The sequence below is a fragment of the Notamacropus eugenii genome, chromosome 1 (genome assembly GCF_028372415.1).
Source record: "Notamacropus eugenii isolate mMacEug1 chromosome 1, mMacEug1.pri_v2, whole genome shotgun sequence".
Classification (NCBI taxonomy): domain Eukaryota; kingdom Metazoa; phylum Chordata; class Mammalia; order Diprotodontia; family Macropodidae; genus Notamacropus; species Notamacropus eugenii.
Genome location: NC_092872.1, coordinates 434,178,867 through 434,250,955, shown reverse-complemented (window position 1 = coordinate 434,250,955; position 72,089 = coordinate 434,178,867). Strand labels below are relative to the sequence as shown.

General features: G+C 37.8%; 1 protein-coding gene across 1 annotated transcript; it reads left to right on the top strand.

Moving 5' to 3' along the window:
* The first annotated feature begins 14,239 nt into the window (after window positions 1–14,239).
* On the top strand, window positions 14,240–50,793 carry TNFSF8 (TNF superfamily member 8). Its single transcript, XM_072631736.1, has 4 exons — window positions 14,240–14,595; window positions 26,069–26,111; window positions 45,254–45,325; window positions 50,277–50,793. The coding sequence occupies exons 1-4, from the start codon at window positions 14,458–14,460 to the stop codon at window positions 50,669–50,671; spliced, it is 648 nt and encodes a 215-aa protein (XP_072487837.1). The 5' UTR covers window positions 14,240–14,457; the 3' UTR covers window positions 50,672–50,793.
* The last annotated feature ends 21,296 nt before the right edge of the window (window positions 50,794–72,089 follow it).

Here is a 72,089-nt window from a genome sequence, read left to right as displayed (position 1 = left end):
TACCCCAAAGATCTGGAAGGGATAACAGGAGGAGGTTTAGAAGATACTTGCAGGCAGAGGGCTCCGTATGGGATGACAACCAATTTACTTTCATTTTTTTACCATGTTCAGTAAACTATGTGATGAGAAAGAGACAGAGAAAGAAAAAGAGGGAGAAGGAGAGGGAGAAAGAAGGAGAGATAAAGGATGAGAGGGAGGAGAAGGAGAAGAAGAGGAGGATAGGAGAATAGATGGAAAAAGGGATACACAGAGAGCCAAGAGAAACTGGCAGAGGGGAAAGAGAGGACAATACTTCCAATGTGAGAAGTCCAACAATTAGAGTGAACTTGCAGGAAGAAGAATTTTATGTGGCAATGTGGAGAAAGTCCTGGAGAGTCAGAAGTGAGGCCTGGACAACTGTCATGTGAAAGAGGGACTAGACTTTTTTTTATGGTTGTTTTGTTTTGTTATTTTCCTGCCCCAGAGGGAAGAACTAGGAAAATCCTCAGTGGAAATTGTAAAGAGGCAGATTTGGCTTCAAAATACAAAAAACTTCACTATTGAAAATCAGGACCTTTTCTTCCCCTTGGGAAGTGATAAGTTCCCTCTTAGAGACAAGATCCTCTAGTTGAGGCTGAATGACACTTGTCAGATGTTGTAGAATTAATTCCTATTCAGGTATTGAATTAGATGCTCCCTGAGGTTCCTCCTAAATCAGAGATTCTATGATTCTAAAGATTATAGGATCATGGACTTACTGCTAAAAGAAAATGTCAAGGTCATCTATTCTAACCATTTTATTTTATAGAGTTAAGTGATTTTTTCCAAGGTCAAAAAGGTAATGAAATGACAAAGTTAGAATTTGAAACCAAGTCCTCTGATTCTAAATCCAGGCCTCAGCATTGTACCATGTTGTCTTTCAGAAAAAGGTACTGAGAGAAAAAACTTTCTGCTAGCTTTAATATTCTAGAATTCTCCAATTTAAGGAAAGAAAGGTGAAGATCACAGAAGGCACATATGCTGTTGAGAGAGAAATAGGTGGATAAGACAATTGACCTTACTTTGCTTTTTCAATCATATAGGAGAATTTTCTGTGATTCATTCTATTTAATTCCATGAGACCTTCTCATGATTAACAACATATATTTTTGAGATGGATAGCAGAAATAAGGAATCACCAGTCCTAGAAAAAAGAAAAACTAACAAGTCCCCTAAATCATAGAATCAAACTAGTTTTCATGTATCAGAGTATTTCCTGAGCAAAAATGAAATAAACAGCAACAAAAATGGATATTTCCTAATAAAAATGGAAGAGTCAACAGGAAAGAGAGTGGTCTAGGGAAAGCAGGACTTGCTTGAGTATCACTTGTCTGATCTGTAGAATGAGAGGAATGGACAAGAACAAAGACTGACCAAAAAACTTTAATATGTTCTAAATTCTTTGGTTTTCAATTCAACATAGTTCAAGAAGCATACATTAAGTGCCTAACATAGGCCAGGCACTCGAAGTTGGTTTTCTACAGAGGTTTCTCTCTTTCCCTCTTCCTCTCCCTCTCCCTGCTTCTCTCTCTCTCTCTCTCTCTCTCTCTCTCTCTCTCTCTCTCTCTCTCTCTCTCTCTCTCTCTCTCTTCTCTTCCCCTCTACCCCCTTCTCTCCTTCCCTCATGATCTCATTCTCATTGGTCTCATAGTCTTCATTTCTTCTCACCTTAGATCGTTTTATTCTATTCCTTCCTTTTGACTTTGTTTCACAGATAACACACAAGAAGCACCAGAGTTTTGATCTCCAGCCTCTATCAGGTTCACTCTTAATCTGGTCAGACAGGCATGCAGCTTCAGAGGGGTTCATAGTCAGCTTTATTCTAATCTTGTCTTCTCAAACAGTTGTGGAAGAACGAGCTGCTACAGCATTCCCTAATCACCCTTTTCACAGGTCCTGGCAAGAAGTTGGGGCAACTACCCCTAACTCTCAATGGGGTCAATTGAGAGAGGCACAGTTCACGCGTTCCCCTAAATCCCCTCAAGCTTCAGTGGGTGCCAGTTGAGGCATACACGGATTCCCCTATGGATTCTCCGTGGTTTCCCCCCACTCACTGACCAGTGCCCTCTTGCTTTTATAGGGCAACAGACAAAGAAGGCATCTTGCCAATATTAAGCTCACAAGTTAACTTTAGCAATATCATTCTGCACCAATATCGCAATATGTCATCCCTTATCTCACAATGCAGCCTTGGTAGGACTGTCTGTCACTATGATTCTGGGAATTATCTAGGATCCTTGAAACTATTCTAGGAGTCATTATCAAACACCTGGAAACTAGACATTCCCATGTCCATGGATTCTGAGAAACTAACTCTAAAAGGATAACAAAATCCTCCTTACATACAGGCATAGTGGGGTGAGGAGAAAAACATGACTTGCTCAAGAAAATTGCAAATTAGTACACATTCTATTAAAAATTAGTAGAAGAATGTGGGAAAATATTTGGAATTTGAAGTCTCTTCAATTTCAAAGTCCTTTATGACCTGCTTCCCCCCTAATCTTTTCTAATCTTACATTTGCACTAGGTGGTGCAGTGGGTAGAGCTCTGGACTTGGAGTCAGGAAGACCTGAGTTCGAATCCAGCCTCAGATACTTACTAGCTGTTTGACCCTGAGCAAGTCACTTAACCTCTGTTTGCCTCAGTATTCTCATCTGTAAAATGGTTATAATAATAGTACCTACTTTGCAGGGTTGTTCTGAGGATCAAATGAGATACTTTTAAAGCGCTTAGCACAGTGCCCAGCACAGAGTAAATGTTGCATAAAGGTTAGCTACTATTATCAATATTATTACTGCTGTTGCTCTACACCCAACGCCACCATGACCTCTGTGATCCAGTGACTCTGATGTTCTTGTTCCTCTCTCAGGACCCTCCATGTTCCACCTTCAGTCATTTTTATTGGCTGTTTCCCATGTCTGGAACTGTCTCCTTCATCTCTGCCTACTGCTTCTCTACCTTTCTTCAAATCCCAACTAAAATGCCATATCTAAAGGAAGCCTTTTCCAATCTGTCTTAATTTTGGTGCCTTCTCTCAGGTAATTATTTCCAATTTATCCTGTATATAGCTTGTTTATAAAAAATTATTCACATGTTGTCACCCCCATTAGACTGTGAACTCCTAGAAAGCAGGAAGTTTTGTTTTGGTTTGGTTTTGGGGGGAAGGTTGTTGTTGTTTTACTTTCTTTGTATACTTACCACAGTGCTTGGTGTATTGTAGGTGTTAATAAATGTATACTGACTGACTTCATAGCAGAGAATATGTCTGATGATAGTTGTAAAATGTGTATCAATGATTATTTAAAGAAATCCAAATATGAATCCAAAGTCTAAGAAATGGTTCTTGAGTGACATGTCATCTTATAACTTTGAAAAGATCATTGACACTTTCTTGGTAATGTTCTGCCTTATAGTTTCCACAAAAGAGTTTTCTATCACTTAAAAAATAATGCCATGTAGCTCCTAAAACTAACAGAAGTCCATAGAGTTATATGTGATTCTCTTTTATGCTCTTTGTAAATTGAAATGTTTGTACCGGTTGATTATCAAGTTCATAAGAAGAACAAAAAAAATGTATAAAGTATTCATTTGCAAAAAGATTATTGTCCTTTACTCGTGTCTACACTTAATTTCTTTTCTTCTTTGGCCACCCAGGCACATGAGCTTCAGACATCCATAATGTGAAGAGATTTTTGACTATGGCCACTATTTCTGTCTCACGGGAAGGGCAATCTGTTGAGCTGGGGATTTTTCCTCCTTTTCCCAGTAAGAATCGGCAATACACAGAAGCAATCAGTACAGCTACAGTTGTGGTTCGTCTGTTTTCCCTTCTTGCCCTCTGACAACTAACAACAAAACATTAAAACATACTTTGATGCAGTAGCCACTGTAGCAATAACAAAATGTGCTCTGTTTCACATCTGAAGGGCTGAAGGGTTTGACTCAAACAACTCCTTACCACCCAAGGCCAAAGATACATTTTTTTTTTTTGCTGAAAAACCAAGAAATGATCCAACCTCCAGTTTCATAGAAATTAGAAAATAACTTCAGCCCATTTAAAAAGAAAAGTTCACTTCCTGATTTTGCTATCACCAGGAAATGTAAAGTTCACCCCAGGAAATTCCTCGCTCAACTCCCAAACCAATGTAATCAGGAAGGCTCATAAATCTTATGGGACATCTGCTCTCCTATTACTTTGAATCAGCATGTGAGAATACTTACCAGGTGCCTGTCAGACACTCCACTCTATCCCTCTTTTGAGCCTCCTCTATTCCCACCCCCACTTCCATTAAATCAAGCATTTTTGATTAAATTGCTTCCTTTACTTCATTTTATGGGCCTAACAGAATAGACTCCCAGACAAAGAGAAAATGAGAGCTGGAATGCACTTTAAAACACCTAAAAATATTAGACTAGAGAATACTGAAGACCTCAAAATGACCAAGAAAAATTGAAGGAAACATAGCATAAAATGTCAGAACATATATACAGCATAGCACGTTAGGGATCTTAAAGAGTCTCATCCTTCCTTCTCATTTTATAGATGAGGATATTTGCCTAGGAGCACACACCAACCAAGTGTCAGGTTAGCAACTAGAACCTGACCCCTACGCAAATTCTCTTTGATCTACAAAGCACCAAATCTCTACTTGAATGGTACCCTTTCTGAGCTCTTCTCCCCAGATTTCATTAGATAGGCCGTGTTCTGAAGACATAACAGCAACACTGACCTCTTTACTTCTCAACTCAAAGTAATGGGCCTATGACAATTCCAAGATTGGTAAAGGCAGAGGATTAGGTGCAAAAACAACAGAAGGAAGAGAGCAAAGGACTCAGAGAAAGTCAAAGGCTTTCATTAACATTAGAAGTAGTCATTTCCTACTAGAGAATATGCTAATTGTGAAGAAAGAAAGAAAATAAATACTTATAAGGTGCCTATTAGGTGCCAGGCATTCAGCTAAGTACCTTACAAATAGCATTTCATTTGATCTACACAACTTTAGGAAGTAGGTGCTCTTACTCCTGCCACTTTACAGTTGTGAAAACTGAGACAGAGATTAAGACACTTGCTTATGGTCACAGAGTTAGTAAGTACCTGAGATTGTATTTGAACTCAGGTCTTCCTAAGTCCAGGCCCACCACTCTATCCACTGTTGCCACCTTGTGAAGGTAAGTCATTCATCAATTAATCATTTTATTCAAAGTACACATTATCTTCCTTTTCTGAATTCCATTTAAACTTATACTCCTATCTAAACTTAATAATTCCACATGCCAAACAAAGTGCTCTCTACAAATAGTAGGTGATGAATAAGTATTTGTGGAATGAATGAAAGAATGAATGAACAAATGAATAAAAGCAGTTCCATAAAGCTAAATTCAATTCAACATTTAGTTTGGCTCTAACTTAACCTCTCATTATTCCATGTGTGTCCTAACACAGTCTCCTAAACTCAGTGTAAAAATGGAAACCAGTATAGTAATGCTCTCTTCTACTACCTAGTATCCCACACTGGGCTGGGCACATGAATAATGCTTCTGGGTTCATCAAATCTAATAAAACTGTATTTACTCTAAGATTTTTAATAGTTCAGACATCTTACTGCTTGAACCTAGCTTTTACCTAACTATCCAAAATTAGCATCTTACATTAATAATAACCATTACATTTGCAAATATTTTATGATTTTCAGAGTCTTTTCACATCCATTATCTCATTTGTTCCTTATGATGACCCTACAAGATAGGAAGGGCAAAGGTCATTATCTCCTATATTGCAGATATATAGGATGCTCAGAGATTATAAGTGATTTACTAGGGTCTATGATGGTTTGTTTGGAGATTTGTAGAATTCTTAACTCATTAATACAAGAGAAAAAAAGAAACCTTCCTAATACCTAGCACCTATAATCCCAACATAGAAATTAGAGTTTATTTTAGTGAGCTCCTACCACTAGTAGAGCCCAACTGGTCCCTTACTATAGGTCTTCCTAAAGGCATATCTAATCACATAATGTCACATATGTTAAGGATCTAAGATATCACCTAGAGGTTCAATGAAGAAAAGTTATATGTCCAAGGTCACATGCATGGGTAGTGGCTGAAGTGGTACAAAAATTCAGAGCTACTAATACCCAGTTCGGGACTTTTGAAACAGCGTAGCATACAAGCAAGTAACTGCGACAGCAAACCAGAGTAAGGGATGACATGATACCTGATTGAAAAAGGAGATGGGCAAATCACATGGTGAGAGTGAAGGTAAAGTGATAGTAACTTAGGTGTTCCCCTGGAATCTTCTTAATGTCAAGAGAAAGTGAAGAAATGCTCCCAGCACATTGAGTGTGGAGGCCTTATGAGAGAATACGATCAAGAGTCATGGAGGAAGACAGGAAGGAAAGGACTTCGATGTACATCACTGGACCCCAGAGCAGGGTCACAGATTCATTTTAGTGGTACAACAAGAAGAGAGCTGCCCTAAGAGGACTTGGTTTGTCATCTGTTTCCACCACAGCCACTAGATCTGAATAGGTCATTAATTCCCTCCCTGACTTCAACTGCTTCATCTGGAAAAAGGGAAAAGATCCTTACCCTGCCTGATAACAGGGAGGTGGAACCAATAAATTTTTGGTGTCCACCCCAGCCCTATGATCTGTAAATCTGTGTTATATGTATCAAGTGTCTCCCAAGTCCCTATACCAGGGAAAGAAAGAATCACTGCTCCTCTACTGAGAGAGAGCTGCCACCCAACCAAGTTGTAGAGCTCCTCAAAGAGATGTGGAAGTAGAATCCAAGCAAGTGATCATTGCACAGTATTGCTTCTCTTTTGCTGATTCAGAAAGGTAGTCTCTCTTTCAGGAGCTGGCAATCAGATTCAAAATCCATGCTGCTCATCCATAGCCTGTAGCCACACTCTATACAGGTTACTGTTCCCAGGTGCATCCTTGGAAAATAGAAAGAAAAGAGGTTAATGCAACAATCAGCACATAAGAAAATTCGGGGAAGATGAATTGGGAGAAGTAGGTAGGGTAGTGTGGGACTACTCATGTCTCCTGTTTTCTTAAAGAGAATACGCACAGGATTACCATTTCTCATAAAAGAGTTTCAAACAGTCAAATATTAATTGAATAACTTTTGTGCGCTAAGCACTGTGGGGCATATAAAAGAAACGACTGGGACTTTCAGGAGCTCACAAGGTAGTTGGGGAGACCAATCAGAACAGAAGGTGCCTTTCCCCCTGGCTCACCTTTCCCCCTACCCCCTGCACAGATTGTGGGAGGGCCTCAAAAGGAAGGAAAAGTTCAGATATGAATTTGTGGAAAATAGGAAACCAGTGAATGTTCTTGAGGAAGGGAGTGGAATGATAAAACTGCTACCCAATCCAATAAGTGGTAAAGAACTAGGGCATCCTGAACATCTCAGTTGCTCTGAAAATTTTTCTGTAAGAACAAAGTTCTGTTTTCCTACGTGCCCTCTAATCACCCCCTTGCAACTATATATTATATGCAAAACCTGTAACAGTAAGTAAAAGATTTTTTTTTCCATTGCTGGCCCCAAGAGGCGGGGTGGGGAGGGTAAAGAAGATCTGCTCTTTTAGCAAAGTCTTTTTATTTCTCAAACACCCACATCTTCCATTTCAACTACCAGAAGTTTTCCATTTTCAACAAAGAGGCTGAGGTAGTGAAGTGTTCTCAGCAATTCTCTAGAGAATATAACCTTCTCCAAAAAACAGCTCCCATACCTACCCCAAAAGAGTTCCCTTGCAGCCTGTCTTCTAACCAACATAACTATGAAAGCAACCAGTGGATGTTCCTACTTCTCCCAATATCTAGAAAAATCCAATGAGGACTTCAAGTGGAAGAGAGGAAGGAACAGATAAGAGAACGGTAGTTCTCTGCTAACTTCTCTATAAAATGGGAATAGCAAATTAACTGCTTCAAGGATGGAGCATGAAGGGTACCTTGATCTGCTGAGATCAATTCCAATTTTATTCTTTTGTGAGCTTCTGATGAATTTAGTTCTTGGAAAAGAGGAAGAGTAGGTTCCTTGGAGTGCCCAGATCCCAAGAGGCTAAGCTAAATCGTTAGCTAACTTCAGAACCATTGCAAGGCAGACATAAGGAGTCACAAATGCCATTTCAAACACTAGCTGTGTGAAAGTCATGGAACCTCTCCCTCTATCTTCCTCATCTCCAAGACAGAGATAAGAGAACCTGCTTTACAGGGTTGTTGTGAAAACCAAATGAAATAATATATGTACTCCTTTTGCAATTCTCAAAAGCACTATATAAATGCTGGTCAATCAGTCAATATGCATACATTAAACTATTATTATAGGGCTGGGGATTATAAAAATAAAAGAAAATAAGACGAGTCCCACAAGGAGCTCCCATTCTAATGGGGGAGATAAATGTAAATAACTAACTATACACAAGATATATACAGGGTAGCTGGAGGTAATCTCTGAAGGGAAGTCATTAGAAGCTAAGAAAATCTGAGAAGGCGATGTGCAGAAGGAAGGACTTGAGCTGAATATTAAGGAAGCCAAGGAAAGTGCCGAGGAGAGAAGAGGGTCAGCTGGATCACAGCGTACAGGGAAAGGAATAAAGTATAAAAAGATTAGAAAGGGGTCAGGTTATGGAGAGCTTGAAATGTCAAATAATTTTATATTTGATCCTTGGTATCATAGGGAACCACTGGAGTTTATTAAGTAAGAGGTCAGACCAAAACTTCAGAAGAAAAAATCATTTTGGGCAGTCAAGAGGAGGATGAATTGGAGTGGAGAGATATTGGAAGCATGGAGATCAATTAGAAGGATAAAGCTATTAACTGCCAAATCTAATAGCCTTTTCTCAGTCTTCATCCTACTTGACTTCCCTATAGCCTTTGATACCCTTTTCCCTTTAATATTCTCTTGTCTCTTGGATCATTTCTCGCTTCTGTTTCTCTTCCTGCCTGTCTGATCACTTCTTCTATCTTTACTGGATCACCATTGAGATTATACCTGCTTACATTGCAGGGGGTGGGAAGGGGGTGTCTCAGAGGACTCTGTCCTGGGGTCTCTTTTCTTCTTCCTTTAGGTTATTTCACTTGATAATCTCATCAGTTCCCATGGATTCAATTTTTATCTCTAAACAAATCATTCTCAAATCTACTTATCTAGCCCTACCCTCTCTTCTGACCTTCAGTCTCATATCTCCAGCTGCCTATTAGACATCTCAAATTGGATGTCCTATGTACATCTTAAACTCAACATGACCAAAACAGAATTCTTTATCTTTTCCCTAAAAATCCTCCCTTCTTCCTAATTTCTCTATTGAGGACACAGTTAACCTGCCAGGCTCACAACCTAGTATTATTCTCAATTTTTCACTCTTTTTTGCCTCCCATATCCAATCATTTGCCATTTATATTTGTTTCTGGCTGTGCAACATCTTTCTTATATAATTATCCCTTCCACACTTGAGGGGTTAGGGGTATGGTGCCCTCGTGACCTAGAAAATCTTCATAAAAATTTTTTACCCTCCTTTGTTCCATAGAAGAAATCTGAAATTTTTTCTTTCTCTGTTATGGGTATTTATGGTACTTCATTGTAAAACTAGAGTTAAGCATTTGGTCATAGACTCTGTGTTGTCTGCTGGCCTTTGTGTGTCATCTGTGGCTTCCACTAAACTCCTGCCAAATTCCCAAATTCCCATTTAATTTCATATGATATGTTGAAATCATGGCAGGGCAAGTAGTGATATGGAAGAGATAATTATATACTTCTCTCCTCTGATATGATTTATTGCCTCGTTGCTCATTTCATCATTCCTGGACTATGGTGATACCCTTCTGACTGATCTTCCTGCCTCCATCTTTCACAGTCCTCCGCTTAGTTATCAAATTGATCTTCCTAACGCTCAAATCTGACCATGTCACCTACCTCTCTTCCAATTCAATAAACTCCAATGACTGGAACTCTCTTTTTCTCTCCACCTCCTAGACTCCCTGACATCCTTCAAATCTCAGGTAAAGTCCTATTTCTGCAAGGTCCTTTTAATTCTTGTTAATTTTGAAGTCTTCCCTCTGGTATTATCTCCAGTTTATCCTGTATATAGTTCATTCGTACATAGTTTTCTGAATGTTGTACTCCCATTAGACTGTGGACACTTTGAAAGTCAGGACTATTTTTTTGCCGTTTTTGTATCAGCAGGGCTTAGCACAGTGACTGGCACATGGTAAATGCTTGTTGACTAGACTTAGCCAGGTTATTATTATTAATGATAATACTTTATTATTGTAGATTTACCCATTGAATAAACATTTATTAAATATCTACTATGTACAGAGCACTGTACTATGTGCTCACTTACTGTTAGTTCTGTATAAGCAGATAGAAAGTTTAGGTACAATGTACTCCCTATCCTGACTTCATAGAATCTACAGCACACAAGGAGATAAGATGCATACACAGACAACTGTCATACAAACAATTAGAGGGAACAGGTCCAAGAGAGGTACAAGGTACCATGTGAGATTTGAGGGGAAGGGTCATGACAGAGGAGGGGATCCAGAATCAGAGTAAACTTCATGAAGAATGTGGCATTTCAGTTATTCTCTTTTTACTTTTTGGTTCAGTCATTTCAGTCATGTCCAACTCTTGGTGACCCCATTTGGGGTTTTCTTGCCAATGATACTGGAGTGGTTTGTCATTTCCTTCTCCAGTTGATTTTACAGATGAGGAAAATGAGGCAAACAAGGTCCCAGGGTCACACAGCTAGTAAATGTTATAAGTCAGATTTAAACTCAGGAAGACAAGTCTTCTGGACTCTAGGTCCAGCACTATATGCATCGCACAATCTAGCTGCCCTAGAGTTAGCCTCTACAAGAGAGAAATGAATTCACCAGGTAAAGGGGAAAAGAAAGGCTATTCCTAACACAGAGAACAATGCAAGCTAAGTCAGAATGAAACATTTGCATGGGAAACAAAGAATCAAGGACACTGAATGACTCAGTCCTGAGAGATTAAGCTAATTTCTTTCTTTCTAAAGAGAAGCAAGGCAGTATACTGGAAAGAGCCCCTTGCCTTACAGTCAGAACCCCTGGCCTCAAGTTCCAGCTCTGGTAGCAGCAGGCTGAGATACCATGCTGTCCTGGAAAGAGGGCTAGGCCTAGAGTCAGGAGGGGCCTGGGTTCAAATCCTGAGTCTAACACTTCCCATTTGTGAAACCTCGGCCATGTCACTTATACAGAGCTTCAGCTTCTTCATCTATAAAATGAGAATAATAACACTTCTAATATTTACTGTCCAGGATTGTTGTGAAGAAAGTGTTTTGCCAAACTTAAAGCACTGTGTAAGTGTGTACTGGTATTCTTATTAGCCATGGCAAAGCCTATGGATGACTCTGAGACTGATTTTTCATCTTTCAAAGAGACATAAGAATGTTTGCTTTCTGGACTTCACAGGGCTATCGTAAAGAAGATTCTCATTCTCTCTCTGTGTCTCTCTCTCCCCTCATGTCTGTATGCATATATACGTACATGTGTACATACATGTATATATTGTATTTATCCCTCTGTGTGTAGATATATGTGTGCATATACATATATATATACATATATTTATGTATATAAGTTTTTAATTTGGAGGCAACTGGGGTTAAGTGAGCTGCCCAGGGTCACACAGCTAGTAAATGTCTGAGGCCAGATTTGAACTCAAGTCCTTCTGACCCCAGGACTAGTGCTCTACGGTACCACCTAGCTATTCCAATATTCTGAATATTTTAAAGTGCTATAGAAATGTGAGAGTCAGAATGGCATCATGGAATGCCTACCTCCATATCAAAAAGTTCCAGATAAAAGTCCAGCCTCTGACACATGACTCTATGATCCTGAGCAAATCAATTAACCTCTCACTGCCTGTAGATGCCTCTGTAAGACTTGAAGTTATAGAGAAAGGGTCTGTCTGAGAAGAGCTCCTTACACCAAGGGAATTACAGCCCCAGTCCAAAATTAAAGTAAAGGGAATGTAAACTATTAGCTAAGCTGGGCTTCAGCCGCTGGGTAGACCCTGGGAAAGCCATGGGATCCGAAGGTATTCTCCAAATAAAATCACTTGGAGTGGAATGGGAAGGGTTCAATAAAGAGACAAGATGCCACATTTGAAACCAACTAGCAGATAAGAATTCTGATTCTAAATGCAATTCTAGAAAAAAAACTCAGAGTCTCAGTTGAACGGTTCAGAGAAAATCCAAAACCAAATGTCCAAATATGCCCTAGATAAACCTGTCTACCTGACCTAAAATTTAATTCCAGAAAAAAATTATTCCATGTATATTTGAATCTTGGCAATGAAGTGTGGGAAAATGCAGTTCCAAAGCTCAAATAATGCTACTTTAATTGCTGCAGTTTATTTTTAAAGTATTTGGATAACTTAGTATAGTGAATATGTCAAATAACCCCTTTTGCCAACATCAGGAAGTAAGGAAGGAATACAAGCAAAAAACTTTTAGAACAGTCTGAGGTGGGCAAAGGTATGTTCTCAGTGAGGCATTCAACAGTCATGTATCAACTCCACGTAAGTATTAGGTGTTCTTAGCCTGAGGTCCATGAATTTAGGTTGTTTTTTTTAAGTGTTTGACAATTGTATTTCAATATAATTGGTTTGCTTTGTAATCCTATGTGATTTGTTTCATGCATTTAAAAAAATATTATTGTGAGAAAGGGTCCATAGTCTTCACCAGAATGCCAAAGAGGGAGGTACAGAACACAAAAAAGGTTAATAGTCCCTCCATTACAGCTGAGGAAATCATTCTTCACCCAGAAGACTATTTGGGATGTTTCCAGATTATCTGGTGAAAGCACATTAATTGTTTAAAACTCAGGACCTGTTTTCCATGAAGGTAAAATAGGTGATTAGAACATATGTGGCCTTCTTTTTCAGTCATGTTACTCCTTTGACATGCCAGTGTAGCCAGCACCAAATGATTTCCATAGACCTTGTTTAGTATAGAAAATGTGACAGTACTGCTGCTTAATCTGGTTGACAGCAGACTCAATAACGTCAGATACATTGTTCAGGTGATTTTTTCTGTCAACCAGTTTATTGGTCAATAGTATCTGTTGAGACAATGTTCTCCAATAGCATATTTAACCTAACCCTTGAGATATATTTATTAGAACTTTTTCATAGAACTTCAAAACCAGAATGGATCTTAGATACCTCTTAATCTAATCCCCTCATTTTTATAAGTAGGGAAACTAAGTCCCAGAGAAGGAAAGGGATTGATTCATAGTGAATTGGTGACTGAGCCAGACCTCAGTCCAGTAACCTTCCTATCCTTCCAAAAGTCTCAGAAGGATTTTGTCTATTTATTTCATAGCTTTGAAGCTGAAAAGGACCTTAGAGAATAGTTAGTCAACCCTTCTAGTTTTTTAGCTGAAGATCCCAAGGCTCAGAGAGGTTCAGTGATTTACCCAAGATCACACAGATACCAAAGTAATAGAGGTGGGACTAAAATACAGGTCCTCTCACTCCAGATACAAGACTTTTTCCCACTACTCCAATATGCTTTTAAAGAGAGAGACCCTACAAAAATATGGATAGCTATATGCATACAGATATAGAGTTATAGTCATATACAGAGGGATAGATAACTATATACATAGACATAGATAGATAGATGGATAGATAGATAGATAGAGGGAGAGAGACAGAGAGAGATGCCCATTTTTAATGAGAGATGTCCATTTTTAACCTAACCACAGGTATTAATATTAGTAAAACTAATTCTTTTGAATTATAGGATAACAAAATTTATATCTAAAAGGAACATTAGAGACCATCTAATTCTATCCCATCATTTTACAGGTAAGGAAACTGAGGCCCAGCAAGGGGAAATAACCTTTCCACTGTGAAATCCAGTCTTCCTGACCCCCAAACAGATGTGGGCTTTATGGGTAGGTAACACTTTTAAGTGGAGAGCACCGTGCAGAAATGACTGTCTGGAAGAAGAAAGCATTAGCTGAAGTACTCAGCTGCCACCGCTGGTGACTATAAGTGAAACACAAGTCAGTGCACACAACTTCACACACAAAGGGAGCTGGGGGTGAGCTTGCTTCCCACTTGTCTTCTGACATCAGACCCCTTCAATGTAGCTCACCAGACGACCAGCAACAAAATCCTTGGCAAGAAAATGAATCTCTTTCTCCCATTGCCTGCTGTCTTTCACTTCACGCCCCCAGAGAAGTCTTTCTTCATCCGACAAACAGTGAAGATTTTTTTCCAGGTCACATGATCCAGGATGAAGGGGGAAAATCCTATTTGGAACAGAGATGGCCTGTGAGTCTCAACAGATCAAGGGCGATAAGGTGTGAGGTGGAGGGCGGTGGTATATAAAGAAAGTCCTCTGTACCACGGCAAACGTCCCTCCACCAACTGAATGCTTCTCTTGAGGCAGCCATGAATGTGTCTGAAGGCACAGTCACAAGCCAGCTCAGGGCCACTAGCCGGACTTATTTTTATTTCACCACAGCTGCCCTGGTTCTGTGTCTCATCTTTACTCTGGCAACTATAATGGTCTTAGTAGTTCAGAAGAAGGTAAGTCAATGGCATCCTCTCCCCCTTCTTGTCTTAATTTTTGTTTTGTTTTGTTGTTTTTTGTTCTTCCTGGAGGTATTCTTTGAAAAACCCAATAAATTATTTGAGAGAAACAGTAACAACTCAGAGAGAAAAGAGGAAGCAGATTCTGGCTAAATCATTCGTTTGGCAGGGGCACACTTTTTCGGGTAGTTCCTCAAAAATTTCAGAGAGTTAAGGGAGAGGAGCCCACAGAACAGACAACAAGTTCATGGTGGAAGTGAGGTTGTAAGTCAGCTTTTTAAAAAAGGTCCAGACATAGAGGAATGGAAGGAAGCAATGAGTGCAGTCAACGTGATATCGTAAACATACACTTCTCTTCTATTCCAAAGACTTGACCCTCAAGTGCAAATTAAGACCCATTTAAATGTTTCAAATGTTAAATCCAAAAGTTGATTCCTCTCTAAGGAGGTAAGCCAAGAATTAATTGTCAGGGCAAAATTGCTAATTACTCCCATTTCTTTGTTATGTTAAGGTATTTTTTTCACAATAACTCTATGAGAGAGGCAATGCAGATATTAGGGGTTTTCCTCCAAATTATTGATGGGAACCTGAAAGACTGAGAAATTAGATGCCCACGGTCACATTAGTAGAGAAGACAGGCAATGATGTCCCTGAGAGTTGAAGTGGACGAAAGGCTTTACATGGATGTTTCAATGCTGGACCCTTCTAGAGTGAAAAGGGCTATCTGGAAGGTTTGCTTTGAGGTCCATTCTTGAAAGCTCCCCTGTCATATCTACTACACCCAGGACACCACCCTCCAAAAAAGAGAAAAGTGTTTCTCAGCACCAAAGTAGGTGGAACGTTCCCTCAAGCCTTCCTCAAAATATTCTAATTTTCAATGGTGGTAGTGGAAGGTGTACTATGTACTAGTACCAGTACCATGAACTTTGAGGGCTCCAATGACTTTTCCATGACGACCTTAGTTTTTCTCTACTTAGAACGGAGTCAGAAAAACTATTAAAATATAGTATGTTTGAACCTCGAAATAGTCAGACTGGAAAAGACTTTAAAGATTATCTGGTTCAATCTCCTCATTTTACAAATTGGGAAACCAAAGGTCAGATACTATAAGCAACTTGCCCAATACCAAATCATTTATTCATGTGAAAGCCAGAATTATAACCAGGATCTCCAGACTCCTGTACAGAGTTGTTCTTATTTCATTTCAGTTGAAGGTACTGAGACTCTCACACTTAGCATCTAGGTAAGCATAGACAAATTATTTAATCTCTTGGAGCCCCAGTCTTCTCATTTATAAAATGGGTATTACAGACTCTCAAAATGTGAAAAGACTTTAGGGGTCATCAGTCCCATGTATATTTAGGGAGAAATTTTCTCTAGGGAGAAGAAATATTTGCCTTACCTACCTCACAGGGCTTTGAGGAAAGCGCTTTTTAAACCCTAGGATGCTACATAATTGTGGTCTTCTACTACCACCACAAATACTATTATTATTGTGGAATCATGAAATCCACAAGTATTTAATAAGCTTCTACTATATATCAGAGCACACTGTGCTAGTAAGTGAAATAAAAAGGTAAGAGTTAAACAGTCCTTGTTCTAGAGAAATTTATAATCTAGTAGGAAAAGATAACATATATGTACATAGCTATGTACAAAGAGTGATTTTGGGGGAGGGCACTAACCACTAAAGTGGGAGACAAAAGTTATTAACAACAGAGGAAAAATCAGAAGGAAAAAGTTATGAACTATGAGTCCAAAGCACAATTCTTGTAAAGGAATCTTCCAAACTAAATTTCGTTACTGTTGATAAAACTAAAATCAAAGCAAACTACAGCATGGTCATCATAATGCAATCCAGAGCTCATTATTTTAGAATGCTATTGAGGTGATTCTGAGTTTCATGAAATGTTCTGGTTTTACTGAGTAGCACATGATATACAAGTAGCCAGACATTTCATGGTCCTTCAGGACAAAGGACTGAAAGTTTCTTAAAAATCAGCTGTCTGTGGCCACACCTCATTGTCAGTTTTTGAAAGTCAGGAGCCCAAACTAGATGTGAAAACACATTTCAATAATTGATTTTAATATACCTGGCTTGGTTAAAGGTGATGGCCAATCCCAAATAAAGTTAGACTCCAATCTGTAAGGAAATGACACATTAGTTTTACTTTTAAAGCAGCTTTCTTTGGATTGAGGCTTTCAAAATACTCTAATTATATAGGTTATTGATCACTTGTGGAATAATTAATTAATGTCTATCCTCACATATCAATGGCTATCACAAGAAAATTGAAGTAGTCTTTTTTTCATAGTTTACACGCAACATCATAGGCAGTAATATTTTACTAATGGACCCAGATATTATATCATAATAACAATGTAAATAACCAGGCAGTTGTTGAGAGAGAACTTTTAGCTGGGAATATATTCATCCAAATGGGACAATGCCCTCAAATATCCTAACATGACTTCCGTTCTGAGTCATTGTCACTATGTGTATGTATACACATACATATAAATGCACATGTATATATATGTATACATATATGTATAAAGCTCATCTAATAAAATCAAAGAGGAAGATGGAGATCAATCAGGCAATACAGAGCCAAAAATAATTCCGAAAAATATTCTTGGCATAGGGCTCAAGTTGGTAGGAACCTTAGAGCTGAAAAGACACATTAGAACATACAATGTAAGAATATAGAATGTTGGAAATGGAAGGAACACTAAAATGTAGAACTTTAGAGCTGGAAAGGAGCTTAGAATATAGAATATTAGAGATGGAAGGGACTTTAGAACATGGAATGTTCAGCTGGAAAGCAATCTTAAAGATCCCACTTGGTAATTTTATAGATGGAACTGGGGCTCAGGGGACAAAACAACATTTTGAGGTAGAAGCAGGACTACACCCTAGGTCACCTAATCTAGCATAGTACTCTTTCTATCCTATTATGAATTCTCATTCAATACCATTGTAAACGTTTGTTCTTCTATTTGCTTCAACAGAGAAATGTTTGGGCATTTATTGAGTATGGTTGTCTTATTTCCTAACAAGCAAAGTAGTAGAAATATCCTTAAATCAAACCTTGTGCCCTCTCTTCCATAAGCTGACTTTTCTAGTTGGAAGTATAAATGGATTAGAAAAACTGATTACATGACTGGGGACATTTTTATTTCTTTCCCAGAGAAGTTTCACCTGCTTAGGCTGAAAGACTCTTAGATGGACAATGTGCCAGACTTGAAAGGTTCATTCAAGTGCTTATAGACTAACTGAAAAAAATAAGTCACATACATGCCTAACAATATAGATCATCTATATAGGTAACAATGCCTTCAGTAATGTATGAAGGGAGTCAAATTCACAACATCAATTTCTTGAGGGGTTCAGAGTAGGAAGAAATCTGCAATATGAACTAGAGAGGTCAGGAAAAGCTATATAGAGTAATTAAAACTTGAAATGGTAGTATTTGAATAAACTTTTCCAAAAAATATAGTCATGAATAATTGGGTAATTGGCCAATGGTGTACTCATTAAATAATGTATTAGTGTATGTATTCAGGACAAGGGAGAGAACACCTATAATAAAAGCAATGTATAGAAGAGATTTTCTGAAAATAAACTGGACCTATAGTGAGAAAATCTATTGTATTATATTCTTGCTCTTGGGGAAGAGGCTTAGACAGAAGGAAAACTATCCAGGTGGACATTTTACTTTGACCATAGGGACTGGTGGAAGTGAGCGATATGATCCCTTCAATGAACCTACCACTGAATCTACGTTAAGAGCAGACCTACCCTCTGCTATGTAGATAGTGAATGCAACCCATCCTCAGTCCAAGTTGATGTTCCCATTAAACAATGCAACATTGATGAGGAATGGTCTTCATGAATCAGAACCCAAAAGCTGCTCAACGTGTCCTGAGTTTCTATCAACAGCACTTCTTCTCTTATTCACAGACAGGGGTGGATAGGGGGACATATGATGGGAAAAGACTACTCATTTTCAAAAAGTATGACTATTTGCAAGAGAACAAGAGGGGAGGAGAGTGGGGAAAGAGAGATGAGGGCACAAGAGAGAGACAGAGATAGAGAGACAGAGACAAAGGAGACAAAGACTGAGACCCAAGCAAATAGGGAAAGGATGAGAGAGACAGAGATATTGGCCCAGAGAAAAAGAAAGCTTTAAACAGAAAGTCTGACCTGGAGAAAAAAAAAAATTGACAGAAAGGCAGGTAGTTACAAAAGGCCAGAGCAATCAACCACAAAAGACTGAGGAAGGAAACAATTTCCTGATGAAGGAGACAGGGTAGGGACAGAATATATTGTGAAGTCTAGAGCCCTGATTTCAAATTACAATAATTCTCATTTTTATAGCACTTTAAGGTTTACAAAAGCACTACCTCAGGAAAACGCTATAAGGGAGGCAGTGTACAGTGTGAGCTTTCTCATTCCTGTTTTATAGGTGGGAAAACTGAGACTCAAAGATGTTCAAATGGCTTGCTTAAAGTCACACAGTATTTTCCACTCTTCTTTTCTCCTAACTTGGTGAGTAAGCTGTCTCTTTCCTTCTCTGGGCCTCAGTTTCCTCCTCTGAAAAAGGAAGGGCTAGGCTAGAAGGTCTCTGAGGACACTACTAAAGTTATCACTATGCTTCTCTCTACCATCCAAAAACTTACTCGAATGGAGAGAAAAATGGACAACCGTCAATTACCTGCTGGTAGGGGGAATGCATCCTCTTCCTTGAGTAGTACATTCTAGGGCCATGACTGGAGCAAGGTACATGGTTACTAGGGTGTCCTTAGAGATGTCATGATACACTAAAGAACTTCATTATCTCCTGTAAATGCAATTGGGCTCTTCCTATACTTGCTCTATGGCTTGTCCTTTGAGCCAGAGGAAGAAAAAATTATGAGAGAAAAGCAGACAGAGGAGTATTGATTTTCTTATTTTCATTTGCAATGTTGATTTAAAAAAAAACCAACAACTTTTTTTTCTCTTTGTGTAATCCAGTTTGCACTTTCTCTAATGAAACTAATTCAAGTCATTCTGGCCACAGAGAGCTGAATCCATTCATCAGAGATCCCAAACTGTCTAATAATAGCAATAATTGTTGCCCTGCCCCTGTTGCAGAGCTCTTTCCTTTGTATCACACTTTCACATTTTTCAGGGACACTGACTATACCCCACACAGAAGAAGTGCATCAATCTTTAGAATATGGGTTCCAAACACAAATTGTTCTTTTCAGAAGAGTCTAAAAAGTCGTGTTTATATATCAAAGTACAGCTCTGAACTTGACAGTGCTTCATCTATAAAATGAGGATAATAATTGCACCTACCTTGTATAGTGAGGGTCAGAGATAAATCACTTTGTAAACCTTAAAGGACTATATATGTTATTCCTACATTATTATTCACTAAGGATAGAGAGGAAAGAGGCTGGGCCAGTGGCTGTTGTGAAATCTCCTACAATCAGTGGTTACATTTGATTGTCTAATTCAACTCTCATCAAAAAAGGAAGCATTTGAATCTAATTGCTTCTTTCTGTAATTGGAGATATTGAGCCAAGCTGTTGCAGTATTACCAGTAAGAAGGAACTTTAAAGTCTTTCAAGTGATGAGGGTCATAGAAATAGAGCCAGAACAGACTGTCATCTAGTTCAAATCTCACTTTTTCAATTAAGCAATTAAGACCCAAAGAATCTAAGTGACTTGATTAAAGTCATATAGGCAGCAAGCAGTGGATCCGGGATTTGAACCCAGGTCCTCTGACTCTAAATATTACATCATACTGTAGAGCTATAATTAGCCAGATCTGTAGCTGAGGCAAATTTAGCTTGGAGGGAGGAGGGAGAGGAGCAGGCAGGGGACAGGTCTGCTTCCAGAGTGGCTATCTTGCAGAGGGGACAGCCTCACCAGGAAGGGGTTGGAGTTTAAGGCTCCTTCAGGAGGAGGGCACCACACCTATGGGACCTGAGGAAATGGCAGGAGTAATTATAGTACATGATGCTCCAGTGCTGTCAGTCAAGGGTCAGGGGTTATGGTGGCACTGAAGGAAGAAATTGCTTCCCCTTGCTCTTCCACCAAATGTTGAGACCCTGGAAGAAGCTCTATTTGCCCTCTGGTCATTATAGTGCTGTTGTGCTGCATGAGATTTTAGAATAAGACTCAAAGGGAAGCCACATAGAGATCCCTGATATAATAGGGTGTAAGCATCATCTTGTGCATTCCAAAGGGATGAATGAAATACATTCCTAAGACAAAGGTGACCTATTCAAGTGATGGCTCTGCCTCTAGTAGGCTGTGTGAGTAAGTTATTTCCCTTCCCTGGAGCTTGGTTCTTCATCTGAAAAATGAGGGGGTTAAACTAGACAATTCCAAAGGTTTTGTTTTACTTGATTTTTAGTAGGTCTAATATTCTACATATTAGGTGCTCAGGTCCCTTCCATGTCTAGTCATTCATGATTCTAAGATTCATCAGTGTGATAAAACATGAGTATTGAACACCAAAAATAAAGTCTTAATTCATTCCTTCATTTGTGCTAGAAGCAGCTAAGTGACTCAGTGAATAGACTACTGAGTCTGCAGTCAGGAAGTCCTGAGTTCAAATCCAGCCTCAAATACTGTGTGATTCTGAGCAAAGTCATTTAACCTTTGTCTGCTTCGGTTTCCTCATTTGTAAAATGGGGATAATAAGGTCTCCTATACCACAGGGTTGTTGTGAACATCAAATGAGATAAAAATTGTTTCCTTCATCCTTCCCTGGAAATCTTAACTAAAACACTTCATCTCCTTAAAACTGGGGGAAAACACTTGTACTACCAACCTCACAGGTCTGTTATGAGTAACGTTCTTTTATTAACATTAAAGGACTATATTAGAGTGAGCTGTTACTATCTTCAGGAAGAGAGCAATGACCCCAGGTCCAGTTGATCTTTAACAGAATAAGAGATTGGATAGGATGGCCTTTGACCTTTTAATTTTTATCAATTAGAAGTTTCTTTAGGAAAGAGACTGGACCACATGAATTCTTCAGGTCCCCTCCATTCTCAAGGACTTCAGAACATGACACTGTACCCTAAAAAACATGACACCCCCTAAAATCTCCCAAAAGTGAGGGGATGGGAGGCACTTAAAGAAATTGGCTCAATCACAAATTATGTATGCTTTGAACTATTACACTTAAGGAGTCAACAACCATGATCTTATAAAATTAGCTACCAGTGTGAAATTCTCAGACAGTCTATTTTCTCTTGTCCTAGAGATGGTGGAGAGAAGAATAGTGATAACTTTGGCAGTGTCCTTAGAGAACTTGTAGCCCATCCCTTCATTTTTCAGAGGAGGAAACACGTGCAGAGAAGGGAAGAGATAGCTTAATCACTAGTTTAGGAGAAGAGAAGAGTGAATTTGGGAGTCGAGAGGCCTGGGTCTGAAAATACTGTGTGATCCTGAGCAAACTATTCAAACCTCTTTAAGCCTCAGTTTTCCAACCTATAAAATAGGAATGAGAATACTCACACTGCACACTGCCTATCTCATAGTACATTTAAGTGCCTTAAAATGTGAGCTAGGTGGCACAGTGGATAAGACCTAAGTTCAAATCTGGTCTCATACACTCACTAGCTACATGACCCTGAGCAAATCTCTTAACCTTGTCTTCCTCAGTTTCCTCATCTGTAAAATGAGCTGGAGAAGGAAATGGCAAACATTTCAGTATCTTTGCTAAGAAAATTCCAAATGAGGAATCAGATATGACCAAAACAACTGAATGACAACAATTGTAATTTGAACTCAGGTCTCTGGCCTTGTGATTGTTTCCTTCCCTTCCTTCTTTCCAATATTAAATGAAAGAGAATTCTGTAGAATCAGGTCATGCACCTATACAATGAGTACATGAATGAGGGACTGGGAAGATCTCAAAAACATCCTGACTTTTACTTTATTTCAATGAAAATAACTTGAATCATAAAATGTTAGAGTTGGATCGAACCTTCAAGTACATAATGTTAGAACATAGAACATGGATTTATTAAACTGGAATGGCCTGAGGAGATCATCTAGTCAAGATGCCTTATTTTATAGGTATGGACAGAGATGCTAGCTAGAAGAACTTTATGATCTAGAGCTGGGAAGGATTTGAGGTGTCATCAATTTGACTTAAGTCACACACAAAGTGAATCAGTGACAGAGTCATGAGTCCTGTGATCACTTCTAGGAACTTTCCACAGAACCACATGACTGTGCCTCCAAAAGGCCCTTCCTCATTAAAAAGCAAACAGCCCTGACAGGGATAACAGATTAGCCCCAGATCTGAACACAGTGTCCTGTACATATTAAGTACACAATAGAAAGTTTTGAACTGAATTGAACTTACTTTCTCCATCACTGGCACCTTAGAAATGAATCATTTATGGGAGAACAGACTACCATCTTTGAAAGCAAAGAGCAGGATCCTGAGGGAATAGTAGAACCTGGAGTAGCTAAATAAGAAGTGGACTTTTTAAGTGTCCAGAAGTTATGTAGAATTTAATTCATTGTCTACCCACTCCAATGCAGTAGTAAAAATGAAGTGTCAGCTGCTTATAACATCACTCATTTGTTGCTTCCAATGCCTTCCAAACAGAAATCCATCAGTTGGTTCACAGAATCATAGACTCTCTAAGGGACCTCAAAAACCATTTAGGCAGCATTTTTTCCTCCTGTATTTTATGAATGAAAAGACTAGGGTGCAGAAAGGAAAAGGACACATTAAATCATAGTCTCAGAGTTAGAAGAGGCTCTCCTGCATATCTGCCTTCATGTTCAGGTTATCCAATATCTGCTAGAGGACTCATTTTTTTTAATGAATAAGAATTTTTTTCTCTCCCTCATTTGAAAAAGAAAAGAAAAACAAAATGCTTATAATAAATATGAATAGTCAAGCAAAAGAAATCATCCTCCATTGGTCATGTCGAAAAAAATGTGTCATTCTGTATATTTAGGCCATCACTTGGCTTTCCAAAGGTAGGTAGCATTCTTCACTATCAGTCCTCTGCAATCATGGTTGGCCATTGCAATTGATGAGAATTCTTAAGCTTTTCAAAGCTTTTCATTTTCACAGCGTTAGGACAGGAAGATTGCTACCTTACAAGGCAGCATTACAGGAAATCTTTGATTTTTTAGAAAGAGTATCCTTTTATATAGTGGACCTATAACTTGCTGCACATTAGTATTGAATCGGAGTGGAAGAAGTAAGATCTTTCTTCCATAGGACAGCCCTTCAAATATTTGAAGAAAATGGCTTACTTTAGTCTTTTGTAGTCATTCCTGAACTGCAAGATTTCATCATGGGCAGGGAGTGGTTAATTGGCACAGTCAGGGACAGCAAGAGAGCTATAGTCAAATTCTATGAGGATCCTCTTTTCCCAAATGACTCTCCCTCCCAGGAGATGCCATCTCATCTCTCTTTGCCTCATTTCCTTTCAAGAATGAGGAAAGTTTGATGATCTCAAATTCTAAATACCAAACTTTCCCTTACCAAGCATTATCTTTTCTTGTTTGAGCAACCTGCATTTAATTCAATCACAAGAATGGTTTCATATTTCTAATTAATGGATCTCATACAGGAAGCACTCGAAGGAATTTTCAATTTGATGTATTGAAAGATTCAGGTTTTGGCACATGTGGCTACTTCTCTCCACCAATGAAGACCATGACTTAGTAGAGACAATGACAAAATGGAGCATGGCCAGAAGAAAGTGACTAGGACATTAAGGAAACATTAAAGTCCTTTTCAGATCTAGATCATGCCATGTGGGAACTGGTTGAAGAATGTGGAAATATTTTGTTTGCACGAGGTCATAGATCTAGGGCTGGAAAGTGACCTTAGAGGTCATAGAGCCCAACCTCTTCAATTTTCATGTGAGGAAACTGAGACTGGGGAAGCAAAGTGATTTGCCCAACAACGCTATCCAGGTTATTAAGTATCAAAGGAAAAGAATGCTGTGGCTGTAAGGGTAGAGAATGGGGAATAGTACAGTGATAATTGTCTTTCAATATTTGAAGGGCTATCAGGGCAAAGAGAGGCTCTACTAACTCTGCTTGGTTCCAGATGGCAGAACTAAATACTGAACCAGGACTTAAGCTTTAGAGAGTTTGATTCAGGCTTGAAGCAAGGGGGAAAAATTCCTCCAACCATCCTCCAGTTTGTCAATGTCTTGTTAAGTCACGGTCTGTATTGTTAGTAGTGTACCCACATTCATCAAAAATTGGGTCTTTCAAGACATCAGAGTGAGAATCTGGGTGCTTGTTATTCAAAAGTGGAATGAACTGTGGTGAGTTTCTCCGAATCAGAGGTCTTCTAAAAGAGGCTAGATGCTCCCTTGGGGATTTTAAAGAAGAGATTTCCATTCAGGCAAAGATTAGACTACCTAGCCTCTGAGATTCCTTCCAACTCTGAGTTTTTGTAATTCTGTGAATTTCTTAAGAGTAGATAAGATTAAAAAAGATCTATGATCTAATCTGGCTACTTTGTTAATGATAAGCATCCTTGAACCTAACTGAGCTAATCCTCAGGACAGATGCACAGCTCATTCTTGGACCTATACGCATAGGTGACTGGGGCTTGATTTCACCAAAATTTTAGAGAGAACAAAACTTAAAATAATAATTTTAAAAGATTGTGCCAGTTTTATGTGATTTGTATTTTCATTTTGATAGCACTTACACTAATTCAACTACAAAGGATAAAAAAGAAAACAGCTTATTATCTAGTTAGCAAGAACAAGAAAGTAAAATTGGAAGTTACAAGACGGTCCCCTTACCCTCTACACCCATACACCTCCCCAGGTGAGCTCCCTCTCTATCCAGTTCAGCCCTATCTACCCCAGAAGTCCAAGGTTTAGTGTTTCCAGGATTTCCACAAGGGGTTGATGCTGGAAGTTTCCTCTCATTATTAAGAACTGGACTTTCTCCCAGTAGCTTGGTATTCTAAGGTGTCTGTTATGGGACCAGTGTCTTGTGATTCACCTTTCTAGCTCAACTGAATATCTTAATTATTTCTTGTAATATCTTTACATTATGAATTACAAAATCAATCTGAAGCCATTGCAGGCTCAGGGAATATTTTCTGCTGCCTGGCCCAAGTCCTCAAATTGCTCATGTCAACTCTGCATGCATTCACATTCTTGCCAACATATCAGAGATTTTGTCCGATTAGCTCAGTATCTTTGACCCCACAGTCAGTCACCTCTGAAACAACAAGGCATCAGTGAAAGATGTTAGTGGAAGCTGAGTGAGACAGCCTAACATAAAAGGACTCGATCAGTCTGAAATCTTCTGGTTGTCCAAAAGCAGGAGCACATTCCTATGAAAGGATCCATGTCAGAAGGAGAAAACACATTTGAAATAAGATATAGCACTTTAAAAGAAGCATGTAATATTAAGTTTGAATGCATTCTTCATTCCTGGCTTCTTTTTTTTCTTCAGGAACACATCCCGCAGTCACCTGACAAGTCACCCCTTATAGGAGGTAAGACTTTGAAATTAATAATGAATGTTTCAGTTGTCTGGCTTGTTATAAAACTTTGTCGCTTGACTGTCAGAAGAGAAAAAGTGAAAGTCCTCAACAAACCCACATCCTGGTATAGGATGGTCAGAGGGCTGGCCTTCTATGCTTGGGGTAGAACTTTAGGGGCCAAAGAGTCAATAGACGTTTCTAGTAAAAAGACTGCACCTAGAATCAGAAAATCAATGTTTGATTCCTGATTTTGCCACTTGTGAAAGCTACTTCAGTTCTCTGGGCCTCAGTTTACTCTGCTGTAAAATGAGAGAGGAAGATTAGATCATCATAAGTCTCCTTCCACCTCTGATATTCTGGGCTGTAAGATACTGTCTCCATATACCAGCTATTAAAGCACAAATACTTGTTGTCACTAGCTCCCTTAGAACAGATATTTTTCCAATAGCAAGTTGTTAGTTTTCAAGATCAAGACTCTACGAAAGTGACAGATAGTCAGTTACTAAAGCATTTATTAAGTTCTTAGTATGTTTCAAGTATGGAAGATATAAGGAAAGGCAAGAACATGGTCCTTTCCTGCACTATGCTTGAATTCTAAAGGATTAGAAAATACCTGAATAACTACAAATATACAAGATAGAGACAGAGACCAGCTAAAATTTGGGGGGTGGAGGATAAAATATGGGGACAAGAAGAGTAGGTCTTGGGGGAGTATCATGGTGAGGCATCCTGGAGGGAGGGGTAAAGAACCAGGGGTGGGAGATATAGGAAAATGCCAACATCAAATCTCACCCGCTTCCTTGTTCTGCCAAAGGTATTAAAATTATAGGGCCCACTAGCCAGAGGGTGACTTGAGTAATGTTGCCTGAGTCTAGACACTCTTATAGTAAAGAAGCTATTTCTCTACCAGTCTCCAGACTGGTAGAGCCCCTTGAAGTAGTCAGTGTAAATTTATCATGTCTAATATAGCAATTCTTCCAGAATGTAAATTCAGTAACACAAGGGCAAATCTGCCTCTCCTTTGCAAAAGAAAGATAAAAATAGTAACATGTTATATTAATTTAGTATACTATATCTATCACTTCATTTTATCCTCACAACAAAACTTTGAGATAGGTAGGAAAATACTGTTAACCTCATTTTACAAATTGAAAAACCAAGACTAACAAAAGTTAACATAACTTAATCAAGTACATTCATAATAGTGTTGGAAACTTACACCTAACTCCCTTTATTCCTGGACTAGTACTCGTCACATTATGCCAATTCTGTGTTTGTCAGGTGATTTGAATTCTATTCATTTTTGCCCTATGGTTTTCTATGTTTTTGATGCAGTTGCAGCCAGTTTTTGGCCCAAGAAACCCCACACATAGATAGATGAGTAGGTATCCCACTTTAACATTAAGTCCCAAGGAAGCTTTCTCTGTATACTCACAGAAGAAAAAACCAAAGATTAATCCAGGGTAAAGTAAAAGCACATATTCATCTACTATAGTTTTATCCAAGAAAAGCATGTGCAATGAAGTGTCCTGTTTGCAAAACCTCAGAACAGTGGGGATTTACCACTCAACAGAGCCCACTATGGTGAGCTCATCATTGGGTCTTACTAGGCCTCTTTTCAGAGCTGAAAATCATCATTGGGAATGCCAGGGGACAGATGTAAAACCCTCTAGGGAGCCCTAGACCTTCAGAGTGAAGTAAATTTTCTGCCCACACAATGTTCAGAAACAGCAAATATTGAGCACCTGAATTGAGGTGGGAGTTTTTGTTCATACAAAAAAAAAAGAAAAAAGAAAAAAAAGATGATGAAATGCGATGAACCATCATTACAGGAAAACCACAAAAAGCAGAAGCCAAATATGTAGTGAAAGGATTTCTGTGTCCCAGTAGAATCCTCCACTTTCCCTGTCCCCAGGCAAAGGCATACTAGCTAGTAGAATCAAAGAATACTAAAGGTCAAAGAAACCTTAAATCATTGGTGTTCAACTCAAAAAAGAAATGGGGCCAGTAAATCATACATAAGGATCCCTGAAGGTGGATATAAAAAGAATTAGAAAACCACATATTAACATTATCCATGTTCTATTATATTTTTGTTTATTTTATAATTAAATTAATTAAAATAAAAAGATGTAATTTAATTAAAATAATTACATTTTAATCTGGTTTGGGCTGCTCTTGGGAGTGTCGTGGGCAGCCTCATGTTTGATACCAAAGCCTTAAAGCATAGAATTTTAGACAATAGACTGTTAGACAATAGCTGATAGGTACCTTAGACTATTAAAGCTCAAAATAACCCTAGAGCATGATATCTAAGAGCTGGAAAGAACCTTAGAATATAAATGTTAGAACATAGACTATAGAAATCTGTGGAAAGAGCCTTAAAGCATATAGTGTTAGAGACCAGAGGGACCATAGGATCATATATTTAGAACTGGAAGGGACCTTAGAAGTAATTTAATCCAACCCTCTAATTGAACACATATGTAAATTGAGGATTGTAAAGGTGGATTGCCTTGACCAGCATAGTGCAGCTAATGTGTGTCTGTTCGTCCTTCATTGCCAAAGAAAACCATGCCATCAGAGAAATAATGACATGACTTGCACTTGACTTTATTTTTGAGTGAGGGAGGGCTGTGCAGGTCACCAGCCTCACTTCTCCTCCAGAGCCATCTGAATCCACTGACCAGATATTCATCAGGATGACTGGAGATGACCCAGGATGAGGCAGTTGGGGTTAAATGACTTGCCCAACGTCACACAGCTAGTGAGTGTCAAGTGTCTGAGGTGAGATTTGAATTCAGGTCCTCCTGACTCAGTGCAGTTAATAAGTGTCTGGGGAAGGGTTTGAAGTCAGATCTGCAGGGCTGCCTCTCATAGCATATAGAATCTTAGAAAATGTCCAAAAACACAGAATGTCAGAACCAGAAGGAACCTTAGAGCATCAGTAGTGGAGGGGGATGTGATGTAGTAGAAAGCATGGGATATTGAAAGTAATGAAGGATCTGCGTTGCTCAGTTTCCTCATCTGAACAACAGGATGATAATGCCTATGGCAGCTACCTGATGGAATTATTATGATGAGGGGAATGAGATAATTTGCCTGAAGCACTTTATTAGTATATAAAGGTCTATAATTATCACTGTTGCTGTAGCTCAAAGGAACATATAAAAGTTAAAGTTAGAAATCTTAGAATACAGAATGTTGACCTAGAAGCATGCTTAGAACACTGAATATTAGAGCTAAAAGGGACCTAGAAAAAACAAAATGTTAGGACTAGAAGGGATTCTTAGGGACCTTTGGGACTGAGGGGGATCACTGATTTGAGCTGGAAGGGATTTCAGATTCCAGCTCATCCAACTGGTTCATTTTCCAAAGGAGGAACTGATCCCAATGACTTGTCCAAGCTCACAGAGTCAGAGGCCAGATTCTGAGTCCCTCTGGCCCCAGATTCAATGCCCTTTCCATCATCCCCAGACAGGGGAAATAAGTTGAAGAAATAGTCAATTGCTAAAAAAAAATTAATAATAATAATAAATAAATAAATAAATAAATAAAAAGGGGGTGAGGAGTGGAAATTAAATACAAAGTTTAGAGTTGGAAGGAATGTGAAAGATCTAGGCCAAGGAGACCTTTATTATTGTTCTGAGTTATTTTGGTTATGTCTGACTCTTCGTGAACCCATTTGGGATTTTCTTGGTAAAGATACTGGAGTGCTTTTCCATTTCCTTCTCCAGCTCAGTTTACAGATGAAGGAAACTGGGGCAAACAGGGTTAAGTGACTTGCCCGGGGTCATATGGCTAGTGAATGTCTGATTTCCAATTTGAACTCAGGAAGATGAGTCTTCCAGATTCCAAGCCCAGTACTACATCCACTATGCCACCTACTGGTCCCAGAGGAAGCCTAGGCTTTCTTATTGTTTATTGTATTCACTTGTACCAAAGTCTGTTTTGTTTTATTTTGTTTTTTAACTATTTCAACAAAATCAGCTTCCTTTCTATGTATTTTATTTCATACATTTAAAAACATTAATATGAGAAAGGGTATTTAAACATTCCCGGATTGCAAAAGGAGTCTGTGATACATAAAGAAAGATTAAAAATCTCTGATCTAGAACAACTCCTCATTTTACAGAGGAGAATAAAGTCCAGAGGGGTTAATCAACTTGTCCAGAGTTACACAAGTAGCAAGGAGAGTGTGGATTCCTCTCACTCCAAATTCAGCACTTTTTCTACCACATAACATTTCCTTCTCTAAGTGAGTAGTACTAAAGCACAAAGTCAAGCCCTAAGGCAGCCTGTAAGTCCAAGGCCACATGGTATTTATAGAAAAGATGTTTGGATCCTATCATTCTACCTTCATCTTAAAGACCCCTCAAGTACTCCAAGAAAGGATGGGGTATTCTAACATCTCTGAAGCTGTAGTGCTGTGAAACCTTTAAGGTCATTCTCTCAGTGAATTAAAAATACCACCTATGGGGAAGCTTTAAATAGCACAGGGATAAAGAGGCTTTTAATGGAAAACAGGAGATCCATCTCTCTAGTCATCGCCTTCCAACTTAATAGGGACCAGAAACTGTCCTTTCCCACCACTCTCAGGACAGGACAAATAGAACCTTCCCTGCCAAGGGCAAACATGAGATTATTGTAAAGCAGCACCTTAGACCTTACCAGGCCCTCCCTAATACCTGGAGAGTGTATTATCTATCTTCCAGATCTAGGGCTGATATATCATTACAGAACCCAATTATTCTTGACTTGTGCCTTGGCAGGATCTGGTGGATGGGCCTGAAATCATTTGTTGACAGACTAGAAAGAATGAGCTTTTGAAGGTTAATTAAAGGCTTATATTCCAGACTGCTTTAACTTTCTCTTAAGTATTCAGTCTAATGGCATAGTCACAATGAGGGACAAGAGAGCACTGTTTCTTTCATTAAATCTTTTTTTCTAATAGGAAGGTTTTTTTAAAAAGATTTCCTTGAATCTCCCTGTCTTGGAGTATTAGATTTTCCATAAATAGAGTAGATGGCTAAAGTGTTTCCAGATTTTGCCCTGAGAGAGTCCAACTCCAAGGATCCTCTCAGCTCTACAGAAATGTGAGTAGCAAAGGATGATCCTTCCTAGTGGCATACAATAAATGTTCAACATATGGCTCTCCCAGGAAAAAAAGTGTTATCTATTTAATCACCAAATTTTTAGCCATTTATCCCTTATATTTCTTCCAACCATCTTTGACATCCCATTCTCAGGGTCTCTACCTTAATCCAGGTCCAATTAAAATGTTAGAATTATGTAATAAAAGAAGAGCAAGTTTTGAGGTTTGAGGGCAAGGAGGAGACATGAATGAGAAGATGATTAATTTAACTTTTTTATTTAAAAAAATGCAGATTTTGAAGTTACCCTGGAATATTCAGGTGATAATTGTAGGAACAAAGCTTGAGAGAAAAATGTATATTTGGAAATTATCCTCAGAGATGATCTTTGTGAAATTGTGATGATGACACTCAAAGACCTCCAATGGCTAACAGTTATCTACGGAATGAAGTCCAAATACTTTAATACAGGGGGGAAAATGTATACACAACAGGCTTAAATTTTTAATCTATATTCCTAACATTATCTCCGTAATTTTCTCAAATCTAGACAATAAAAAAATAATAAATCAAACCTTGATCTGTAGCATTTACTAAATTCTGAGGTATAAATGCTCACACTGAAAATTTAGCAATAGGCTCTTGCAAAGCTGGTTTGAGTTGCTCCAACTCTGATCCTTCCTCACTCTGCTCATTGCATTTGCCTATGCTGAATGCCTATGCATTTGCCTAGGCTGAAGATAGAAGTGATGCTGAACCTTGGTTAATGACTGCACAGCATCTTCTACACAATTCAGGTTCCCCCTCCTCCCCAATGGATACCTTCTGCTCCAATATGCCAGGCTTCTCTTTGTGGTCCTCACACAAGGGCCACATCGATCAATAAGTATTTATTAGTGCCTATGACATGGGCATTGTATGGCATGGTGGCTAGAGAGTTGTCTCAAAGCCAAGAGGACCCAGGTTCAAGGCTTACCTCAGACACATACTAGGTCTGTGACCATAGAGAAATCATTTTACCTCTCAGGGTTCCAGGCAATTCCCTAAGATTGTAAGTTGCAGAGAAGGTGTCCAGCTGCATCAATAGAGAATTCCCTCTTTCTTTTCCTCAGAGAGCTCTCTATATATCATTGAAATTATGGGTTCAGTCCTTGTCCACTATGTGTCAAATGCTATACTAGAGTCTGGGATTACAAAGACATCAATGATGCAGTCCCTATCTTTTCATTCTTGGAGGGAGGGAAGGGAAAGAACAGCATGTATACATTAAAAAAAATATGGAAAATAAACATTTATAAAATGCAGGATCTCCCAAAACTCTCAATGTTGAAGCTGTACTGAGACTTTTAGGACACTATATGTGCAAAATGAATATAAGGTAATTAAGATAGAAAGGCACTAATACTCATTTCCCCCTTATCATCTTTGTTCATACTTTCCACACCCACACAAAATGCCCTCATTTCTCTTTACCTCTATTTTAAGGCTCAACTCAAGATGTACCTCTTTGATTAAGTCTTCCTGAATCATTTCAGTCAATTTTGATCTGTACCTTCTTTAAATTCCTCTAACATTCAAAGTCCAAACCAAGTAATTCATCCCTTTTGTTGTTTTGTAATTATGGATTCTCAGAGTTGGTCTTGACCTTTTTCAGAAAGAATAGCCCTGTCTCACATACCTCTAATACATCTCAAATGGTAGCAGTAAGAGGTGGGGAAGAATGGGGAAGGTTCCTCTTAGGAAATATTTTGCAACAGGAAGCTCATTGCCTCTTGAGGCAGTCTGGTCCATATCTAGACAAATCTGATTATTAGGAAATCTTCACACACTGATCCTGAGATCATAAGATATTTGGAAAGAGTCAACCTTCTTTCCTCCCTTCCATGGTCTACTTAACGAGAACATTGGAAGAGATAATCCCTAAGGTCCTTTCCAGTCTTCATTTTCTTCTACTCTAATTTTGTGTGTGTATGTGCACATATTCCAAAAAGGGTGGAAGTCACATTTCCAACTAATATTTCCATCCCTATAATCACATAGCTTCTAGGATGAGCTCTGCACACATTATGTGCTCATAAAGTATCTGTTGACTGAACTCAGTTGTTACCATCTAGATGGAAATGTTGTCTGCCAGGATTTTTCTCATAGGGCTACAGTTTCTTGGAAGCAAGTGTTTCACCCAATAGGGTAGGTGGCACTAGAGCCAGCCAAATAAGTTTCATTTCCCCAGCATTTGACTGAGACCTCTGTCAATGTCTATGCCCTTCAGTAGCAACAAGGTGAAATGGCGGGACTCAGGGACATTTGTCATATTCATCCAATAGGCCCAGTATTCAGGCTAGGCTATGAGGTAGGAGGAGTGAAATTGCATTTGGCTTCTTGGACCTATACCATCTTGGGCACAACACCCAATTGCTCCCAAATCAGTCTGTCTGGGCTGTCAATATACAATGGGCCTGGATCTGGAAACTGAGAGTTAGTAGGGATGTACATGGACTCTCCTTGGTCAAGTCTACAGTTCTGGCTTTCTCTCTATAATCCACTTCATGGCTCTCAGTTTTTGTACATTCAATTTCCAGGGAGTCCATGAGTTCCAGGTAATCAAGCTCACCTTTAACTCTATGTAGGCAAGTATCTCCCCCAAGAAGCTTAAAACATAGGTGGTTGGGGAGTTTGTTTGGTTTTTTTCCCTTAAACTAAGGGAAAAACTATCAGAACAGAAATCTAAAAGAGGTTAAAAATAGATGCTGCCATTTGAGTTCAGGAAGTATGAATCTTTAAAGATCCTTTTCTCCCCATCCTTGAGTTTCTCAGAAACGAGCTGATTTCACTGAATCACACATTTTTAAAAGAATGGGGGAGAGAGAGAGAGAAAGAGAGAGAGAGAGAGAGAGAGAGAGAGAGTTAATATTTAACAAAGACAAGCCCAAACATGCCAGACTTCTGATACATAGTTCTAAACTCTCACCTGTTATAATTGGTACCAACTCAGCCAAAATGGGGTGAAGATGCTTTCATCACATGAGGGAGTAGCTGGGTCTGGGTGTGATATACTGTTTAAGCCAGGATCACACATCTTATCTTCCCATCTAACTCAGCCTGCTGGGTGTGCCTGGGAATAGTCTATGAGGGTTGGTCTCTGGTCCCTAAGGTCCCTTCCAGGTCCTAAAGAGAATGGCCAAGTCACACAATCAGATTGTTAGAGATGGAAGGAATCTTGGAGCTAGCTCATTCAATCAACTCATTCATTAAATCAGAAAGTATTTATTGGGTATCTACTATGAACTACTATGGGCAGGTCAATTCCCTCCTTTGGGTCTTTGCTTTCTTATCTATAAAGTTAAGGGTTTGGACAGCATGACCTTTAAAGTCTTTTGCAGCTCTATGATAATAGGTTCATAGCACTGCCCTAGGTATTATGCAGATTACAAAAAAATGAAAGATATTTTTCACCCCCACGAACAAAAATATTGTGAGTAGAGTGCTGAACCTGAGTTGGAAAGTACTACAAGGAAAATGCTGGCATTTAATCCTGCCTCTGACACTCATTAGAAATGGGACCACAGACAAGCCACTTAACTTCTCTCTGCTTATTTGCTACATGGAGATAATAATATCTGTGGTAGCGACCTCACAGAGTGGCTGTCAGGCCCAAATGTGATCATGGATGTCAAAGCACTTCACAATGATTATCAACAATGATTATTTGCAAGGGAAAATATGGTGATAACAATAATAACTCATATTTGCATCTTATTTCATGGTCTATAGTTTTCCTAACAGAGAAGCTCCAAGTTTGATGATGAATATATTGTTGTCCCCTTTTTACAGATGAGGAAACTAAGACTCAAAGAAATTAAATGGCTTGTCCATAGTCACACAATTAGTAAATGTTGGAGCAGGGATTTGAACCCAGGCCTCCTGACTGCACCTCCAACATTTTTTTCATGAATTCATTTAAAATAATTATATTGTATATTCATTAATAGGGGCAAGTGAGTGGCACATTGAATAGAGAACTGGGCGTGGAGACAGGAAGATTTGAGTTCAAATTAGAACTCAGACATTTACTAGCTGTGTGACCTGGGCAAGTCACTTAATCCTGTTTGTCTCAATTTCCTCACGTATCAAATGAGTTAGAGAAGGAAAAGGGAAACCACTCCAGTATCTTTGCTGAGAAAACCTCTAATGGGATCACAGAGTCAGAGACTACCACCACCACCAACAACAACAATTTATTAAAGTGCCAAATTAATGGTAAGAAAGGAGCATTGCAGTTGGAAATGATGATAGATAGCATCTAGGCCACCTCATTCCCATTTCTTCCATAGATGAAGAAACCAGGGTCCAGAATGGGAAGTACTAACCCCAAAGTCATAGAGCCTGGACTTGAACCAAGGTCTTTTGATTGGTCCCAAATCCAGGCCTCTTTCCATTATATCACACAAAACCATGAAGCTGGAAGAAGCAGAGGAGAATTAGCCTGGGATAGGTATGGGACATAACCCTGCTTAGCTTTAACAAAAAGGATAGTGCTTGGCTGTAGCCTTCCCCAAAATAAGGTTCATGAGGGAGCACTTAATAAAAGTTTGTTGAATTAAACAAAATTCATCAAAAAGGAGAAGGGAATAACTCAAGTGATTTTTGGCTATTAATGCTCCAAGTACAGGATGTTTTTTTTCTGTAGGGCTTCCCCCACCCCAGCAATGCCTTCTTGCAGACAGTACAGGGAACTATTAATTTTGTTGGCTCAAGCAGTTCAGGCCTCTTCTAACTGCTCTGCTACTTACTAAGTCATGTGAGTAGCAATGAAAACACAGTTTGACTTACTCGGTGCTAAATGCATTAATAGGACTTCTAGATGGGTGTGTAAGAATCCTGGTGGGGAAGGGGAATGGGCCAGATATTCTTGAATATTCTTTTCCTCTTTCTTACATGTTAAGCTGATTTTCTTTTGTCCACACCAGAGTGATATTTTTTACAACTTCCACAAAAGCTCCTAAGACTGTCCACTGAATATTGAAGAAAAAGTTTAAACCTTTGATTCTGACATTTAAGACCTCTTCATTCTGATTCCAACCTACCTTTATTCCTCCTCTTCATTGGCCTGTATCCCAGCCTATCTATTCTCATTTGCATAACATCCTCATGGGATCATAGATCCAGAGACAGAAAACAACTCAGAGGCTCATCACCTCTAACCTGGTCTATTGTAATAGCCTCCCAATTGGTCCCCTATTTGCAATCTCTTTTCAACCTATTCTACATATATCTGTGAAAATTCTCTTCCTAAAGTCTGTCTGTTCATGTCAGTCCCCTGCTCAAAAGCAGGTCACTGTCCCCCACTACTGAAATATACTCCCTCTCCTCTTTCCCAATCCCAGTCTCTAGCTATTGAAGTCTTCTCTCTCCTGGAAGGCTTAATTCCAGTTCAACCTGTTCTCTGGCTCAATCTCATCTCAGGAGAAAGGGATAGATCAATCAATAGCTTTTATTACACAGCTACTAAGTGAAGCACTGTGCTAGGAATCTCTGTCTTCTCTTAGCCCTTTTTCTGGGTCTTTCGTTTGTCCTTATCTCACTTACTTTTGATGTACCATGGCTATCTGTGCCTTCTTAGTTCCTCCTCCCTCTTTTAGACCTAGGGAAGCACCCATCTCACATCTCTGTGTATCCCTCAGCATAGTGTATTGAATGAATGAGTGAAAAAGAAACTTTAAACTCATAGAAAATAGAATTTTAGCACTGGAAAGGACCTTAGAGATAACCTCTTCTTTGCAGATGAAGAAACTGGGAACCAGAGTATATTGCATAAAATCACCCAGTAGCAGAGGTGGTACCCAGGTCCACTGACTTCTAATTTAGAGTTCCACCAGTACCACAGAACATAGCTGCTAAGCTTAGTCAATTACATAATGAGTCAGTGTTTATAAACACTAAGCACTTTGGCAGGGCTGCCAGAATAGGTCAGTCACTCAATGGTCACTATTTGACTGACTAATCATTTCTACCAAAATGGTTTAACTGATTTGAATTGAGTACAGACATAACAGGAACCAGGTTTTTAGACACTCAATTAGAGAAACCCAAGTTCTCCTACCATGAAGTGAGCAACTTCAAGGCCTGAGTTCTGGTCTAAAGGTCCAGAGAATCAGCCAGGGTCAAGGCCAGGAGTCTCATATGTAATAGTATCCTCCAATCTCTTCAGCCCACTTGAACTTCTAAGTAACTGCTTGAGCTGATCCATCAGTTTCAGGTCAAAATTATGGGGGTGGTGGGAAAAGAAAGGAACAAAAATCTGATGAGCTAAAGGTCACAGACCTTTTTAGAGAGTGTCATCAGATACAGACTCATAGCCATTAAAACACAAATGTCTGAATCAGCAAATATTAGAAATGAAAGGAATCTGAAGCCCAAGGAAGGAATTTCTTCAAGTTTCATTAAATTAGATATAATATTATAATTTTTTAATGGCAAGAGTATATCCCTGGTTCAGATGACTTCATGAATTGTATCAATGTCTATCAAAAAAAAAGGCACATAAATTGTTTTTTGTTGCTGTTGAAAACAAAAAACACAATAGCTATCTAATTCCGTAAACGTATATTAAGCATATGGCATTTTCCAAGACAAGGTGTAAGGCCCTTGAATACAAAGAAAAAAAAATCTTTAACTTCAGAATGTATGTACAGAATGAATGATGTACAGAAATAATAGATACACCTAAATTTTATGAAGACTCAAAGAAGAGTGGAGAAGAGGGGACATATATGAGAGATGTTGTAAAGTGAGAATCAAGAAGACTTGGAAACCAATTGGATATGGGAGGTATGAGAGATGTAGGAGTTTAAGATGACTCTGATAGGGGTACTCTCACCAGAAATAGGGAAATTTGGAAGAGGGATAGGTTTAGGAACAAAGATGAAGGGTTTGGTTTGGGACATATGGAGTTTCAGTTGCTAATGAGACATCCAAGTGAACACATTTGGCAAGTGAGGAGGTATGGGAGTCCAGGGGACAGGTTATGACTGTTAGATATAAATTGGTTGAACTCATGGGAGAAGATGAGATCACCAAGATACAGAGAGAGAGAAGTAGAGGGTCCATGACAGAATCTAGAAGTAAACTCTTTTGAAATGGGATGAGGGAGGAAATGGATGATGATTCAGCAAAAGAGACTGAGAAATAGCTCTGGTACACAAAAGGAGAACAAGAAAAAAGAGCATCATGGAAATCAAAAAAAGGATAGAGTTTCTAAAAAGATAAGACATAACTCTTTTAAAAACTACCATTGAGTAGGATGAAAACTGAGAAAAAGCCAAAAAATGTAACAGTTACAAAACTATTGCTGATATACTTGGCAAGATGGTGGTATTTATTTTAGCATAGCTCCTCTCCCTCCAATCATCTCAAATAAGAAGAAATTTGCCAGATTTATAGCAATTAAAGGGCTGCTAGGTGGTGCAGGGTTTAGAATGCCTGGACTGGAGTCAGGAAGACTCATCTCCCTGAGTTCAAATCTGGCCTCAGATACTTATGAGCTGTGAGACCCTGTGAGACTCTGTTTGCCTTAGTTTCCTCATCTGTCAAATGAGTTGGAGAAAGAAATGGCAAGCCATGCCAGTATCTTTGGTCAAGAATACCCCAAATGGGGTAACGAAGAATTTGACATGACTGAACAGGGACAACAAGAGTAGTTAAAGATTTGTCATCAGTAAGAGGAAACAAAGTACTGCATGGAATGTAGCATCTTCCAAATTAACAGCAAAAACCTGAATTACCTAAAGGTCTCACTCACCTAAACTACTCCCTTCTTCCTCCAATCCTATTCCTGTCCTTTCTAGCAATTAACCCTCAAGCAAGAAGTGAAAATCCATGGTCTTACCCAGTATTGCAACAGAAAGTGATTGGGTAGGATCAGGAAAGATAGAAGGGAGACTGGTATTGCAGAGCTTGGTAGAGGGGAAATGGCTTCTGTATCTGAGGGGAAAGGGTCTAGAAACCTAGTTGTGCCCAATCATCTCCTGATAGAATTTATATATGGCAGGGACCAAACCACATCCCCAAACTTGCCCACTAAAAGGATCTGAGCCACCAAACTTGTTTGGTGCAGGAAAACAGTGGCAGTGGCCACAGCAAAGGAAGGTGGAGGAACCAAAAGCTATTAGGAATTCAATTCAATTCAATTCAACTAGAATTTATTGTACTGTAAAGTTTGTAAAACTAAAAGGGTGAATATAAGTCCAGTCCCACTCCCCACCCCCACAACAGACAAACCAACAGTAAGATATATAAAAATGGAAGGAAAGATGAGTGATAATCTCCCCCAAAAGGTCACAAAACAGTGAATAAATATTGTTTTTAAAAGAAAGTGAGTCTCCCTCTCCCTAAAAAGAAAGAGAGGCAGACAAACAGAAAATTTGGAAGATTCCATAGAGATCATGGAAAAATAGTAAGAAACTCTAGGAGACTGTAAAAGAAAAAAAAGTTTAAAGAATATATTAGGATAGAAATTAGGTCAGAAATTGGAGTTCTCAACTCATCAATCAACAATCATTTATTAAATATTTACTATAAGTGAGGGAAGTAGTAAGAAAAAATAATCCTGCCATCAAGAAGTTCACATTCCAATAAGAACGTGTTCACATCTACTGATTCATACAATATACATACACAGTAGATACAAGATAAGCTTAAAGAGGAAGTCATTGCCCTCTGAAAGAACTGTGAAAAGACTGCTGCAGAAGATGGGACAAGAACTGAGTCCTGATGGAAATTAAGGATTTAAAAAGGCAGAGGCCGGAGGAAGATAAACAAAACACATAACCTGAAGCATACAAAGGAAAATCTCAACAAAGTAATAGCTCTGAAAAACAGCATGACAGATCTAAAATTCAATAACAAGGGAAAGAAAAACTGGTAGAAGAAAATCCAAAGACAATGATTCTGAAAGAACACATAAATGCTATAAAAGCCAAAGCAAGTGAACTTGAAGAGCATGAACAAGAACAAGAATCATAACCTTTATTTGACCCTACCATTCCCAAAAGCCATTGCCTTATTACTCACAGAATTCACAGAAACTCAAAATTGAAAGGGACACTGAAAGCCATCTCATCCAATCCCTACCAGAATAAAACTCTCTGTCTTATATCCAAGAGGGCATCTTGCCTCTGCTTGAAAACATCTGGTGAGGGAAAAGTATACTACCTTCTGAGGCATCCCATTCTTCATCAGAAGAGTTCTAATTGTTAACGTTTTCCTTATATGAAGCCTAAATTTTCCCCTTAGCACTTTCATCCCAATTCTGCCCTCTAGAGCCAAGAATAACAAATCTAATGCCTAATTCCATTCGAGATTTCAAATGCTTCAAGACAGTTATTATATCCCCCCACCCACCCAAATCTCCTTTTTTCAAAGATACAGTATTGCAACCAATCTTCTCATGGCATGAACTCAAAAGTCCTTCACCATACTTGAGTGACTACCCTGCAGATACTTTCTGGCTTATCAATCATTCTTGCTAAACTGTGGTTTCAAAAAGAAATAAGAATGATAAATTTAAAAGCCTGCATGCCATATTCAGGGAATAATTCAAGAAAATTGCCCAGAAATTTTTTTAATTATTTTTCATTTCCTTTAATAATTTTTTTATTTTTTTATTTCCCTAATATTTTTTAAATAGAGATCAAATCACTAATTGATAGAACTGGTAAGTTACTAACAGAGGAAAATTCCAAGTTTAAAATTCCAAGGAATTAGTTATTGATAAGTTTTACATTTTCTGCACTAAATAATAAATTTTACAAGTGACCAGGAAAAGGTCTTAAATTGTGAAGGAAAGTCTATTGTAATAGATCAGCATTACTTCAAATCAACAATAAGAGATACAGAACAACTGAAAAAGTAAAGGATCTCAAGATCCACCCCCAAAGTTACATCTTTCAATGATGACCCTATTTATCAATGAAATGATATGTGAACCTTCAAAAACAAGAGTCATTTGAGTTTTTATCAAAAAATAAAAAAATGAGTATTTAATTTTCAAATACTATGAAGAAAAGAAACACCCTACAGGCAGCAAGTATGATTATCATGAAAAGACTAAGAAGAGAAAACAGTTATCTAATTTTCAAGGTCAAGACAAACCCACTATTTTTTTAATCTAATTGAGGGTTGAAATAAAATATAAAAAGAAATTATTAAGGAATAAAAGAATACAATGAGGCTAAAGATTTAAGGGAATTGAAAGGGTCAGGAGAAAAGAAGAAGAATAATTAATTTAATAATTTTTAAACAATAAACTATGCTCTCCTACAAGTAAATCAACCTTTTCATTGTGGGGTGGTAGGACAGCATAATTGTAAGCTACTCAAATGGGAAAAGGAAAGGCAAAAGATGGGGAGAGGGAGGAGTCTTAAGAATGAAATTTCTTCCATCAGATGTATGTGTAAAAATGAACAATAATTTTTCAGAATCTCAAAATATATGAGAGGTTGTTAGAGAGTTAGGTAAGAATAATGGAGGAGGGATCAGAGGCAGGAAATGAAGACTGATCATACCCTAGAAGAGGAAAGGAAATGGTGTCATTGAAATATGTTTCCATGGTGGGAGGATGTAGAAGAAAGACAAGTGCCTCATAATAGGCTGCATTGGGTTGAATGGACACATTGGGAGTCTTTACAGGACAACTCATTATGAACAAAGGTTGTGTTTCCCAATATGGCAACTCAGGAGAGAAAATATACATGTCTGTCCTCTAGGGATGACAGAGAGAACAAGGTGGGAGTGGAAGAAGATGAACCAGGGGAAGGATGAGTGCTCATAATAAAGGTAGGGGATAGGATCAGACCTCCTGACGCAGAGTACAGACTGACTTCTCCAATATGACATTACCTGTTTCTTGTGAAACCCAAAAAAAGACTCCACAAAAAATAATAAATAGTGAAAGAAAAAACAAAGGGAACAGAAAAAAAGATAATATCTCAAAATGCAGGAATTCAGGAAAGGGGTGGAGAAAGAAATTCAACTTTTGTTTTTTTAGAAGCCCTACCTTTTATGAGGGACATCTCAAGAATAAAAAAGAAACATATAAATATATGCTTGTTGATGAGAGAATAAAATTGAGAATAAGGATAGAAATAAGGAAGAGAACAGAGTAAATGAACATTTCTCAAGAAAGTATGATAAAAAAAATAGTATTATATATGTTAAGAGGTCAATGCAGAAGAATGAGGAGAATTTGGAATGACAATCTTATCTGAAGAGAAAGAAAAGAAATTAGAAAGGAGAGAGAGAAATTAGCAGTTTGAGTAAGTGCTGCTAATAGCTAGAAGATGGGGCTATCCAGATATTGAAGTTTTGGTCATCAGCACTTTAACTGCAAGATGGCATTTATTGAGAAGTACTGAATTAACTAACTCCAATGAGTTTAAGCACAATTCCAAGGATGGCTGATCCTAATTAAATTTTTTTTCTATGTGTTATAGAAATAATTGTCCTCCCTGTTCTGCTAATAGTATACCCTTACCTCTACCCCCACCAACATTCTGTTAATACCATTCTATATTATCTGGGAGCTTTAAATGACTTCAAAAGAAAAGAATGATTTTAAATATCTACTCTTCCACCCAGTAAAAGAGAGAACATGAAGCCCTGCATCTGAGATGGGAGTATTTTTTTCTCTGATAGGAAAGATAAGGCTTCCTTTGTAAAATGCCAGAAAGATGACAATGCCAATTCTGTAACTGGAATTATCATACTGAAAAGTTTAAAAGAAAAGTAGTTACTGATAGATACCACCAAAGATTTCAAATCATCAAAGTTGCACATGAATGAGTATAATTAAATATTCACAGGGTAAAGTTAATAACACATATACTTCAAGTTATCTCCCATAAAATCTTACATCTAAGATATAGCATTTAAACAATAAGACAAAAAGCCATTTCCCAATATATGAGGTCAAAGTAAATAACACAATTTTCAAAAGAAGAAATGTGAACTATAAATGTTATTAAAATGCTCCTATTTGGTAATAGTGATTACTCATTACTACTAGTAAGAGGAATGTAAGTGAAAACAATTCTCTGAATTTTCACCTTCACATGTTAAAGTGACAAAGATTTTAAAAGACAGAAATCATCAACATTATGGTGTTGCTGGAAAATAGGCATACTAATAAATATATTGTTAGTGGAGTTATAATTTGAAGGCATTTCAGTTCTATTTAAGAAAAGTTATTTTTCTGACCCTTTGATCCAATAATCTCAGAATTGGGCACATACCCCAAGCACCTCATAGACAGATCTATCATTTATGTACCAAAATATTAAGAGTATCATTCAGAAGGGTGCTAGTACATATTTAAGACATGGATTTCTGGGGGGAATATATACATATGACACTTTTTTTTGGAAGGCAATCAGAGTTAAGTGATTTGCTCAGGTTCACAGAGCGAGTAAGAGTGTCTGAGGTCAAATTTGAACTCAGATTCTCCTGACTCCAGGGCCAGTGTGCTTTATCTACTGCACCACCTAGCTGCCTTATGATATGCTATTAAATTTAATCTATATTATTGACATCTTCTCCATCGCTTCTTTAAGTCTAGACAACCAACAATAACTCAAGTCTTGATTTTTAGCCAATTTCTGAGTTATAAATGTTCACATTGAAAATTTAACAATTACCTCTCACCAGCTGGCTTCAGCAGCTCACTGGAAACAGTGGGAGCTCATCATTTGGGGAAAATGAAACAACGTATGGTATGTTCATATAATGGAATAATAAAATGCTGTAAGAAACTATGAATATGAGAGAATCAGAGAAATATGTGAAGTCTTATATGAATTACTACAGTCAATAAAATAGAAATGGAGGACAATAAACATAGTGAGTATGATGATATAAATCAAAACATGAATCAAATATTGCTAAACTGCAATTAAGCAGAACATCATAGAGAACAGTTGAGGAAACCTACTCTGTGTAGAGAGCTGTGTAGAAAGCAACAGTAGAAAAACAACTGCTGCATGAGTTGTTTTTCCCTACCCACTTTTCTCTGTTACAAGAGTGGGTTTTATGTGGGAGTGCATATTGAGAAGTGACTCTATAGAAAAAGCAATTTTTAAATACCATTGATAGTCTTTGAGAAAGCAATTTCAGCAGGGGGAGGAGGTCCGAATCCCTTGCGTGATAAGAAAATGGAGGCAACTAGTATAAAGAATAATTTCTAGGAATTTAGTAATAAAAGAAAAAAATGGTATAAGATGAATATTTAAAGTGATTTCAAGGTCAAGGACAGTGGGTGTTTGTCTTTTCTGGGGATGAGGAAGACCTGAGCATGTCTAGGCAGGCAGGAAGAAGCCAACAGGTAGGAAGATTAAAAAAAAGGGGGAGTGGGGAAGGAAGAGGGAGAGAGATGGGGAGAAGAGAGAGGGAAAATAGGGGGGAGAGGGAGAGGATTTAAAAAAGACAGAGGGGAGAGAGGAAGGGAGGGAAAGAGAGAGTGAGAACAGCAACAGTGACTTGGACAAAGAGGGAACTGCCAGAGGAAACATGAGAGAATACCATGAAAAGAGATTGCCTCAGCATAGAAATGGACCGCCTACCTCTTCTTCAGAAACTGGAATATAGAAATGAAAGGACAATTGAATATGTAAAGAGATTTGAGGCGGGGAGAAGGAGATATGAGGGTGAATTCATTCCCTAGCTTCAAGAAGTGTTAAATGATTTATTTATATTTTGTTGGTGATATTAATTTACTTGATCATAATAGCTATCCTTGGCTTCTCCCTTTGAAGAGAAGCCTTCCTTCCCACTGCATTGTAAGTAACTTATCGATACCTTTTCTTTATCTCTCATTTTATATAGCTGTAATTAAGTATTCATTACCATGGATATCACGGGAAAAGAGTTAATGGTCGAAGAGGAGAAAGCCAATCCCCTGACAGTGGAAAATTGTCATTATTCTAAGTCAAGGGCCATGAGGGTTATCAGTAATGTCTGCTGTTCCCAAAAGCAGAGATAAAACTTTCATATTTCTCTGATCTTTGCTTTCAGGAAATTGCTCATTGGACATCTTAAGTATCCTGAGGAAGCCTCTAGGGAATGGGTCATCAGCATATCTACAAGGTCAGTAACTGAGTTCCATTATCCAGTCCTTCAAATCCTCCTTAAAACCTTGAATCTGTTTGTTGTTGTTCAGTGGTTTCACTCCTGTCCAACTCTTTGTGAACCCATTTGGAATTTTCTTGGCAAAGACACTGGAGTGCTTTGCCATTTCCTTCTCCAGCTCCTTTTTCAGATGAGGAAATTGAGGCAAAAGGGAGTTAAGTGACTTGCCCAAGGTCACACAGCTAACAAATGTCTGAGGTCAAATTTGAACCCAGGTCTTCCTGACTCCAGGCCAGCATTCTATCCAGTAAGCCACCTAGCTGTTTGATGAACTTCTAAAGGTGATTTCCCCATTTAGTCAATGAGGAAGGAAGGAAGGAAGGAAGGAAGGAAGGAAGGAAGGAAGGAAGGAAGGAAGGAAGGAAGGAAGGAAGGAAGGAAGGAAGGAAGATGCATTTATTAAGAACTTATTATATGTCAAATCCATTCTAAGTCTGGGGACACAAAAGCAATATATTTCCTGATATCAAGATACTTTCATTCTATTAAGGGGAGGTAACATATACTATAAAAGGAATATAACTAGGGAGTTATGTTTTGGTATGCAGCATCACGGGGACAATAAATAGAGCCTAGGGCAGTAACTTGCACATCCTTTCCAGTAGCAATGGCAATATTAATTTGATTATGGTTCCAGAGCTGGAAAGTGGGGGTTGGGGTTGAGGAGAGTACCTATAGTTATGGTACAGCAGAAGATAAGAATATGGCCAATATATAAAGTGAAGTATGATTGGATCTGGCTAGATATGAGGGAGCAGGAGGACCGGGGAGGAGTTCCAGCTATGAGTCAAAGAATCATCAAATTTTACCAAGCTTATATGACTTTTGACCATTTCCCTCATGGCTACTAAAGTCAGACATTCAATAGAATGACTGGCTCTACACTTTTATTTGTACCAATGAGACATGTTAAATACACTGAAAACTGCTCTGCCTCTCTGATTGACATCTTAATTAACAAGCACAAAATCTTTTTGCATACTACTAGATACCTCTGTCAAGAGACAGGTGTTTGGGGAAAACACTAAAATGTGCTGCTGTTCCAAAGCCTGAGTGGAAGAGAAATCGAACATTAGCCATAAGTCTCTGTCATTAGCCACAGTCATCTTATTTTCCTTTTTTGAATTTGTTTTTTTCCAGTGAATTAAATCTCACCCTTAGCAAATAATTTGCTTCAGAGATCAGAGAGAAAATGGTTTTTACCTTGCATTACAAAACAGAAGCAGTATAACAGCAGCAGTTAAAACTAACTTTAGCATCTCCATTTCAAAAATTAATAATAACTAGCATTGATAGTGCCTACTATGTGTCAGGCACTATGTGAAGCGCTTTTTTTTTTTACAAATATCATTTCATTTGATCCTCACAACGACACTGGGAGGTAGGTGTTATTATCCTCCCATTTTACAATTGAAGAAACTGAGACAAAGAGGTTAAGTGACTTGCTCAAGGTCATAGAGCTAGAAGTCTCTCAGAAGAGATTTGAACTCAGATTTTCCTGCTTATAGGTCCAGTACTCTATTCACTGTACCATATCAATGTCACTTTATTGGTGAAGGCTAGTTTTTACAGGGTCAATCTCAGCAACGCAGAGTTGTAGAATCTCAGAGTTGAAAGAGACTGTAAAGATCATCTAGTCTAGGCTGTGCTTGAAATCTCTCCATGGCAATTAATAATAATATTAAAATAGTTAACTTTGTTATTATGAAATTGAATCATTTATTCATGAACTAGGACAGGTAACTAGGACAAAAATAGAAGTAGTCAATTGAGGGAAAAAAATCTTTGTATCAAATATTTCTGATAAAGATCAGATATCCTAGATATTGTTGTAATTGTTGTTTCATCATTTCAGTCATGTCCAACTCTTGGTGACCCCATTTGGGGTTTTCTTGGCAAAGATACTAGAGTAAGTTATCATTTCCTTTTCCAGCTTATTTTACAGATGAGGAAACTGAAGCAATCAGGGTTAAGTGACTTACTGTATTAGCAAGCACCCTAGCACACCCAGGATGGCCTGCTAGCAAAGATTCTTTGATCTGCTTTATAAAGGCAAGACAACTTCAAAGGGGTTAACAATTCTTCTTTAATTAAACATATATGTCATTCACGAGTTCAAGGGAAAGGTCAACACCCTGAAAATACAGAGAAAATACAAGCAGAGAAATTAGCACAAAGATCAACAGACAGGTTTCCAGCTGACTGACAAAGTAACACAACCAACCACCTACATATACCACCAGATGAGGGAGTACCAAGAACATGTGAGAGTGGGGGAAGGGGAGGTTCTTAACAAAGGGCTATTCAGAGTTCCATCCAGGGAATCAAAAGGTCCTTCTCATAAGCAAAACCCCCAAAATCTCTCAGTATGTATAGTTTTCAACTAATAGGCTCAGAGCCAGAAGGCATCACAACAAATGTAACTCAGCACAGCTGTGAGCTACTGGAGTTCAAAGGAGATTGAGCCTTCAGATGTTCATGATTTAGCCTGAGCCTGGGAAGCTGAACTCCAAAAAGAAAAACTAAATTCCACTTTGCTTGTACTTGTACTTGCCCAAGGTCATATAGCTAATAAGTGTCTGAGGCCAGATTTGAACTAGAGTCAGGTCTTCCTGACTCTGGGCCTGGTGCCCTATCCTGAGCCACCTAGCTAAGAAAATGTATCACCAGAAGTCAATACAAGCTCTCGAAAGAATAGCAAACTGTTAACAACCATATGAAAGAATGTCTCAAAACATTAATAATATCAAATCAAAACAACTCTTAGTTTTGCTTTATATCCAACAAATTAAGATGACTAAAACTAAGAAGAGTCAATGTTAGAGGGGTTATGGATAGACAGACACATTAACACATTCTTAGTAATGCTTCCAATGAATCTAAGCTTTCTGGAAAGTAATTTGCATAAATCACTAAACATGTAGTTGCCCTTTAACTGAGAGACTCCACTTCTAGGAATATGTCAATGATAAAAAGAAATATATATATATGTATATACATATGTACATATGTGTTTATATATAGGTATACACACACACTATATATATGTATATATACACACATGTTGAGAAAGAGAGAGAGAGCTGAAGAGAACTAGAAATCAACAGATACTAATTGATGGGAGAATGGTTAAACAAATCATGATAGGTTGATGTAATGGAATATCATCAGTGTTTTATAGGAAATGGTAAATACAGAAAAGCATGGGAAGGCATGGAATGGTGCATAGTTTGGTAAATAGAATTAAGAAAACATGTATACAATGATTACAGCAATATAAATGGAAATAACAATAAAACATAGAAACTGAATGTTATGAAATTACGATAACCAAGCTTGGCCCCAAAGGAGAAGGAACCTCTCCCACTTCTTTACTGAGGTGGAAGGTCATTGAAAATTGTATACAATGCCAGACATTTTTATTGTTCTATTTTGCTAAAAACTATGTTTTGTTTTGTTTTTCTCTCCTTTATCCTTTATGATAAGAAATAGATTTCTGAGAGTAGAAGGTAGAGATACATTGGGAATAGCAGGTGATGTAAAAAGTAAAAACACCAATACAATTTTATTTAAAGAAAAACAGAAATTCCCTCTACAACATCCATGAAAAGTGTATATCCAACTTGAATACCTCTAGTAAAGGGAAACTTATCTTCTGAAGCCACCCCATTCTACCTTTCCATAGATTTAATTAATAGAAGGGGTTTGCTTATTTTATGTTTTCCCCTATGTTAAGTCTGTGGCACAATGGAAAGTATGCTGTATTTGAAGTCCAAAGACTTGTTGAAATCTCAGCTCTGCTACTTACTACCGATGAAACTTTGAACAAGTTACTACTTTAGATCTCAGTTTCCTCATTTAAAAAATGAAGGCATTGGACTTGAGGGCCTCTAAGCTACCTTTTGGTTCCAAATCTATGATCCAATGAAGTTATGATCCATTAGATGAAACTGTCACTCATTGCTACAAGTTCTTGCTTTGGGGGCATACAGAGTAAACTGTGCATATGACAGTCCTTGGGAGGACAAGTAGGATGATGAAGATCCTCATTTATGAAACATGAGTATCAGTCAAAGGAACTGAGGATGTTCAGTTTGGAGAAGAGAAGACTTGGGGAAAGGGGGAAGAAGGTATGTGAGCTGCTTACAAGTATTTGAGGGACTATCATGTGCAGTTGATATCAGACTTGCTTTGTTGGACCCTAAAAGTTGAAGTAAGGAGCAATGAGTGCAAGATGCAGGTAGGCAAATATAGGCTTGATAATGGGGGGAAGATGCTAACAATTAAAGCTATCCAAATGTGGAATGGGCTGTTTCAGGAGGAAGTGGATTCTCCCCCATAGGGAAGGAAGGTGGGGCTTCAAGCAAAGGCTGGATTACCACTTGATGGGTGTGTTGTAGGGTGGTGGTGGTTATGTATTGGTAGGAACATTTGGCCACTGAGATACTTTCCAACTCTGAGATTTCATGGTTCAGTGAGTCTTTGAAATACCTTATTAATAATTATCATGATAATAATAGTAATAATATTAACTACTAGTGTTTATATGGTGATATAAGACTTATAAAGTGTGTTAATATATTATCTCTTTTAATCTTCACTTCAACCCTTGGAGGTAGGTGCTATTATTATACCCATTTTACAGATAAAGAAACTGAGACAGAGGTTAAATGACCTGTCCAGGGTCCCATAGCAAGTGCCTAAGATAGGATTTAAACTCAGGTGTTTTTGATTCTAATACCAATCTTCTATCCACTGTGCCAGTTAGCTGTATCTGACAGACATCCTGCACCTACTATGTTCTCAAAGACCCCCAATAACTTGATATGTTAATTAGAACACATCAAATCTTCTAGACCATTTCCCAAAAGCACACAACAATCCTGTTCTTTTATGTTTCTCTTTCTAGTTTCAAAGTCAATAAACAGTTCCAAACTGACCTGGGACAATGGCATCCTCAATGGCATTGGATATTATGATGGTAATCTGATCATCCAGTCTCCAGGCTGGTACATCATCTATTGCCAGTTGCAATTTGCTGTGCCGAAGTGTCCAGACAACGCTATTGACCTGAATTTGGAACTTCTCATCAATAATCAAACAAAGAAGCAAACTTTGGTTACTGTGTGTGAATCAAAAACAGGAACAAAGGACATCTACAGGAATCTATCCCAGTTCTTTCTGGAGAACCTAAATGTCAAAGATACTGTGTCCATCAAGGTCAAAGAATTCCAGTATGTGGATGCAAATACCTTTCCTCGTGACAGCGTGTTGGCAGCCTTCAAGTATAGCCATTCTAACTGAGTAACCTCATTTGGTCCTTGGAGACAAACCCTCCACCAATGCCACACATCATTTATAACTTTTCAATGACTAAAGAAGAAAAAAAGAAGCTTTTTCACTGGAGACCTTTATCATTAGATTAAAACCCCAAACAGAGTGAAACATATGCCTCCCCCACTTTCCTTCGTAACTCCTTCTGAAACAAAAAGATGACTCTCGGTGGAACTGTCTTTCAGAAGGGAGACAAAAGAAATTTCAGTCACACAGCAGCACACTCCCCATGCATCCACACTTAAAGTACTAATTCAGTGAAAGACTGATCAAGCAAGAAAGACTGGGGCTACCTCTACCTACAGTCTGATTTGGTGATGATGGCCAGAATATTGAAGTAAATGGCTAGACTGGGCAGGGAATCACAAGGTCTGAAACACAATAGGGAGAATTCCTTTCAGCAGGCTACTCCAATGCTAAAATAGGAGTATGGGGGAAATGTATTTAAAAACAAGAGATGATTCAAAACAAGACTAATTAGATAGGATGATTAGCAAACTATTAACTAAGGCCTATATTTATTCCAACTAAGAGCAACCCGTATCAAGCACATGTAAGTATAAGCCTCCTGCTGCCTCAAAACGTGCAACGCCATGCGTTCAGTGAACATTAAGTGATGACAGTGACTATATTGCATGGCAGTCAGAGGGGCAGCAAACGGCTGCTGTTACAGATGCCTGGAGTCTTTCTCTTTTGAATGGAAGAGAAATAGCTGTATATGGCTTGGACCCTCACCTCCCTTAGTATCTATGCTGATCCCAATTCCTGCAAATGTTTTCCAGGAAAATAATTAGATGAAGGGCTAGGTAACTATGGTGGAAAAGGCAGAGGGGGAACCTTCCTTCTTGACAAGACTAATGGTCCATCATTGTGATCCTCAAGATGATAGAAGAAAAACCTAAATGACTACAATAAATTTCACTGGCTGGGTTAGGGTGAAAGGTTGTGATAAGCAAATGCCTCAGTGTAACAACTCTATTTGTAGCCACCCAAACATCTGGAAAAAAGTATATGTTTGGATAGATAACTTAAGGGGAAGTGGCTTCATGCAGTAGGTGTATTCCTGCCTTGTTGTACACGATTAAAGTTTGGTAAATCAAAATCTCTCTTTCATTGATTTCCATCAGAACTTCAGAGACTCTTGCAACTTTCCTTGGGCTTTTAGTTTCAATGTACAGCAGCTGCTCACTGTTATCTTTTGATCTCTCTCTGCCTCTGTCTCTGTCTCTCTGTCTCTGTCTCTCTCTCTGTCTCTGTCTCTGTCTCTGTCTCTCTCTCTCTCTCTCTCTCTCTCTCTCTCTCTCTCTCTCTCTCTCTCTCTCTCTCTCTCTCTCTCTCCCTCCAATCCAGCTTCTCTGTTAAGCAGTGATCTGTAAATATTTAACTGCAGTCAGGAAAATCATTATTTCATAATCACTATCCTCACTCATCTCATTTTATTATTATTAAACACTTTCACATTCATTTCACTTGATCCTTAAAACAGAAGTGAAAGCCAAGGTCCAGAGAAATAAAATTAATTTAACCAGAGTCACATGGCTGCTAAGTATTAAATTCAGGAAGAAAACTTGGATCACTTGATTCAAACTCCAGGTAATTTCAGGAATGTTGTGACAAAGTTAATTAATCTTTAATAATAGAATTGGTGAATGCCTGTCTGAATAATAAATGTAAAGTATTTATTTGAGGTTTCAAAAAATCAACCTCCAAAGTACAATATGAAGAGGCATGATGGTTTTAGCGTTCTGCTGTATGTTCAGTTTGAGTCAATGGGCAAACCACTCCTATCTCTTTGCCAAGAAAATCTCAAATGGGTTTATGAAGAGTCGGACATGACTGAAACGACTGAAAAACACAAATGTTTCAGGCACTTTGCTATGTGCTATGAATGCAAATACAACTAGAAAGACAGTCCCTGACCCCAAGGAGCTTACTTTCTAATGGAAGAAAACAACATATTAAAGGAGACTGAAAAGGAGATTGGGAGGAGGAAGGTATTCCAGAGTTCAGCCTGGAGATGCTGCTGCCAGAAACCAAAGTGGCCCAGTTACATATCTTTCTTCCCTATGAATAACTTATTAGCAGTCCAACTTCAGCTCAGAAAATTCCAGTGAATCCACTGGGTTTGATATGGGCAGCTACGAATGTAAAAAAAAAAAAAATCAAAGAACTAATGTGAAGGTCATAAAGTCTATCAATCTGGATCTCAGATTTTCCATGTTATGATTTTCCCCCTCCAATTCTGTGCATTTCCCTCTTCTATCCCCATACATACTCCCTTCAGGTACTTCAGATCCATGTAGGAGATAAGTGACAGACAACAACTGAGTCTTCTCTAGTGCCCCATACCTCCCCTAGATAGAGTAACATTTCAACAAGGATCAAAGCTCTCAGCCAAGGTTATAAAACTCTGGCAGTATTAAACTCAATAGGACATTTGGTGGGAGAAAGTGGATACTCCCTGAAATTTCAATGAATATTGTCATCCTGCAAGACCTACTATATCATAAGTACATTGAGGGCATTATTTGTGTCTTATTTGCTTTTGTACCTCCTTCCATACTTAACATAGTGCTTTGTACATAGGCATTTTATAAATGTTTGTTGAATGAAGGTAGAATGATTTTAATCTATACTATCTAAATAAACTTCAGATTAGTTTCAAACAGACCAGAAGAGGACAAGAGAGGAAATCACCTTAAAAATTATGTAGCCCATTCCCCTCATTGTATGGAATAGAAGGCCACAGCCTAGAGAGAGAATAATGACATGCCCATGGTCACAGAGTTTGAGGTCCCAACTTCATATGGTTGATGATGTGCCCAAATCAAACCTGCTACTTAAGTTAATGGTTTATGTTCACTGGTATAGTATTGCCTATTTACAGTAAACTTGTGATAATCTTCAGAACACAAGTATCTTTGCCATCATCTCACTCATTTCACCATTTGTTGGTGTTTGTATTGACTCATGAGCCAAGAGAGGGTAAAAGATGCCGTGCTTCTTAATTAATTTGCTGTAAGATTGAAAGGCAGTGGAACATAGTGATTAAAATGAGATTTAAGGATTCTCTGTGGATCCTACCTGCCTGTGTGATCCTTGTCCCTGACCTACCATCAACATCCACTCCACTTTGACCCTGCTGTTGGGTCATAAGACATACATTCATTTGGAAGGTGGGATCACTATATGAGATGTTTGCAGAGTAGAACCTATTCAGGACTTATAATGTGGCCCTTTTATCTTGGTTAGAAGGATGAAAAGAAGATGGAAACCAGAACTCAGTCAAAGCCAATCCTCCCACCCCCAACACGTACACATGCACCTTTGATATAATCAAATCTATGTCATCATAAGGTAATTATGAGTCACTCCAGGCACTGGCAGGGGTCCACTGTATATAATGGTCATTATGCCAAACATACTGTCCTGAATACAGCTCTTTTCATTCAAGCAAAGTCATAATTGACAATTTTGGTACACAGGGAAAGCCACGTAAAACATAACCTCACATTAGCTTTTAAAGTTCTGCTGGGGAAGAGAAGAAGGGCAGGAAGAATCTGGATACTGCTCTATGGATAGAAGGTAGAGACCCTGAAATACCAGAGGATGGAGCAAGATCAGAATTAGGGGGTTGGGGTGGGGTGTTCCAAAAAAGAACTATCCTGGTAGTTCCTTATTTAACTAGTTATTCTTGCTAATTAGGTGCTGAACTCAGGTGCTGAAGGAATATGAGTCATCAATTTTCTTTAAATTGCAGTGCCCTGGAGTAAAACTCAATTTCTTCTGCCTTAAATTTCTATGACTAAGAAACATAATATTACATCTCCTTCTCCATAGCTCCCTGGATCACAATATTTTCCCTAGATACTATTAGTTCACTACTTTTTAAGGGATCTTTCATAGCCTTTCATTTATTACATTCAGAATGTTCCCATTTCCTGATTAACATATACCAATAGCACATTCTGAACAGCTAAAGCCCAGAGAAGTTTCGAGTTCCTTTTGCATCCTATTTATAAGCATGTCTCCTGGATACGTAAGAAACAGAAAATGAGAACATATTGCTTTTTTTCTTCAAAAGAAAAAAGAAAACTTTTTGTTTTTTTTAAGAAAATTATATTTGCCCTGTCTTGTACATGTGTCTAAAATATCAGAGGCCTGAAAAAACAATCAGCAATCTTTTAGATTTTTCAGATTATTGTCCACATAGATCTGCATTGCTACACCCTCTAAACTTTTTTTAGAACATTGGAGCAGGAATGAATCTTATATCATATACTGGGAGAATAAAGAACATCAAAGTTTGAAGAAACCTTCAAAAAGAACGTGAGAGCTGGAAAGGATTCTAGAAGATAGAATGTGAAAACACAGAGAATGTGAGAAAATGCAATGTTACAACTGGAGAAAACTACAGACCATATAATGTCAGAAGTGGAAGAAACTTCAGAACATAGTAGTTATTAAGTCTGTGGGAAAGACCACAGAATGTGAGAACATGGAATGTGAAAGCTGCAAATGTCCTTAGAAAATAGAATGAGACAAATAGAACATCTGAGCTAAAAAGGATTTGAGACTGCTACATAAGCCAGATTTCAAAGAGCAGAGACAAAGCCATACCCATCTTAATTTAACAACAGAAGAGGTTTTGAAAGATACATAGACCACATGTATATATGCACACACCGGAGAAGGGTGTAAGACATGCTCCCAGATACTATATCACATCTGTAGTCCTTGCTTTGGTCTGATGTGGGGAAGGGAAGCTATACATATGCATAATCATTACTAACAATTCTGGCACTAGAGGAAAGATAGCCAAAGGGAACCCCAGGAAAAGACCTTGGGGTAGCAAGTCAGAGACCCTGGGATATTTCAAGGTCACTGTTATAGAGGATACCATTAAGGAAGCCAGGTCCTGGGAGGCTCCTGCCCAGAGATAGTGCTAGAAGATTTCAAGATACCAAGACATCCAGGGCATATAGGCAGCCTTCACCTTAATGGCCACATGGCAAAGAGTTTCATCCTCTTTGGTCAGCTTCTCTGAAAGAGAGGTAACCTACCTTCCCAAATACTGGCCTGTTCTTCTAAATCTTCCAACATGGAAGAAAGGGATAGGGATAAGGGAAGCTATGATTAGGTTGGTCCCTCATATGTGGTGTGTCCAGTCAGTCAGTAAGCTCAAGTAGCTTGTAAGAAAAGGATACAATGGAATAAGAAGCTTCAAAAATAAGTTCTGGATGGCCTGTAGGTATTAGGGAGCTATGAAATTTCATATTAAATTAGACCAAGGTAGGCTTCAGTCTCAGTAAACCCAAAATACCTTGTAATGCTTCTATTAATAGATCAAATGACACTAAATAGTAAGGTTTGTAAAATTCCTTTGTAGTCAGAGGCTGCTTTCATGGATATTCATCAACCCAGCTGTTGTTTTAGCTGTCTCTATCTATGGTACTTCTCCTCAGTTCTAATTGGCCTGAATTAATGTCTCATTTTACAAATTAGGAACCTGACCAAAAAGAAAAATTATTAGTATACCTGGTTGCATAGTACAGTGGAAAATAACCTAAGTTTGGATGTAGGAGACCTGGGATTAATCCTGGATCTGTCATTAGCTTTGAAACTTTGGGCAAGTCCTTTCTCTACCATGCCTGAGGGAAAAGCATAACATTCAACTGGGGCCAGTTCTGACCATCCAAAATAATTTGGGGTAGATACCTAGGCTGATGAACCAAGGTGAGATATATTGATATTCACCTCTAATGGAAACCACAATCAGAGGGGAGGGAGTCAGAAAGTGAGTGATAAGGAAAATAAAGAACAAAAAAAGACTAAAAGTACCACATGTTTCAGGAAAAAACAACATTTCAAAGACCTTGAATATAAACAGATGAGTCAACAGAAAAAATAATAACAGAAATAAATATGGACTCCATATCTAGTAAACAAGATCAGGCATCTAAGAATAAATACTGCAAAATAAAGGGAAATGGTCCAGTATTTGAGGAGACAGAAGATTCTGTGGAATTTGAGAACAAGGAACTATAAAATGCTATTCCAAAATGGTTTAAAAAAGAAATTAGAATTGAGAGAATTTATTTCCTATACAACAAAAATAATGAGTAGCCTAAGAAAAATTTGAATTTATAATATGCAAATCTCATCAAAGAAACAAAAGACAGAACAGTAGATTGGAAATGCAAATACACAGAAATAAAAGAGAACTTAGAAGAGAAACAAAAACGAATAATATTAAGAGAAAATATACCCACTATCCAAGCAAAACATACTTAATTCAAATCTCAGAGACAATCCAAGATCTCCCTAAAGAATATTATAGGACAAAAAAAAATGTATCTTAATACCATAATGAAAGAAATAATAGAAGAGAACTGCCTATGACTTCTAACCCAGAACGTGCAATTCCAATTGAAAAAATTCACAGATTACCACCAGAAGGAGAAAAAAAAAAAACTCAAGGCTACAAATTCCAAAACATATACTGTTTTACCTTAACAATTCAATTCAGAAACAACAAGATCTTTAAGGCATCACTTTTAAGTATGAAGGAAAGGGCATTCAAAAAATGCAAGTTTATTCCATCCCCACTAGAAAAAGAAGAAGGGACTAGAATAATGTGTTCCAAAAAGCAATGAAGCTCAGGATGAAGCCTGGGGTGACCAATACTGCAAATCTGTGCTTAACCAAACAGTACAGAAGATGGCTATTCAACAATAAAGAAGAATTTGAAACATTTTTTAAAAAGAAAATCAGAATTCAAGGTATTATTTGCCCCTCAAAACCCCCCAAACAACAGAAATACAGGAGGAAAGAATAAATGCAGCACGCAAGGACAGCAACAGCAAAAATGGGACAACAGAAAGATCAGTTAGAGACTTTTTTCTACATGTACATAAAGAGAAGTGGGTGAAGGTAGAAATCTGGTAGAAGTGACAGTGAAGAGACAGGTAGGGGACATTATGTATAGAACTTGATGACTCCCTGCCTAGGGATAAATACTTCTTTTGTGGGAATGAAATAATAACATAAGAGTTTACATAAAGAGGAGAGGGGAACAAGGGAATAAAGAGGAGCGAGTGATGCACCAGGGTCAAATCAAGGGCTAGCAATGAGGGGAAGGTGACCACTGTGCTCTCAGAAAGAGAAAAACTTACAGGGGAGTTGTTGGGAAGGAGGGAGGAAAAATTGAAGAGAAGGTAGGAGGGTTTACTTTGGAGGTGAAAGGAGCTTCCATGGATGAATGCTCCAATGGGTGAAGAGATGATTACTGAAGGAAGATGAGGACCTCACACACTGGATAAGACCTGGGGGCTTTGGTGCTGTTTGAGGAGGGGGAACATTGGAACCCCTAGAAATACCTGGCACTTGGAGTGGGAGGGCATTGACAAAGTGAGAAGATTAAAACAAAACAAAACAAAACAAAACATTTTCTACAAAAAAAAAAAGTCAGCAACAGAGGGTACAGATCAATAGTAGTCTACATAATCAGGGATGTGGTGGGGGAGGGATCCTATTATGGGGCAGTGTCCTCTCTGGAAGTGAGTCACAATGGAAAAGGAAAAACCATGAGGTGAGCCCTACAGGACAGTGGCAGAAAGCACCTAGAGGAGACAGCCTAGAATGGAAAACTTGGAAGCACTGACTATATAAATAGAACCAAGAAAAAAGAGAGAATAAATAATTCTAGAGGTCATTAAACAGGTAATAAGGGTCTAAAGTAAGCAGAATAAGATGGAGCATTAAGAGAATGAGAGAATTTTTTTTGAAAGGGGTACGAAAAAGTGAAATTTAAAAACTAAAGATCAAGACTAGCTGAAGAGGAGCAGAAGGGGGGCCTATAAAATGAGAAGAGAAGACCAGTGGTAAGGTGAAGAGATTCATTGGGAACAAAGCCACCTTTAAAAAAAGATAAAAGGAAAGCAACTGAAGGAGCCTGATACCGTGCCTATAGCAGAAAAAGGAACTTGAAACTTAAAAGCATCTGTGCAGACAAAATTCATGCACTTGGATAAGAAGAGAAGTGGCTGCACAAGAAAAACTCTCCATATCAAATGTCTCTCATAAGGGTTTAGTTTCCTAGATATATTAACAATTAATAAACATATGTAAAACCAATGGCCATTCCCTGATAAATAAGAGGTCAAAGTATATGAATAGTCCTCAAAAGAACTATGAAATACTCAAACCATGTAAAGATGCTCCAGGTTACTACTAATAAAAGAAATGTAAGGTGAAACAACCTTGAGGATTCACTTCACACCCTGAAAATTGGCCAAAAATAAAAATGACCAAAAAATAGTAAATATTTGAGGGGTGTAGGATGATAGACATATTAATACATTGAGGGTGAAGCTGTGAAATGGTACAACCATTTTGGAAAGCATTTTGGAATTATTCCAATAAAGTGATAAAATCGTGCATACCTTTTGAACCAGAGCCTCCATTATTGAGCTTATACTCCAAGGAAGGAATTGATAACAAAAAAGTTCTCATATATTCCAGTATTTTTATAGTAGCACTTTTTGTGATAGCTAAGGATTGAAAACAAAGTAGATGCCCATCAACTGGAGAATAGCTAAATAAATTTTGATACATGACTATAATGGAATATTACTGTGTTGTTGGAATATTTTGTCTCTACGAATTATGGATAAGGGAAGAATTTTTGATCAAACAAGAAATAGAGAGCATTATAGGATAGAAAATGGATAATTTTGATTACATCAAATTTAAAATGTTCTGCACAAACAAAAACAACGCAGCAAAAATTAGAAGGAAAGCAAGAAACTGTGTGGGGAGAATTATAGTAAGTTTCTCTGATAAAGGACTCATTTCTCACATACGTAGAGAAATTAGTCAAATTTATAAGAATACAAGTCATTCCCCAATTGACAAATCATCAAAGGATATAAACTGGCAGTACTCCAGAAGAAGAAATCAAAGCCATCTATAATCATATGAAAAAATGTTTTAAATCACTATCAATTAGAGAAAAGCAAATTAAAACAACTGTAAAGTATGACCTTATACTTAGCATATTGGCTAATATGATAGAAAATAAAAATGGCAAATGATGTAGAGGATGTGGAAAAATTTGGACACTAATGAACTATTAATGGACTTGTTAACTGATCCAACGATTCTGGAGAGCAATCAAACTGTGTATACCCTTTGAACCAGCAATATGATTGCTGGGTCTGTATTCCAAAAATATAAGCATAAAGAGAAAAGGACTTATTTGTGAAGAAATTATTATAGCAGTCCTTTTAGTAGTGGCAAAGATTTGGAAATTGAGGGGCTGTCCATCCGTTGAGGAATGGCTGAACAACTTGTTTTGTGTGATGGAATATGCTTGTGCTATAAAAAATGACAAGCAGGATGCTCTCAGAAAAAATCATCTTGGCCCTGCCCTCTCTTTGGTACAACTATTTTGGAAAGTAATTTGATTTATGCAAATAAAGTGACTAAAATTCCTCTACACTTTGACCTCAAGAGTCCATTACTACACCCATATCCTAAGGAAGTCATTGATGAAAAGTCCTGATATATACCAAAATTTTATGATGGCAAAAAAATGGAAATAGATGACCATCACTGGAGAACTGCTAAACAACTTGAGGTATATAGATATAATGGAATATTACTGTCCAGTATGAAATGACAAGTATCATGAATACAGAGAAGCATGGATTTACCATTTCATTGTAAAGTGAATTAAGCAGAGCCAAGAAAAAGTACATATACACACATATATATATATAAATACATGTTATGTAGTTTGCATGCATGTGTATACATAATAACTATAATAATGTAAATAAAAATAATAATAGTAGAATAATAAAGAGTGAATGATATGAAAGTGAATGCTGCAAAAAATAAGTATGGCTCCAAAGAAGAATTATGAGATGACAACCCTACCCCACACCTCTGCAGAGGTAGGTCATTACATGTGCACATGCACATGCTTTTAGACTGTTTTTGATGCATTCATTCATTTTGCTAATTTTTCTTTCTTTTTTTCAAATTAAAAAAATGTTATATAGCAGAGTTCTCAGGAAAAGGGAGGCAGAAGAATACTGGAACAAATTTTTTAATGTAAATAAAACAAAAGATATTAATAAAATTATATTTTAAACAAGAAATAAAAACTAGTTCCAAACTGGTCTTTTTAAGAAAAAAAATTGCAAATTCCCCCCCCCCCCCATGGTCATGCAGACTTTCTTGCAGGTGGTAGGTACTAAATGATGAATTCAACTGAGTTCAATTTAATTCAGTGGATATGCACCAGTGGAGGGAATTACCACATTGGAAGTTCCTTACATTTACAAAATCCCAGGTGTAGGCCATAAAGAAAGGAAAACACAAAAACAGTCCCTGCCTTCAAGAAACTTACATTTTACTAGGAGCCCAAAGGATGGAGCTGTTTGCTGTTTGTTTATTGTATCCTCTATATAACAGTCTATAAAACAGCCTGATTCAATTTCTCACTAACATTGTGTTGAAACAACTCAGTAGGAAAACCCCAAAATATATTACTATTTATGTTTTTTAAAAGATGAAAGAAAAAGGCAAGACAAGGAATAACTATTCAGCTATTTAGCCCCTGGCTTCCCACGTCCAAAGCATACTTCATTCTGGACATTACTGTGTCATTTCTGAGGAACAAGCTTAAATGAGAGCCAGGCACTGGGGCTATTAACAGATGACCAGTTTCCCAGGCAGTTGTGTGAATATCAAATGGCTTTCATTATGGAAGAGCCTTTAGCTCAGAAGCTTTTCAAATATCTAATTTCAGTCACAAGCTCTGATTTGATCACCCTCATTTCACAGGTTCTTTGCTGAAGCCTCATTAATGCATTGAGCAAAGAATGAGCAGGATATGAAGCAGTAAAATCCTATTCAAAATTCTCTAGTAGACACAATGGGAGAGTTTAGAACTTTGATCAAATGCATCTCATGTCAGCTATCCATCTTTCCTGAGCTGGTTTTTTTTTTTTCCTGCTTTGTATGTATGAACAAATTTCCCAACCAATATGTTATTTCTGCTCACAAAACCAGATTTTGGATGACGAACATGACCTTGGCATATGACTGAAGACAGGCATTTTGGCCCATCTCATTTCTACTTCACAATGGAAAGTCCAACTCAGAATTTCTATTCCCATGACCACATACAAACAACATACTGGGTTTGAAAGTTTAAGGTACAACCACAACACAAAGGAAAATTAATACCGCAAAATTATGAACTACAACAAGACCCCAAAGAGCTCTTTTACAAAGTGGAAGGTTCACAGGCATGAAATATTGCACATATTTTCAGATTTGATTAAACTATCAACTTAGCTAATTATTTTTTCTTTTTCATCTTTTTTTTTATGAAATATTCTTTTTTACATGAGATTGTTCTCTAGGAGGGGGAAAGAGAAATGATATAAGGAAATACAAATAACCTAAAAATGAAAGATAGAAATAAAAAAGCAATTTTCTGAAGTTTAAAACACTAAGAATCAAATTTTTTCTCCATTTATTATTTTTGTCTTTGACATCTGTCCCATCTCACAAGTAAACTAGTTTCACTTGTGTTCAAGCTCAAATTATTAGGGAAAGAATCTTAGAGCTGAGAGAGACCTAAGAGGTCATCTATTCCAACTCCTAACTGATGAGAGAAATTATTATTTTACTATTATATTAATAATCAAAATTATTAAATTGGGATCCAGGCTTTCCTCCTTAATTTCTTCATTAAGGCCCAGTTTTTGATAAAGTTAGTCTCTGAAAGACATGATTCAGGAAATTACTTCTAGCACTCAAGGAACATAGTCTCCGATCTTGGGCAGGACCCTACCCAATTATGAGACCTAATTTCTGTTTAAAATATAAACTGAATCCAGTCTGGGTGAGTTCTTTCTCAGGGGAAAGGAGTCCCTATTCTTGCACCCCTCCATTAGAGTTCTGGATGACCCAGCTCATGAAGGTGAAAAGCAACTGTAGCAGTAAGCACCCTGACATACACAGCAGAGCCTGCTATCACAGGTTTTCAGATCTGCACGTCTAAAAGGAAAGCAACTTTCAAGAGGTCAACAATCACTTTAATCAAGCATATGTATTGTTAACTTAGTTCAGAGGGGAAAGTCCCCACCCTGAACTACAGAGAAAATAGAAAAAATCTAAATCAATAGACAGTGCTTCCAAACTGTCTGACAGTAAGCAATACATACATCATAGTTCAACAGACAGATTGAACTGTCTGACCTTTACATACATACATAGTTACCAGAGAGGAAAGCACCAACATCTGAGTTTTCAAAGCTGGGGGACTGCTTTGCGGTTTCCCAGAGTCTCATCTGGCAGATAAACCTTCCAAAACTAAACCTCAAAGTAAAACCTCATCTCAGAGTCTTTATACACATTTTAGAGCCAGAGGGCATCACAACCCTTGAGAACCAATGTCTCATTTTGGGACACCAAGTTCCAAATTCAGTATTCTGGATGTATTCTGACCAGGGCAAAGTACTGTGTGACCATCACCTGGACACTATAGTATCAGACACTTGGGTTTTGTTAAATGCAGGCTGAGATAACATCAGCTTTCTTGATGGCAACTCCATACTTTACATTCAAATTAAATTTATAGTCTTCTAAAACTACTGGATTTTTTTAGATGAACTATTCTCTTAACTATACCTACTCAATCTTGTACTTGTGAAGTTATTTTTTTTTTTGAGCCCTAGTATAAGACAAAGTATGTTCATCTCTACTATACTTTCATTTTATTAGATTTTATCCAATATTCTAGCTTGTTGAAATCTTTTAGGATCCCACATCATTCAGTGTGTTGACTACTCCTTCCCAATTTCATATTGTTCATAAATTTGATAAGCATACTATTTATGTCAGTACAACAACAACAAAAACGTTAAACAGCACAGAGCTAAGCACAAATTCCTGGGGTACTCTAATTTATTGGAAACCATGTTTCAAACTGACATTGAATTTTTAATAACTTAGTTCTGGCAAGTCAACCAATTATGAAGTCCACCTACCTATCTAATCCACATCACAGCAAAATCTTTAATGTTGTTCTTGTCAAATAGATACTGTGAATGACTTTGCACTGGTCAGAATACATCTGGAGTACTGAATTTGGAACTAGGTGTCCTAATTTAATAAAAATACTGATAACATGGAGAACCTCCAGAGGAGGGTAACCAGAAAGTAGGCAAGGATTTTAGAGTTCATCTAGTCTAAAATCTTCATTTTATTTTTTTAATAATTTTTTTTAAAATTCTGACCTTAATCCAAATAAAATGGGTATTTCCATATATATATATAATACATATGTGTGTACATGTATATATACACACATGTACATAGATATATATACAGTTATATATGTATATGTATGTATATGATTCTTTGTGTGTATGCATATAAATCATGTACTTACATGAAACTGCATCTCTATTATGCACAGATTGCTTTTCTTTTAAATATATAATGAATTCAGCATTTAATAATCAAAGCTGTTCTACCTGTCTGATTCTTTTTTCAAAAAAATATTTATTTATTTTGAGTTTTCAACATTCACTTCCACAAGATTTTGACTTTTAAATTTTCTCCACATCTCTTCCCTCTCCCCACCCCAATCTGCCCTCCCTTCTATCACACCCCTTCCTTTCCATTATCCCCATCTCCTCTATTTTCTTGTAGGGCAAGACAGATTTCTATACCCCATTGCCTGTATATCTTATTTCCCATTGCATGTAAAAATAATTTTTAACATTCGTTTTTAAAAATTTGAGTTCTGACTTCTCTCCCTTCTCCCTCCTCACCCATCCCCACTGAGAAGGCAAGCAATTTGATATGTTATACATGTGTAGTTATGCAAAAGACTTGCATGAAAGTCATGTTGTGAAAAACAACTATATTTCCCCCCATCCTATCTTGCCTTTCATTTATTCTTTTCTCTCTTTTGACCCTATCCTTATTCAAAAATGTTTACTTCTAATTACTCTCTCCTCCCATTTGCCTTCCTTTCTATCATCCCCCCCATACCCCACTTATCTCCTTCTCCTCTTCTTTCCTGTATCATAAGATAGATTGTCATACCAAATTGAGTGTACATGTTATTCCCTCCTTAAGCCAAATGTGATGGAAAATAAGGTTCACTTTTTTTCTCACACATCCCCCCTCTTCCCCTCCATTGAAAAAGCTTTTTCTTGCCTCTTTTATGTGAGAGATGTTACCCCATTTTATTTCTCCCTTTCTCCTTCCAATATATTCCTCTCTCATCCCCTAATTTTATTTTTTTTAGATATCATCCCTTCCTATTCAACTCACCCTGTGCCCTCTGTCTACATGTATATAATACCTCCAACTACCCAAATACTGAGAAAAATCTCAAGAGTTACAAATATTATCTTTCCATGTAAGAATGTAAACAGTTCAACTTTAGTAAGTCTCCTATGATTTCTCTTTCCTGTTTACCTTTTCATGCTTCTTTTGATTGTTGAGTTTGAAAGTCAAATTTTCTATTCAGCTCTGGTCTTCACATCAAGAATGCTTGAAAGTCCTCTGTTTCATTGAATGGCCATTTTTTCCCCTGAAGCATTATACTCAGTTTTGCTGGGTAAGTGGTTCTTGGTTTTAATCCTAGTTCCTTTGACTTCTGGAATATTATATTCTAAGCCCTGCAAACCTTTAATGGAGAAGCTGCTAGATCTTGTGTTATCCTGATTTTGTTTCCACAATGCTTGAATTGTTTCTTTCTGGTTGCTTGTAATATTTTCTCCTTGACCTGGGAGCTCTGGCATTTGATTATAATATTCCTAGGAGTTTTCCTTTTGGGGTCTCTTTCAGGAGGCCAACAATAGATTCCTTCAATATTTATTTTGCCCTCTGATTCTAGAATAAAGGGCAATTTTCCTTGACAATTTCATGAAAGATGATCTTTTTGATCATGGTTCTCAAGTAGTTCCATAATTTTTAAATTGTCTCTCCTAGATCTATTTTCCAGGTCAGTTGTTTTTCCAATGAGATATTTCACATTGTCTGCTATTTTTTCATTCCTTTGGTTTTGTTTTATAGTTTGTTCATTTTTCATAAAGTCATTAGTTTCCATCTGCTCCATTCTAATCCTTAAGAAATTATTTTCTTCAACGAGCTTTTGGACCTCCTTTTCCATCTGGCCAATTCTGCTTTTTAAGGTATTGTTCTCCTCAATGGCTTTTTGGATCTCTTTTTGATATTTGGGTTAGTCTATTTTTTAAAGTGCCATTTTCTTCAGGATTTTGGAGGTCCCCTTTAGCAAGCAGTTCCTTGGTTTTCATGATTTTCTTGCATCATTCTTATTTCTCTTCCCAATTTATACTCTATTTCTCTTACTTGATTTTCAAAATCCTTTTTGAGCTCTTTCATGGCCTGAGACCAATTCATATTTTTCTTGGAGGCTTTGGATGGAAGAGCTTTGACTTCATTTCCTTCTGTTTGCATGTTTTGGTCTTCCTTGCCCCCAAAGGAAGATTTTATAGTCTGAGTCTTTTTTCAGTTTTTGCTCATTTCCCCAGCCATTTACTTGACTTTTAAGTTGTTTGTCAAGGTAATTCTCTGCTTTCAGTGGGAGTGAGGGGGTATACTGTCAGTCACTCAGTCTCCTCATAATCTGTGGGCCTAGAGCTCCAGAAACAATGGCTAAAGCTGCCACTGCCCCTGCTGTTCCTGTGGCTGCCATGGGTTTCTCCACACCCTCTCCCCTCTGCTGCCCTGAGACTGGGGCAGCACCATTCTACTATCTCACACTGGTCCGTCCCACAGGTTTTTTCCACTGACCTTCCAATTTGTCCTCAGCATTTTGGGGTAGTGAAGTCTGCAAACCACCACACGTGCAAGAGACTCAGTCCCCCCCCAAGGCCTGCTCAGGTCCCATCTGTGCCAGTGCAGCCTACAATGGTCTGCACTCTGCTCCCAGTAGGGCTAGAGATTTGCTTCACTCCATCATTCTGTGGGTTCTGCAGCTCTAGAATTTCTTTAGAGTCATTTTTTATAGACTGGACTTGGGGCAGCACTCTAGAAAGTCTGTGCTGTTACTCTGCCATCTTGGCAGATTATCTGTCTGATTCTTTCTGCCCTTCCTTCTGTTCTTTTCTGTCCATTTTTATAAAAATCATTAGATGACTTTTTTTTTTTTGCTACCCTACCATTAACCCCTCTCTCCCTTCTACTCACCCCCACTAGAAGATAAGGAAAAGGCAAAACAACAAAATCCTTGTAACAGATATGCATAATCAAGCAAAACAAATTTCTATTTTGGTCATGTCTAAAACCATGTCTTATTCTGTATCTTGGGACCACCACCCCTCTGTCAAAAGATAGGTAGCATGCTTCATCATCAGTATGTAGAATCATGAATCTTTATTGCATTGATCAAAGTTCTTAGGTCTTTCAAAGTTGTCTTTATGATGTACTATATAAATTATTCTCTTGTTTCTACTCCCTTTATTCTGAATTAAAACTCTCATTTCACTAGGTACTAGATAAGCAAACAGTAGCTGAGGTCCTAAAAAGCTAACTGATTAGCCTGTCACATGAGTCTTCAGTAAACAAGACAGAATTTAGATCTTGGTGCTCTATATGATATATATTCTATATATAATCTATTCCATCTGTTACATATACTTAGTATCATATAAATGGGATATGTTATGTATAATACATATCATGAATTGTATATTCTTTCTATCATATTGTATTTCTTATATGCTGTATTCTATATATTATATATTTGCATACATTTTGAGTATATATCCTATATTAATTATATCATAGTATACTGATTATATAAATATATTCTATATATATGTTTATATATTTTGTATACTGACTATGATATAATGAATATATCATATATTTTGCATGTGATGTAAACAGAATATATCTACAATATATGTCCTATATACTGAATACATAGAATACATCCTTTTTTGAATATATAGAAATCACATATATTGACTCTATAGATATATATAATACATTTGAACATGTTCAATATATACAGAAAAATATAGAGAATGAATCATTTTAAAATTATTACTTATTTATTTTTAACACTTTTTTCTTCAATTTTGAGTTCCAAATTCTCTCTCTTCTTCCCACTCTTCACTCACTCACTGAGAAGGCAATATATATATTAGACATGCAACACTATGCGAAGCATATTAGCCATGTTGCAGAATAAAGGGGGATAAAGAAAAGAATAAAAATAAAGAAAAATTATATTGAAGAGAATGAATCTAAAGAAGTTCAATACAAGATGGGGAAGGAAGGCACTAGCTATTGTGGGAATCAGAGAAGAGTTTCCTGTAGAAGGCAGTGCTTGAGTTATATCTTAGTAGAGAGGGATTCTATGAGATAGAAGAAGTACATTCTTGACACAGGATAAAGCCAGTGCAAAAGTCTAGGGATGGTACAAGAAGCAGGATGAGTATGAGGAACTGAAAAATGGCTAGTTTGACCATCCTATATTCTGGAATACAGGAAAGCAAGTAATGAACAATGAAGCTGGGAAGATAGATTGAAGTCAGGTTGGGAAAGGCCTTAAACCCTAAACAAAAGAGCTTACATTTTATCCTAGAGGCAATAGATTTTATTGACTCAGGTAAGGGTGGGAAATCTGAGACCTCAAGTTCACATGTGACCCTCCAGATCCTCAAGTGCAGTTCTTTTACTGAGTCCAAACTTCACAGACCAAATCCCCTTAATAAAAGGATTTGTTCTATAAAGCTTGGACTCAGTCAAAAGGCTGAACCCAAGGACCTAGAAGGCCATAGTTCCCACTTCTGTGAAGCATAGGAAAAAGGTCCTGGCTCTGACTCTTACTTACTGTATGCCCTCAGACAGGCCTTGACCATTCTTTCCCCTATTGTTCTCTGATTTAAAATGAGGGAAGTGAACTATGTGGCTTCTAAAATCCCTCACTGCTCCCAAACTATGATTCTATGTCATGTTCTCTCTCTAAACATCAGTTTCCTCCTCTGTAAAATGAATGAGTTATATAGGTTGTGCTCTGAGGTTCCTTCCAACTTTTAATCCAATGATCTCACCATAGTTCTGAGCAGTATCAGTAGTGCCAAATAGAGGCGTGGGCTATGTTTGCGAGTCCAACTCAATTGCCAGTTCTGTGTCAGAATTCTCAACATGGTTTAATCTCTTCCAGTTATTTTCTATATTGACAACATGACTAACGGCTAAAGATGAGAGCTGTGTACTATCTGAAGACCCTTGTACCTTAGATTCTGTGTTTTTGTTAGCTGACCCACGTCCCTTAGGTTCTTAATGAAGAAAAAGCTGGGTCCTAGAGAGATGAAGTGACTTGTCCAAGGTCACTAAGTTATAGAACCAGAGGTAGAGATGGGATCTCCTGATTTCTCTTCCTGTGCTCCAATGGACACTACTATGTCCAATAGCATAACAAAGTAGGAAACAGAAGTGATTGAGACTTTCTACCTCCTTAGATTGCTCCACACATGCTTTCAAGAGCTCACACCACCTCCCGGGGTACTCATTATACTTTTAGACACCAGTAATTAGAAAGTGTTTTTTTTTCCTTCTGTTAGGCTGAAATCTATCTATCAGCAACTTGATTCCCAATTCTTCTATATGAGAATGATGAGAATAAGTATGGATCCTTTTCTACTTCTTAACTCTTCAAATACTTAAAGACAGCTATCATTCCTACTCGTCTTTCCATTATTAAAACAAAATCCCTAGTTCCTTCGATTATTAATCTGTTTTTTTTACAGAGCTGTAGTAATATGCTTCATTTTTATATCACAAACATTTACAGATTGGCCACCACTCCACAAGAGGTCTCTTGTAGCAAAGTAAAACAATGATATAAAACAAACAACAGAGTGACCCCATCTGAAAGTTCATGCAACATTCTACATCTGTAACATTCCTCCACCTCACAATTTTTAGTTATTTTTATCATGAATAGTATTAGGGAAATTCAGAAGAAGAAAGGGTTTGAGGAGAGAAAAAATGAGTAATGTTTTAGTCATGTTGGATATGAAACACCATTGTAACATCAAGTTCCAACTGTCCAAGAAATGTCCTCTTGAAGATGTGTGACCCTAGTTCTAGTTCTGTGACCCAGGGCAATCCACTTAATATTATTTGTCTCATTTTCCTATCTGTAAAATGAGCTGGAGAAGGAACTGGCAAACCCACTCCAGTATTGTTACTAAGAAAATCCCCAATGGAGTCATAGAGTTAGACACAACTGAAGCAACTTCACCAAGTGAGATAGCATAGAGCTGATAGAAAAGTGTTTCAAGGATAGAGCCCTGGGAGATGTTCATGGATAATGAATGTGCTATGGATGAAAAACCAGCAAAGGAGCAATCATTCAGATAGGGGAACCATAAGAAAAGAGTGTAACAAAAACCTAGAGAAGATAGAGTATCCAGGAGGAGATGATCAATAGTATTAAATGTTTTAGAGAAGTCAATAAGGATCAGGATTGGGAAAAGACCATTAGTTTGGCAACTAAAATTATTCTTTGTTGACTTTGGAGAGGGTATTTTCAGTTGAACACTGAGATTAGAAGACTATTTGTTGAGAGTTGTTAGAAGAAAGTGCAAAGAGAAGAAATGGAGGCACCTGGTATAAGTAACTTTTTCAAGAAGTTTAGGCACATATATGAATGGAATGGAATACTTTTGTTCCATAAGAAATAAGCAGACAGATTTCAGAAAAACCTGGAAAGACTTGCATGAACTGATGCTGAGTGAAATGAGCACAACCAAGAGAACATCGTACATAGTAACAGCAACATTGTGTGATAACTGACTTCACTAGATTTAGCTCTCCTGAGCAATGCAGTAATCTAAGACAATTCCAAATGACTCACAAATGCTGTCCACATCTAGAGAAAGAACTATGGAGTCTGGGTGCAGATCAAAGCATACTACTTTCTCTCTTTTGTTTGTTTTTTATTTGTTTTTTCTTTCTCATGATTTTTCCCTTTTGTTCTGATTCTTCTTTCACCACATGACTAATGTGGATACATGTTTAATATGATCATAGGTGTATAACCTATAACAGATTTCATGCTATCTGGGGCAGGGGAGGAGGTTAGAACTCAAAATATTATAAAAGTCAATGTTGAAAATAAAAAATAAATAAGTTTAAAATGAAGTTTAGCCACAAAAGAAGTATAGGATAATAACTAGCTGGAATGGGAGAATCAAGCAAGGCTACTTTTAAAAAACAGAAGTTTGTCTATAGGCAGAAGAAAGGAGGACATAGATAGAGATTGAAGATGAGGGAGATTTTGGGGGCAATCTGCAGGAGAAGTCAAGACAGGATGGGATGAAATGGGATCAAGCAATTGGCCCTAGCAAGGTAAAGAGCTTTCTTTTCATCAGATACCAGAGTAAAGGAGATTGTGAGGGAAGATTTCTGAATGATGTGAAATGAGGAGGAGGGGAGAAGGGGGAGCTCTCTCTAGGCAAGTGTTCTCAGTTTTTTTCAGTGAAGTATGAGCTTAGGTCACTTTGCTGAGAGGGTGGTAGTTAGGTATAGTGGATCCTGAGAAGCTTGAAGAGAGGCAAAAATGTTTGGAACAGCCAACTTTGGAAAGTGGGATAGAGGATCAACTAGGAAGAAATCAATTATCTGCCTTGTTTCAGTGAAAAACCGACTGATATTAGAGAACAAATTTTAGCAATAGTTTTTCACGATTTCCTCCATTTTATTCAGCAGTATAGGAACAGATGAAAAGGAGGTAGAGGGTGAGAGTAATCTGCAGCTAGGTTTTGGCAAGGTTTTATCAATAGGATAAAAGTACAAGGGATTTGAAAGTAAAAGATAGTGTTGAGATGAGTTGGTTCACCAAGGGGTCAAGACTAGGGAAAGATGAGAGAGTAGCCAGTGCAGGAATGAACTAAGAGGTAGAGAGATTTGAAATCACATTGAGGGCAAAGAACACAGTAAAGGCTCATTAAGTATAGGGAAAGAGAGAATGACTGAAAATGGCAATCAGATCCAGGAATTTCAGAGTTTTCAAACAAAAGTGTAGAACTTTTGTGGCAAGATCAGGGGCATAACCATCTCAGACTTAGCTGAGGTATATAGTAGAGGAGTAAGTCATGAGAACTGAGTAGATTGAAGAACTGGGGAGTAAGAGTATGTACAGAAACATCAATACGTATCTGAAGTCCCTTATATGAGGACAGGGAAGAGGAAAGAGAGAACAGATCTTAAGGAAGGAAGGAGAATGTCCAAAGAGTCAATAGATAACAGCCAACAGGATCTAGACTGGATGATAAATTTGAATCATGTAAACCTCCTAGGAGGGATA

Excerpts from the sequence above, each read along its gene's own strand:
- TNFSF8 (XM_072631736.1), top strand. The coding sequence starts at position 14,458 with ATGAATGTGTCTGAAGGCACAGTCACAAGCCAGCTCAGGGCCACTAGC. Across the intron at positions 14,596-26,068 it reads TCTTAGTAGTTCAGAAGAAG|GAACACATCCCGCAGTCACC; the intron begins GTAAGTCAATGG and ends TTTTTTCTTCAG. Across the intron at positions 45,326-50,276 it reads GTCATCAGCATATCTACAAG|TTTCAAAGTCAATAAACAGT; the intron begins GTCAGTAACTGA and ends TTCTCTTTCTAG.